The 72,089-nt window shown below is 43.0% G+C and overlaps 1 protein-coding gene across 4 annotated transcripts; it reads left to right on the plus strand.

The window, feature by feature from the left end:
• The first annotated feature begins 1,224 nt into the window (after positions 1–1,224).
• On the plus strand, positions 1,225–49,160 carry SMPDL3A (sphingomyelin phosphodiesterase acid like 3A). 4 transcript variants are annotated; one of them, XM_075597171.1, is made up of 9 exons: positions 1,227–1,492; positions 2,397–2,480; positions 6,825–7,038; positions 8,697–8,841; positions 14,292–14,388; positions 16,442–16,620; positions 33,450–33,630; positions 35,994–36,118; positions 47,472–49,155. In XM_075597171.1, the coding sequence occupies exons 2-9, from the start codon at positions 2,456–2,458 to the stop codon at positions 48,249–48,251; spliced, it is 1,746 nt and encodes a 581-aa protein (XP_075453286.1). In that variant the 5' UTR covers positions 1,227–1,492; positions 2,397–2,455; the 3' UTR covers positions 48,252–49,155. The 4 variants fall into 4 exon arrangements, with proteins under 4 accessions (XP_075453287.1, XP_075453286.1, XP_075453285.1 ...); XM_075597170.1 differs by lacking the exon at positions 2,397–2,480 and having other exon boundaries at positions 1,231–1,492; XM_075597173.1 differs by lacking the exons at positions 2,397–2,480; positions 47,472–49,155 and adding an exon at positions 40,591–41,227 and having other exon boundaries at positions 1,260–1,492.
• The last annotated feature ends 22,929 nt before the right edge of the window (positions 49,161–72,089 follow it).

A 72,089-nucleotide genomic window follows, 5' to 3' on the forward strand; every position in this document is an offset into this window, starting at 1 on the left:
AGTCAAGCACTGAGGCACTGATTGAGCCACCTGTGCTGAAACAGGGATATCCATAAAAGCTGGCCTGTGTGCGGCTCTTGAGGACAGGTTTGCAGACCCCTGCGCTATACACTTACGCCGTATTACACAGCTGTTCAGTGCAGCCTGGATAAAGTGCATAGCCAGTAAACCTACTCACACACAGCTGTTTCTACCTTTTGGGTCTCATCCGTGTGAGGCTGGTTACTGGTTATACAATGTCAAGATGGTACGACGCTATACCCAGCCACAATGTTATGGTGAGTAAAAAAGTGACAAAATCTCTTAGCATAAATAGGTAACACTGCAGGCAAAAGCTTATACTGTAGGGGTCCATGTTAAAACGGAAAAGAAGCTAAAAGTGGCACACTGTGCTCATTTGCATGTTATTACCCAGAATCCCTGGCTGCAGGGTAAGCATTGTATGCTAAGAGATAATGGGGAAAGGCAGGGTTGCAGACGTGTCTGAGACATGTGAATGTGCTCACAAGGGTTTTTTTGTCACTTTTTACTCACCATAACTTTGAATCAATTAACTAGATGAGACACTGTAAACATGTCAATGGAATTAGTTCACTTTGGTCCTAGGAAGGATTACCCCTTCAAATAAACTTTTTTAAGGAACCTTATCAAATAGAAAGCAGTAAACTCATTTTTTTTCATTCCAGGTAAGTATGAGGAAGTCCGTTTCATATGCAAGCAACTAGCAAGTTAATGACCATTAGTGCTGTTCCTATGCGAACGCGCGTGCACGTGCCGCATGCTTTTCATGTATATAGAGCCGGGAGCTGCAGGTTAGTGTATATGTGTGTGTATGTGTGTATATGTGTGTGTATGTGTGAGTATATGTGTGTGTATGTGTGAGTATATGTGTGTGCATGGGTTGTGTGAATGAAAGTAAGTCCTAAGATTTTTTAAAGAAAAAAAAAAGTTTCATAAATATATATTTTTTGTTTTACAATCCTTGACCCCCCCCCCCCACACACACACATCCACGCATACATACATACACACATATACATACATTTGAGCGCAGGTAGCGGCGCGAAAATATGAATTTCTTCATCTTCGCCGCTGTCTGTCGGCTCCCCTCTCCCTGCCCGGCGCGCCCCTTGTGTAGAAAGGCTGACTGACATCAGCCAACTGAAATTCTGCGCGCGCATGGCGTAGCGCGCGCACGGCACTATAGAACGCGCCTTACACTTCTGCTGCTACCTTCTGGTAATGAAAGCAGAGGTTAACTTGCTGTAACTTGAGAGCTGTATCAGACAGGACTCATGTAAACCAGGAAGCTTTGTCTGTTTTGTGAGTCACATGCAAAGCTGTCCCGGGATCACAGCACTCTCGCATTCTCAGAGCAAGGACATGGGGACTCTTCACCCTGCCACAGTTTGGTGGCTTCTTGTGACTGCATTAGTGACCTCTGCGCTCCCCCTGAATCCAGGAAGTGGGGGCAAACTGCAAGGAGCTGAAGGTGAGTGCACAGAGAACAGCCTTTGGCTAACTGCGCGGTGTTGTGTGAGCAGCAACTTAAAAAAAAATATGCCTGAATTGCCCTTTTATTACTATTTTTTTTAACATATTGTAGAGTTGAAGCACGGGGTCTCCAGAGCTGAATCCCAATAATTTAAGCTCCGGGGACCTGTTGCTTCTAGAGATAATTACCTCCAAAGGGGGTGTCGGTATCTAGGTAAAGTTTAAAGCTCCCTCATCACGCAGGCCAATAGGAAGCTGATAGAGATAGAACAACTGGAGAACAGAAACCTAGTATGGGCACTCAAAACACCTATCGGATGTATAGTGAGATAGTTAAAATAGTAAAACTTTATTATACAAATTAAAATAATGGGTATTAAAACGAGTATTAAACGCTGTGATCGTATAAGTATGAACACGCAATGAAGTGTTCTGGATCAAATTGTGTACACTGCAAATAGACACTAAATAGTGTAAGGCAGTAAGAACAGACAGATACAATCAATCACTGTTCAGTGTGAAAACAGGGTAACTAGTATTTATATTGCAGTGGTGTGTAATAGTATACAGCCCTAGGACTAAAATGTGGTAGTAAGCAGAACTCCACCGCAGACCCTTGCCAGGTCTGCCAATGTAGTATGTTGCGTAGTTAGCATGATGAATGGAGTCCTTACCAGACTAGTGTAAGGAAAGCAACATACAGGGCATAGTGGAAATGATAACACTGCTAATAGGTGTAACTGACTGTAGTCTAGGGTCTAGTATAAGGCTCAGTTCCTCTGGGTGTAAGAACCTCAAACACAGATAGGAACAAAAGCCAGGGATCTATAATAATGATCCCAGACCAACTCAAATAGTGGTATTATATGATACTAAATACAACCACCTTTGACACTCTGCAGGAAAAAGCTGACTCAGTGTGGAGTCAGCCCATGTACCTCCAAGAAATAAGCCTCCTGATATGACTATGCTAAAATGCACTCCAGGTAGGTACAGATAACAATAATGTGTAGTATGGTATAACACAAAGCACTGACCCGACACCAGCTCTGTTGTCAGAGCTAGTCAATAAAGGATCGGTGCTACAAGGGAGGTAGGTAGTTAATAAAACATAGTTAGGATGCACAAGTGTACAGCCTACTCCTGCTGTGTTGCAATTAACAAATATACTAGTGCCTGGTTAGCAGTGCTCCATTAGATCAACCGAGCGTGGCATATGCGAAACGCGCGCGTCGACATTACGGGTGCATGAGCATGACTCAGTAGCCTAACCGCGAGTCAGCTGGCGACAGCGTTCGCCAGCAAATGATGTGTGCTTGTATACCTACCTAGGGAGCACCTGCACCTAACCAAACTACCGGCAGCTGCGGGGGTCCATCTACTAGTTCAATAGGAAACTGACCCTGATAACGTCATGGCTTCCTAATGGCCCGTAGGGTGCTGGAGCTTTGAAACACCACCAGTACATGAACCTTGCTAGCCGAGTGGAATGGCTACCGGCATCCCTATGGCAGTATCTCCAGAAGCAGGGGTACCCAGAGCTGAAATTAATGAGGTTCAGCTCATAATCCTATGTTAACAAAAATGAAAAATGTACAACAAAAAAATCACCAGCTTTGATTGTTACTTTAATATACACGCAGAAGAAGTCAGAAACGCAATTGAAATAACAAACATTTTCAGTAATCACTAGGTGGGTCAAGCAGAGACAGTAACAGGAAATAAGGAGCATATTGACCTACAGTAAGAAAGATATTAACAAAAAGACATGATATTTGAGGATATCTGAATTTAAAGATTTTTGCACAACTTTTGCCAATATTTTTTCGTGACTTTCTCACATCCCTAGTGGTAGTAAAACACATGGTACTTACTAGACAGATACAATATATACAAATTAAAGGAAACATGTAGAAAGACACAAGTAAACTGAAAACAATATTCAAGTTTACATTAGAAAAGAGGTGTCTAAGAGGGGATATGATAATTATTGCATATACAAATGTATTCAAGGACAATACAAGGAGCTTTCAAAAGAACTATTCATCCCACGGGCAGTACAAATGAGACAGGGTCATCCCTTTAGGTTTTAGGAAAGGAGATTTCACCAGCAACAAAGGAAAGGGTTCTTTACAGTAAGGTCAGTTAAAATGTGGGATTCATTACCCATGGAGACTGTGATGGCAGATACAATAGATATCTTCAAAAAAAGGTTGGACATCTTTTTTTAAAGGAAAGTTATACAGGGATATAACAAATAAGTAAACATGGGAAGGATGTTGATCCAGCGAGAAATCTGATTGTCATTATTTGGAATCAGGAAGGAATTTATTTTCCCCATTATGAGACATCATTGTATGATGTTTCACTGGGCCTTGTGTTTGGCTTCCTCTATATCAATTTGCAGTAAATAAAAATATAGGATAAGTATCTGTCATCTAAATTTAGCGTAGGTTGAACTTGATGGGCATATGTATTTTTTTCAACCTCATCTAGTATGTAACTATGTAAGTAAAAAATGACAAAGCAAGTTATGGGAAAAAGTAGCACTGATATTTATATATATATAAATACTACCTTGAGAAAGGTCCCACTGGGGGACCGAAACGTCGTTTTTTGTGTCTTCTATCAAATATAGAACATTTTTGATTTACCTACCTGCGTGCTGTCCCTTGATGTCGTGTTGCAACCGGTATCGTATGGTCTCTCTATATATATATACACACACAGTCATGTGAAAAAGAAAGTACACCCTCTTTGAATTCCATGGTTTTACATATCAGGACATAATAACAATCAACTGTTCCTTAGCAGGTCTTAAAATTAGGTAAATACAACCTCAGATGAACAACAACACATGACATATTACACTGTGTCATGATTTATTTAACAAAAATAAAGCCAAAATGGAGAAGCTGTGTGAAAAACTAAGTACACCGTTACTGCTTCCATAGGAATTAAGATGCTAAGTAGCAGACAGGTGCTGCTAATCAAATGCCCTTGATTAATTGATCATCAGCAAGTGTGACCACCTCTATAAAAGCCGAAGTTTTGGCAGTTTGCTGGTCTGGAGCATTCAGGTGTGTGTTAACACAATGCCAAGGAGGAAAGACATCAGCAATGATCTTAGATATGCAATTGTTGCTGCCCACCAATCTGGGAAGGGTTATAAGGCCATTTCCAAACAATTTAAAGTCCATCATTCTATAATTGGAAAGATTATTCAAAAGGGGAAAACATTCAAGACAGTTGCCAATCTTCCCAGGAGTGGATGTCCCAGCAAATTCACCCCAAGGTCAGACCGTGCAATGCTCAGAGAAATTGCAAAAAAACCAAGAGTTACATCTCAGACTCTACAGGCCTCAGTTAGCATGTTAAATGTTAAAGTTCATGACAGTACAATTAGAAAAAGACTGAACAAGTATGGTTTGTATGGAAGGGTTGCCAGGAGAAAACCTCTTCTCTCTAAAAAGAACATGGCAGCACGGCTTAGGTTTGCAAAGTTGCATCTGAACAAACCACAAGACTTCTGGAACAATGTCCTTTGGACAGACAAGACCAAAGTGGAGATGTTTGGCCATAATGCACAGTGCCACGTTTGGCAAAAATCAAACACAGCATATCAGCATAAACACCTCATACCAACTGTCAAGCACGTGGTAGAGGGGTGATGATTTGGGTTTGTTTTCCAGCTACAGGACCTGGAAACCTTACAGTCATTGAGTCGACCATGCACTCCTCTGTATACTAAAGTATTCTAGAGTCAAATGTGAGTCCATCTGTCCTACAGCTAAAGCTTGGCCCAAAATTGGGTCATGTAACAGGACAATGTTCCCAAGCACACCAGCAAATCTATAACAGAATGGCTGAAAAAGAAAAGAATCAAGGTGTTGCAATGGCCCAGTCAAAGTCCAGACCTCAACCCGATTGAAATGCTGTAGTGGGACCTTAAGAGAGCTGTGCATAAACAAATGCCCGCAAACCTCAATGAACTGAAGCAAAGTTGTAAAGAAGAGTGGGCCAAAATTCCTCCCCAACGATGTGAGAGATTGATAAAGTCATACAGAAAACAATTACTTCAAGTTATTGCTGCTAAAGGTGGGTTTACAAGCTATTGAATCATAAGGTGTACTTAGTTTTTCACACATGGCTTCTCCATTTTGGCTTTATTTTTTGTTAAATAAATCATGACACGGTGTAATATGTCATGTGTTGTTGTTCATCTGAGGTTGTATTTACTGTACCTCATTTTTAGACCTGCTAAGGAACAGATGATTGTTATTATGTCCTGAGTGGTATGGAGTACAACCATGTTGTATTTAACCCTTTTACTTCACTCACAAGGGCCCTATTTCAGGCTCTGAATCTCTCAGTGTTGCTAAATTGTGTGATTCCTGCAGCAACTAACACTGCTTTTGCATGTCTTTAGACCTGTGAAGCTCGGTGAATAGTTGGTTCCATTTCGGACATCTCTATTCGGGAGCTTAGTTTGAAAGAGAGCCACCCTAGTTTGGGAGTCTTACCAACCCATTATTTCGTGAGAGTACTGAAATAGTAACATACCTTTTACACTAAGCAGAACTCAGCAACACTCAAGTTATCGCCTTTAGCGGCCTGTTCAAAGCCAAGTGAATCAGAACTTGAGGTTCCCACCATGCTGAAGGAGTTTTTGTTCTAAACAATACCTTTAACTAATATAAATAAAACCACAAAGATTTAGCATGGTTACCCCTTTAGCTGCCAGGAGCGCCTGCAACGCAAGGCCCATCTGTCATCTAAAGGGTTAAGGTTTTATTAAACCAATTAGATATTTACGGATGCACTGCTAAAAACACATTCTTTAACAGCATAGCCTACTCAACTGTGTACAGTCTGTTACTGTACTAACGCTTATCTGTATAAATAAACAAATGAGTCTTAAAGCAGCAGTCTTCTCTTTTTAGTGGGGAGGAGGGTGGGGGTGGGGAGGAGGTATAGTGTTCCCTGAAACTAATCCGTGGTCCCCTTACCGCCTGGTTAAAAGGAGATATCACACATTTAGTCCTAGGGGAGGGGGTATATTTCCTCCAGGACAGAAAATAGCTTCCTGGTTATGCTCAACCAGAAGTGGCCAATAGAAAGCTGCAACATCACCAGGAATAAACATTGGAATTTTCTATAGATGACCCAGTGGCCATATTTTCTGTTTCTATGCATGTCAAAAACTCCACTCACCCAACCCCTGGAGGGACTCATAGGGATCACGGATCAGGCAAGTACAAAAAAAAAACCAATACCCATTTTGGAGAGGATTGCAGATTGAAACAATATTTTTAATTATTTATTTGCAGGGCAATTTTGGCACATCTCTGATTTACATTTGGACTATACTTATCACATAACTGATGATCACACCAAAGTTTGCTCATCATCCAAGGGTTCCAATGCCTCAAATCCTGGGTTTTATGGCGATTTTATGTGTGACTCCCCTTATCAACTCATCTTATCGGCATTTCAGTACATAAAGGATTCTCATCAACAAGCTGACTTCATGATATGGACTGGGTAAGAGCTACATTTTCTCTTTGAGAAAGCTTCACAGGGAGAACCTTTCCTGCATGCGGTTATATTAGTAAAACAATATTGGAGGATTACCTCACAGGTACAAACTGATCCTAATTAATAGTGTGTGTGTGTGTATATATATATATATATATTAGAAAAAAGAAAAGAGAAAAAGCGCCCGATCCTTGTGTAAAATCAGATTGACATTTTAATAAACCATGGACAAGACAATTGCACACTTACAATTAGTCTGATTAAAATAAGCATTTTATGGGACCTGCCCATGCACCAAACGAAGACTTCACAGTCACCTCCGCTCTGTAATCTCACGATCAGTTTGGGGACCCAGCAATTGAGAACGCCGTTTTCTCCAAGGTGTGTATATAACAGACATCCGTCAGGAGCTTCTCAGCAGCGTGCGTCCGCCATTACTCCCACACATGTGGTGCTGGATACCGGAAGGACTTTCCTTGTATTTCCTTGGTCTCTCTCTGGTGCCGAAGGCAGGTCAGCCACCGTAGTTTCAATGCAAACCGTCCCTACGCGTTTCTTCCGCCTTTGCGGATTTCATGGTGCATGGGCAGGTCCCATAAAATGCTTATTTTAATCAGACTAATTGTAAGTGTGCAATTGTCTTGTCCATGGTTTATTAAAATGTCAATCTGATTTTACACAAGGATCGGGCGCTTTTTCTCTTTTCTTTTTTCTAATAGGTACTATGGGAACTTGGTGAACCCAAGAAGAAGCAGCCTGGACCTTTGTTGTATTTACTCATGGACTTTATTTGGACTTAAGTATCAATTTTTATAGTTCTAATTTTTGTATTTTTATGCTATTTTTTATGTTCAACAGATTATTTTTATCTGCATATATTTTTGCACATTTTTTCCATCATTTTTTGTTTGATTTATGTTGTTTTTATATATATTAATAATCAATTAGTAATAGACAAGCACTAGTTGGTTCATGCAAACATCATAATCACTATTGATATTTGGTGCAACATTTTGGCACACGTCACCGGAGTGGCAGCAATTTGGGTGTACTGAAAAAGGGGCGCTGTCTTTATAACTGTTCCTATATATATATATATATATATATATATATATATATATATATATATATCAGAATGTCAGGCTAACAAGGGAACAAATAGAAAGCTAATAAGCCAACAGATATCTTCCAGTAATTATTGAATAACTTTAGAAATAACCTAAGTATTTCAACATTTATGTCATAAGGGTAGAGCTAATAAAGGTCTATACTAGATTGAAATATTGACTGATGTATTACATTAAATGTTATGCTCATAAAATATACAGAGTCCTAGTAGCAGATATGGTGATATCCAGCAAAGTAATATGTAAGATAAGGATTCAATGTTTGGGTGCATCTGTTGGCTACTAAAAATAGAACAGAAAGCTTAAAAAGTATACAAGTGAATTTTAAGCATTTACCAGGATATAATGCACCACAGTAGAGTCTGGGTGAGATCTGGGGCAATTCCCAGCTAACGATGCATAAACTTCCTGTGCCTAACCACTATATTGAACAAAGTCAGAAGTGAAACATGTCTAAACTACAGTTTGCTTTGTTTTTTTTGCTGGAATTTGTGGTTTATTGAACTTTTCAACTCTGCTTTTTGATTTTCTTACCAGGGACAGTCCACCCCATGTTCCAGTGAATGAATTGTCTACAAAGATGGTGATAGATGTAATTGGGAATATGACATCCACTATTCGCAACCTCTTACCAGATCTCCTTGTTTTCCCAGCGCTGGGTAACCATGACTACTGGCCCCAGGTAATTCCTCTGTGTAAAAATATCCCTCAAGTTTATGGCCCTGTGATTTATCATTAATGCAAATCACTTATTGTTCACAGTTCTGTTAAAGCAGCATTCCGCCCAGATGGCTATATGAATTTCGCTCATATAATTTTTGTATTTAGCCCCTTGAGCATGTCCTGCTCTCTTTTTTTCGAAATGTTAAAAATCATGATTTTCTTCATCTCTGTTGTCAGAAGTTACTGTTCTGGGTCTGCGGTGAGATCCATTGTAATCTCCCAGACAATTTCAAATGTGTATATCTCCCATTTTTTTTGAACTATAAACAATGTTGGAAAGGGCAAGAAGAAATTTTAGCGGAAGTAAAAAAAATAAAATGCCAGAAAATGGCATTCAGTGCCGATTGCTGCTGTAACACTAACTGTGCATTTGCCACATTTCATTTTTCAAGTTTCATTTTGGGTCGCTCTGAGTGAAAACCAGACCAAGAAACACGCAGAGCAAAGGGAAACAGATACCATGTGCAATCCCAAACCAACTTTGCATAATTCAGACACATTTTACCTCAACATACAATAAACACATGTACTGTAGTGTTATAAGCAGGGTTGCCACCTTCTACTGAAGGCTAACCCGTAGATAAATGTAAAAAGTGTTATCTCTTACCGGCGGTGTCTACCAGCATTCTCCAGACATCGTCCGGCATCTCCCCCTGCAACTCCCGTCAACATGGCTTTGCGGCATCAAATGATGCCATGTTGCCATGAAAACAGGATGTTATGTGACGTTACAACGTTACGCGGTGTCAAGTTGCCATGACAGGACGCCTTATGGCGCTGAGGCATCATGTGATGCCATGTTGTCATGGCAACATGATGCCATGTAACTTTGTGACGTCACATGGCGTCCCATTGCCATGGCAACGCCGCACCATTTGACTCCGCGCAGGCATGTTGATGGGAGTTGCAGGGGGAGATGCCGGAGGTTGCCGGGAGACACCACCGCCACCACCGGAGATTAACAAGGTAAATCCGTAGCCTGGAGATACATGGCCAAAATCCTTTGTCTCTGGGTTAAAACCGGAGTGGTGGCAACCCTGGTTATAAGGGCCAGCAATGCATTATGGGTTTGCAATCCAAAACTAGCTAAAAATCCATAATTTCCAACTTTTCATACATTTTTTTGCTGTTTATACATGTTTGTATCACTTCCCTATTCTCTATCATGGACATTACCTTTCTCTGGTAAACATTACTGCTGTGTGCAGAATTTAGATTCTAATACATGTATTGCATGCATATTTTAACTGTTTGTCAGAGTAATCCATTTGTTAACGGAGTGCAATTTTCAATGATTAACTAATAGAGGTATGGGGCATGATGAGTAGCCACATTTTTAGGAAGGGAGTGTTCCCGGATTTAAATTTATGTCCTAATCAGTAAATATCAGTGAGTCAACAGTGATATCAGGTGACAGATCAACCAACAAAATGGGAAGTTACATAGATTAAACTGCAAAAGCATTGTATGAAAAAGGTTTTTGGTCGCAGTACCTGTTGATTACTATACTCTGGTTAAAAACCCAATAACCCAATTGAGTACCTGATTAAGCAATTTCAGAAAAGCAACCTGTCTGTTTAGAGTCGATTGGTGGTCTCCCAATATTCAGGCACACCCTGGTTCTAAATAAATGTATATATTTTTTGAGTGTGACTTTTTGACACAAAAAAACCCCTGGAAATATTGCTGCAGGGTCACAAATGCAGCTTTATTTTCCGATCACTTTGCAACTTTCTTTTGGCTGCTGGAGGGATCCTTAACCCACTGCCATTTTGTTTCCACCGGGGCAAGTGTTTACACAGTGAACAAACCTTCTCAACGATCGGGAATCAAGGGGGTGCTAGAGTTCAAGTGAGCACGGATCAGTCCTGAAGGAACCCTGGTTTAGATAAGTAAAAAAATAGCGAGCAGAAGGGACTGAATGAAATTGTCTTTTTTAAAGAGGCAATCCCTCCCAAGACTGAAGTGAACTAATGCTAGTGACATTGTTAAGGAGGCTACATGTGGGTGATTGATTCCTTATTTACACAAATCTGACACCTACATGTCATTTAAATATTTATTTTTTTAAGTTCATTTGTAAACATCGTGAGCTGAGACTTGGGAGGGGGTTTGATTTCATCTGGCTACCCCATTTGACACTTTATTCTGATAAACAACTGAATGTTCAGCAAGTGCTTGTACATACAAAATCCACCTCACCTTATTTGTATTCGCTCTCTGAATCAGACAGGGAGGGAAAAGGGTAAAGAAAACACTTGATTGAATGGGAAAGTGTTTTTCAAAGGGCATAAGAAATTCAGCTTCTAATTAATTTACCAAAAAAAGAAGCAGCCAGACCTTAGATACAGTATAAGCACGTTTACAGTTGTTTAGGGAAGCCAATTAGACTGTTGAATTGTTTACAAAATGTTGTTTTCTGGCCAGCAACATGGGATTGCAAGTACAACTTTTTTGCTAGGTTAGGTCCGGAAATAATTGGACACTGATACAAGTTTTGTTATTTAGGCTGTGAACCAAAATGAATTCAAGTTACAGTTAAATAATGAATTTGGGCTTAAAGTGCAGTCTATCAGCTTTAATTTGAGGGTATTCACATCCAAATTGGAGGAAAGGTTTAGGCATTACATCTCTTTAATACGTAGCCCCCTCTTTTTCAATGGACCAAAAGTAATTGGACAATTGACTCAAAAGCTGTTTCATGGACAGGTGTGGGCTATTCCTTCGTTATTTCATTATCAATTAAGCAGGTAAAAGGTCTGGAGTTGATTCCAGGTGTGGCATTCGCATTTGGAAGCTGTTGCTTTGAACGCACGACATGCGGTCAAAGGAGCTCTCAATGCAAGGGAAACAGGACATCCTTAGGCTGCAAAAAAAAGAAAATCCATCAGAGATATAGCAGGAATATTAGGAGTGGCAAAATCAACAGTTTGGTACATTCTGAGAAAAAAAGAGCACACTGGTGAGCTCTGCAACACAAAAGGCCTGGACATCCACGGAAGACAACAGTGATGGATGATCGTAGAATCCTTTCCATGGTAAAGAAAAACCCCTTCACAACATCCAGCCAAGTGAAGAACACTCTCCAGGAGGGAGGCATATCATTATCCAAGTCTACCATAAAGAGAAGACTTCACGAGAGCAAATACAGAGGGTTCCCCACAAGGTGCAAACCATCATAAGCCTCAAGAATATAAAGGCCAGATTAGACTTTGCCAAACAAAATCTAAAAAATCCAGCCCACTTCTGGAACAGCATTCTTTGGACAGATAAAACTAAGATCAACCTGTACCAGAATGATGAGAAGAAAAAAGTATGGAGAAGGCTTGGAACGGCTCATTATCCAAAGCATACCACTTCATCTGTAAAACACGGTGGAGGCAGTGTGATGGGATGGGCATGCATGGCTTACAATGGCACTGGGTCACTAGTGTTTATTGATGATGAGACAGAAGACAAAAGCAGCCGGATGAATTCTGAAGTGTATAGGGATATATTCTCTGCTCAGATTCAGCCAAATTCAGCGAAGTTGATTGGACGGCGCTTCACCTTACACATGGACAATGACCCAAAACATACTGTGAAAGCAACCCAGGAGTTTATTTAAGGCAAAGAAGTGGAATATTCTGCAATGGCTGAGTCAATCACCTGATCTCAACCCGATCGAGCATGCATTTCACTTGCTGAATACAAAACTTAGTGCAGAAAGACCCACGAACAAACAACAACTGAAGACAGCTGCAGTAAAGGCCTGGCAAAGCATCACAAAGGAGGAAACCCAGCGTTTGGTGACGTCCATGCATTCCAGACTGCAAGCTGTCATTGCCGGCAAAGGATTCTCGACAAAGTATTACAAATGAACATTTTATTTATGATTGTGTTAATTTGTCCAATTACATTTGAGCCCCTGAAATAAGGGGACTGTGTATGAAAATGGTTGCAATTCCTAAACGTTTCATACAATATTTTTGTTCAACCCATTGAATTAAAGCTGAAAGTCTGCACTTCTATTGCATCTCGGTTGTTTCATTTCAAATCCATTTTGGTGGCGTACAGAGCCAAAATTATGAAAATTGTGTCAGTGTCCAATTATTTCCGGACCTAAATGTATATCGGTCACTGTTCTTAGGAATTTCTGCTTTCCTTAAAGCAGCAAACCTGCCTACAGTATATTTGTTCTTAACTTACCTAAACCAGGACCTCATCTGTGGGCCCCTGATGATCTCCCAGTTCAGGAGCGGTGGAGCCATCCATCCACCAGCCAGGCTAGACAATTTCAAATGGCTGTGTGTTCAGGACTTGCTCCTGCAGCCAATAGAACAATCTCGAAGATTTTGCTTTACTGATCCCAAGTCATGTTTGTAGTCCAGTAGCTATATTTGTAGTTGTTTTTGTGTGGCAAAAGATTATCTACAGAACTGGGAAATCACCAATCACCAGGTTCAGTTCAGGAGCTGCCGCTGCTTTGCGATATATTATTCTGCTAGTCCCAATCGATTTTCCAGGAAACACTCACTTACTATTGCACAACTGCGATTGAACTAACAACAAGACTACCATTCTAATAATACCTTACTGTTAAATGTATAAATCCCAATTTGTACAGTACAATACAAGTTAAGATTGACTGTTGGCATGGGACAGGGGTGGCCAACTCCAGTCCCAAGGATCACCAACAGGTCAGGTTTTAAGGATATCCCTGCTTCAGCACAGTGCGGAAGCAGGGATATCATTAATACCTGACTTGTTGGTGGCTCTTGAAGACTGAAGTTGGCCACTCCTGGTATGGGACAATCTCCCAATTTTCATTGCCAACAGCACAAAAATGGTGCAATTCTTTAACCACCCCCCCCCCCAAATTCCATAGAAAGCAATTATACTTTATTCCGGTGTTGCATTTGGTGCAACTCAATTGACATATATACCCCTTCCCATATATGTGTTAAGTTTGTTAGAAAATCGTTGAAGTTTTTCTAACAATGTTCTCTAATTATTCAGTGTTCTCTTATACCCCACTAAAGAAGTGATGAATTTCTTCAGTGTACAGTATGTGCCCTATCACTTGAAGACTTCATTACAGGATATAATAAAATTCTGAATATGAAATAATGTATAACAGGCATTTCTAATAGTAAACGGGAAGGCTCTGTGGACTTAAAACTAGTATCTAATAAGCTCCTCAGAGAAGGAAATCCGAGGAGAAAATACAACTGCAAATAAATCATACATTAATGTTATAGCATAGTGCTGCTGTTTTCCCCATACAATTCTGATTTCATGTGATGCAGTACGTGGTGCAGTATTATTGCAGGAAAAGCAGAAGAAAATGGAAAATAAGTTGCTGCATAAACATTTAATTGAGTTGTTAGATTTTTATGGTCCTGTGAGTTTTATGACACTGTTTTTTAGGATCAATTTCCTGTGGCAGGGAGTGAGATTTATACTGCTGTAGCAGAGTTCTGGAAACCCTGGCTAACCGAAGAAGCTCTTATCACTTTGCGAGAAGGTAAGTAGAGGAAATGTCATTTAATATTTGATGTTGTGTGGGGTCACCTGTGGTCCAGTCCGTCTTGTGTTTTGCACTGGGGAACTAGAACACATTGCTTCACTGGGGAATTCACACAAAAAACCCCCATACATTTTGTCACACATTAAGCTTGCAAAAAAATGTAGCAACGATTACACAATATGCGAAACCTACAGTATTGCTGTTTTACCGGCTGATTAGGAAATCATCTTGAAATTAGAAAATACATAAGCCTTTCCCAATATGCTGTCAAAAGCTGAATTGCTGTATAAATACTTTTTTTTTTTTTTAGAAAATTATTAGGGAGGACAGTTTAAAAAAAAAAAAAAAAAATGTCGCTAAAACAATAACCCTACTAATAAATTCATAACAAAATTGGTGATCAGAATAAAGAGGAGTAAAGAAAATTGAGGCCAGTGTAGTGGAATTTAGTCCTTTAAAATTCAGATAGAGATTGTAAGTAAATAAAAACATTTTAAATGTGTGTTCAGTTGGAGGGACACAGACAGTGTCCCATCATCCACCATCACATGAGGCGCAAAAGTAAGGGGATAAATATAGGTCACTGATTATCACAGACAGATTTCATTATACCGTACTAAAATAACTTATTTATTTCGCTCAATAAAGCATTTTTTACATATCTAAAGTGTGCAATTGTATTCCAACATCCAAAATGCAAACATTTCATTTTATTAGCTTGTTTTTCTTATACCATGGGCCTTATAAGGTAGATCAACTTTGTTATGTTGACCCTTGAACCTTGAATGGGGATGGCCGCCCTGCTCAGCACACAGTGTGGGATATCCCACAAAAGGAAGGGACTCATTTAAAAATCAACAATAAACATTATTTTGAAGCAACTGTCAGTGCTGTTGGTAGCTTTTTTTTTATTTTTTTAAAGCTTACTTGAAACTGGATCAGCCAGAATTGACCATCTGGGGGCCCCTTTTTGTTCCTGGGCAACAAGATGTTTTGTCCACCAGGGAAGAATACTTGCCCAGTTAGCACAAAATGGTCACAGGGTCAGGGCTTACTGTAATGGCCAATAGAAGGTTGCAAACATGTCGCGACATGACGACGTGATTTCTATTCATAATCCCACGGCCATATTTGTAGTTTTGTGCGTGTAAAAAACAGCACACTACTACTGTACAAATATCTCAGGAAATGGTGAGTCACTGGAGATTAGGAGACTATGGGTAAACTCAGTGGGTGACCCCTGTCCATTTAAGCTCAACAAAAAAAATGTTGCTGGGGATTGCTGCTTTAACACACTTAGAGCTGTATGATTAAAAAAAGCCCTTCTGTTCCTTTTCATTGTAAGTCACGTTACCTGGGACGTGATCTACTGTACTCAAGAAAAACGAGTGGCCATTTTATGACGTACCATAGCTACTGTGTCATAGGGCCACTGGAATGCTAGAAGGGTTCATTGGTGGTTGAAGGATCTTAAAAAAGTAGTAGTCTGTGCTAGATTTGAAAAAGATTAAAGTCAGCTCCTTGCGACCTTAGGCATGTCACGTTATCTCTCTGCCTCACCCACCAAACAGATAGCAAGTTTGTCTGGTAGGGACTGTTTGTAAAAATTCTATGTGAATTACTGCATACCTCTCACTGTACTGTTATTGTGAAGCGCTCTGAGCCCAATTGGGAGACAAGCGCTACATGAGACAAAGCTCCTTGGAGTGTATTTTACACATATTTAGGCATGACCTACGCTCTAATATAGGATGTGGTGGGGCTTTCTAAACTCAATCCCTGGTTCTTTTAAAAGAAAATGGAGTGATAAGATTGTGAGTACAAAAGTATTGGTACTCTGGCTGTAAAAATAAACAAAAAGTAGAGTCACTCTGTACTCGCACTTTGGCCTCTAAGATTCCCTTGACAGTACAGCTTCAATTAGTTTTACATTGTAGTCATTATTTGCAGGCTCATTCTTACCTATAATTACTGTTCTTAACGGTATAAATGCTAATAATGATGGTGATATTTGTGTTCATTGCAATGCTTTGTATTGCTCTGTGTGCAGGGGGATACTATTCTCAGATTTATCCATCAAATGCGACTGCTCACCCTCTCAGGATCATCAGTTTAAACACCAACCTATACTACAGTCCTAACAAAGTGACTATAAACATGACCGACCCAGCCAATCAGTTTGAGTGGCTTGAGGACACCTTGAAAAACTCTCGCCAAAACCACGAAAAGGTATGTGGTGCTAGATTTAAATTGAAACATACACTTTTGCATTGCAGTCATGTGTTAACATAGATATACAGTACTGCCTACAATAATTTGATTCTATTTTTTTTTTATTCCACAGGGGCTTATAATTAAAAAAAAAATGACTTTGCTACTTAATGATAAATTACCATGTTTAGTGAGCATTACTAAGAATCATTAACTTGAAAGGTCTATTGATTTATGTAGTACTCCTTAGTAAATACCATATGGACCTAAGTGTTTAGGACTTTCAAGAAGAAAAAAAATAATAATAGCTCAATACTTTTAAGAATACTTTGCTTTCACATATTTATTGAGAAATATGAGTAAGTTTATCAAAACTTACTTCAGCAGCATTGCTGCTTCAAACTAAAAGGTAACTGTGATTTAATACAAGAATATGAACTGTTCTAGTGCCATGTTGATACTGGAGAAAACTGTTGTTTGGGCTCTGTTACTTTAGAAGACAATCAGTTATTTATGAATCTATGCAAAGACTTAATTTGAAAACAAGAGACAGGGGGTGCCCCCTGTCTCTTGTTGTATACCATTGCCACGCTCAGTAGCTCTCTGGTTGACATAAATATATATTCATCATGTGGTGGGTGTGGGAGTTTGAGCTTGCTGGGAATGTGTGTTAATTAATTTGAAAACAACATGAATGGGATACTACAACACAAGCCTACTGTAGTAGTTTGTTTGGAAACTGTTTGACTCAGTAGCGTACCCACCCTAGCATTCAGCTGCATTAAATAATGGCTCATTACGTCAACTAAAATAGTAACAGATGTTGCTTTCCCGGAAGTTAACGCATGTCCATTAAAGTTAATTATAGGCAATGCCCATTGTTCATCTCATTAGCATAAGCTTAACATTCCAATAATGTGGCGTTAAGTATGTCTCAACCTTACTCCCCATCCAGATACTGAAATAGATGTTTAGTTAAAAAAAAAAGAGAAGAAAGGAGAGGGAAATAAATAAAATAAAATCAAAACAAACTGTTGTGTTACACCCATACAGACCCTTCAAAATCGCTATTTCATGGTCTGGATGTGAATAAGGCCAAGTTTAGGTATGGCCTAACAGAATGTTAAGTCCTTAGCGTTAACCTTAGCAGACTTTGGTGGATATGCCCTGTTAGGGGGTACACCTATTTTAAAACATGACCTAACGTTATGTTATTAGACTTTGAAGATATGATGTAAATCTTAATGTGATGTCAACTTTGGTTAATGTCACATTTTAGTCACTTAACAGAGGTTTGTGTGTACTGTTTATTCCATTAATATATGGGTTGGGGAAAAAATACAGAAGTGGGTGATCAACCTAAATAAGAAAGTGCAATATATATATGACATATATCATCAATATGTCCATCTCCAATAATTATAACATATATACATTATTGTATTGTTTATTTCATTTCTATATAATGCATTTTCACATTTGAGAAAAGGATTTTTACAATTCTAGCAGTTTTCAAGAACCAATCTTAATATCTGTCAAAATGCAAAAACACACAGATACCAAACAAGCTCTGAGAAACCTCAAACTTTACCACATAATATATTATATATAGGTATATAAGTGTCAAAAGGAGTGCTAGTGGGCGTGGCTAAATGTATACAACAAAAAACAAACAAATATGCCCAAAGCTACTTCCAATGTGACAAAAATACACAGTGCAATACCCATATATTCTCTTGAATATCTGGCAAAATGCATGGAACCTGATATGTGGCATATTTGCACGAGTGGTAAAGCAAATATACATTTTAAAAAAAAATCAACAATGATTGTCTGCCCGAATAATTATGAGAAAGTTCGTGAAAGAAGAAACCAATTGTATAAAAAGATGAACTGTAAAATGGGAGGTGGGGGAAATAATAGAAATTTCCTTAACATAATTTCACTTGCTCTGAGTAAGTGCTATGAACACATGCACCTTAGGGTACTGTGGCTCCTCCCAGATTGAATTGAGCAATGATGACATTCTCCATCCGGTCAGCCGCTTCTTTAAACCGAGCTTTCAAAACATAAAAAGACAATCTACTTTTGCATTACCTCAGTGATGGTAGGAAAAAAATCTATCGGTGTATAGTTCTCCTCTTAACTCCAGTCTTTTTTTTTTTTCTTTTGGGATGGGTGGTGTGTGTGTGTGTGAGTGTTGTCATGGAAGGACTCAGAGAAAGTAAATAATGATAAGGGAATTTTTAACTTTTTCTTTCCACCCCTATGTCCACACACACACAACTATGCGGATGTCTCAAAGCAATCCTTTTCTGGGTAGAATGAAAGTGCTTCTTCTCACTCTACTGCCTAAACCAGGCCTGCACAACTCGTAAAGTGCGGAGGGCCGAACTGCTCCAAGGAAAAAAAAATTGGGCCGCACGGGTAAAATCATCATCATCATCATCATCGTCTCTCCTCCAGCACCTCATCATCATCCTGCACCTCCCATCACTCTCCCCCCCCTGCATCTCCCATCACTCTCCCCCCTGCACCTCCCATCACTCTCCCCCCTCTGCATCTCCCATCACTCTCCCCCCCTGCACCTCACATCACTCTCCCCCCCTGCACCTCCCACCACTCTCCCCCCCTGCACCTCCCATCACTCTCCCCCCCCTGCACCACCCATCACTCTCCCCCCTGCACATCCCATCACTCTCCCCCCCTGCACCTCCCATCACTCTCCCCTCCTGCACGTCTCAACACTCTCCCCCCCCTGCACCTCACATCCCTCTCCCCCCTTGCACCTCACATCACTCTCCCCCCCCTGCACCTCACATTCCTCTCTCCCCTTGCACCTCACATCACTCTCCCCCCCTGCACCTCACATCACTCTCCCCCCTGCATCTCCCATCTCACTCCCCCCCCTGCATCTCCCATCTCTCCCCCCCCCTGCATCTCCCATCTCTCCCCCCCCTGCATCTCCCATCTCTCCCCCCCCTGCATCTCACATCTCTCCCCCCCCTGCATCTCCCATCTCTCCCCCCCTGCATCTCCCATCTCTCCCCATCTCTCCCCCCCTGCATCTCCCATCTCTCCCCCCCTGCATCTCCCATCTCTCCCCCCTGCATCTCCCATCTCACTCCCCCCCCCTGCATCTCCCATCTCCCCCCCCCTCTTCATCTCCCATCTCCCCCCCCCCTCTTCATCTCCCATCTCTCCCCCCCTGCATCGCCCATCTCTCCACCCCTGCATCTCCCATCTCTCCCCATCTCTCCCCCCGGCATCTCCCATCTCACTCCCCCCCCCTGCATCTCCCATCTCTCCCCCCCTCTTCATCTCCCATCTCTCCCCCCCCTGCATCTCCCATCTCCCCCCCCTCTGAATCTCCCATCTCCCCCCCCTCTGCATCTCCCATCTCTCCCCCCCTGCATCTCCCATCTCACTCCCCCCCCTGCATCTCCCATCTCTCCCCCCTCTTCATCTCCCATCTCTCCCCCCCTGCATCTCCCATCTCTCCCCCCCTGCATCTCCCATCTCCCCCCCTCTGAATCTCCCATCTCTCCCCCCCCCCTGCATCTCCCATCTCACTCCCCCCCCTGCATCTCCCATCTCTCCCCCCCCCTCTGCATCTCCCATCTCTCCCCCCCCTCTGCATCTCCCATCTCTCCCCCCCCCTCTGAATCTCCCATCTCTCCCCCCCTCTGCATCTCCCATCTCTCCCCCCCTGCATCTCCCATCTCTCCCCCCCTGCATCTCCCATCTCCCCCCCTCTGCATCTCCCATCTCCCCCCCCCTGCATCTCCCATCTCACTCCCCCCCCTGCATCTCCCATCTCACTCCCCCCCCTGCATCTCCCATCTCTCCCCCCCTCTGCATCTCCCATCTCTCCCCCCCTGCATCTCCCATCTCTCCCCCCCCTCTGCATCTCCCATCTCTCCCCCCCTCTGCATCTCCCATCTCTCCCCCCCCTCTGAATCTCCCATCTCTCCCCCCCCTCTGAATCTCCCATCTCTCCCCCCCCTCTGAATCTCCCATCTCTCCCCCCCCCTCTGCATCTCCCATCTCTCCCCCTCCTGCATCTCCCATCTCTCCCCCCCCCTGCATCTCCCATCTCTCCCCCCCTGCATCTCCCATCTCTCCCCCCCTGCATCTCCCATCTCCCCCCCCTCTGCATCTCCCATCTCCCCCCCCTGCATCTCCCATCTCACTCCCCCCCTGCATCTCCCATCTCACTCCCCCCCCTGCATCTCCCATCTCTCCCCCCCTCTGCATCTCCCATCTCTCCCCCCCCTCTGCATCTCCCATCTCTCCCCCCCCTGCATCTCCCATCTCACTCCCCCCCTGCATCTCCCATCTCTCCCCCCCCCTCTGCATCTCCCATCTCTCCCCCCCTCTGCATCTCCCATCTCTCCCCCCCCTCTGAATCTCCCATCTCTCCCCCCCTCTGAATCTCCCATCTCTCCCCCCCCTCTGAATCTCCCATCTCTCCCCCCCCCTCTGCATCTCCCATCTCTCCCCCTCCTGCATCTCCCATCTCTCCCCCCCCCCTGCATCTCCCATCTCTCCCCCCCCCCTGCATCTCCCATCTCTCCCCCCCTGCATCTCCCATCTCTCCCCCCCTGCATCTCCCATCTCTCCCCCCCTCTCCATCTCCCATCTCTCCCCCCTCTGAATCTCCCATCTCTCCCCCCCTGCATCTCCCATCTCTCCCCCCTCTGAGTCTCCCATCTCTCCCCCCCCTCTGCATCTCCCATCTCTCCCCCCCCCTGCATCTCCCATCTCTCAATCTCCCTCGCCCCCCCAAGCTTCTTTGCCCCCCCAATCTCCCTCTCTCCCCCGCATCTCCATCTCTCCCTGGTCCCACGGGTCCCACTCCCTGCCTATGCGACCACACTGCCGGGGTGCAGGAGGGAGGGCCAGAGGGAGAGTCTGGGTGCCGGATGGGGAGTTACAGCGGGAGGGCACGTGGCGGCCCCCCCCAAGCTTCTTTGCCCCCTCTCTCCCCCGCATCTCCCTGGTCCCACGGGTCCCTACCTTATGCGGCCACAGGTGAGGTAATGAAACAGACAGAAGCTCCAGGTGCTGCGCTGGCTGGTGTGCAAAAGCGCGGGAGAGCGTGGCGGCAACCACCCCTGCGTGACTGCTGCTAGCCCCGCCTCCCATCCAATCCTGGGCCGCGGCTCAGCTGCCTCTGCATATTTCCAACGTGGGGCCATGCTTCCGCCCCACGTTGGGAGCAGGGAAGGGGGGGTGGGCTGGAGCGGGCCGCGCCGGGACCGCAGGGAATCGGCGCCATTTTTTTTTTCAAAGTTTTTTTTTTTTTTCAAAAAAAATTTTTTTTTCAAAGTTTTTTTTTTTTTTTAAATTTCATTGAGGGCCACACAGAGAGGCCAGGCGGGCCGCATGCGGCCCGCGGGCCGCGTGTTGTGCAGCCCTGGCCTAAACAATCTCTTTATCAAATCTGGCTTCTTCAGATTAAAAGACATACAGTGATGACCATGTAGATACCTTGCAATTTTGTCAGACGAGGCCTGAGCTCAGGATGCGGCAACATTTTGGGCTGCAATAGCCCTTTTTCAAGCTATCATGCTTGAGAGGGTACTGCAGCCTGAAGGTTTCTTGTTTCCTTTTGTCCTCTATATGACTTTAGAGCCACAATAAATGTAAGGTTTTTTTTCTTCCAAATTGAGCGCTGTGGCTTATTTTGCTCATGTTTTTGGAGGATGTGGTGATGACATTCCATCCTACATGCACCTCTTACCTTAACATAATGTATCGGAAACATTCTACTAGTACTATTCACTTGTTTTGATTATAGATATGTAGCATGGCTAGTCCAGACTACCTCTCTGCCTCCTGTCACGTAAGTCGTTAGTAGCTATAGGCTGTGGCAAGCTATCCTAGGGGCATTGACCCCCCCCCTCATACTGATTCTTTGAGTGGCAGGAGTGGTGGTGACACAGGGTCTGTGTATAGCCAATAATGGTGCAGACCTTGTGCCTTCTCCATCTGGTGTCTCAGAGAGGAAGTGCTAAATGATATAGAGTTCTCCTCCACCCCTCCTAGGGAGAAGAGTTGTGTGCTGTCTCCTCCTGGCTGCAGGTGAGATATGCCAGTTAGTTCCCACTGGGCTGACTAAGAGAAAGGGATCAGAGCTGAGAGCATAGCCTACATATTATCAGAGGGCCAAACATCATCCAGATGTCTGGGACCCATCTCAATCTATCTGTACCCGTTGTGTGACACCAGCAGTGGCTGCTAAATAAAGCACCCCTTTATGTATACCCCTGCCTGAGTCTACAGTCTATTGGGCAGGGGTGTGAAAGAAGTCTTCTCTGGTGGGGACTGTCTCTGGGAATCCTGGAGCCCACCGGAGCTGGAGGCGCTGACACCCTGAGTGGAACCTAAAGATCATCAAAAGCCTGTCATGTTACCCCACAACACCGCAGACACTCAGCTCTCCTGGACCCTCACAGATATGACTGCACCGCAGACATCAGAAGCCAGCAGTACATCTTCCAGAGAGGGGGGGAAGCAGGGCTACAATTGGAGGCACTGCTGAGATCAGGGCAGGCTTTTAGAGACTTGGCAACAGATAGTAAAAAAGGCAGTGGGCCAGGCTCTTGATGCTACCACAAGGACCCTGGGCACCCATCCGTGTTAAGGAAGGGGGGACCTCTCTCTCATGGGAAATCCTGGGAGGGGGTTACCTAGACCCTTCCAGAGGAAAGAACTTTGTTGGGACGCACCTCGAGGGCATGTTACCAGGGAGCGTGGATACCCTTCATCGTATCCAAGACAGGGACAGGACAGCCTCAAGTGTAGCTGGGGACCCTGTACATGATGTACTATGCAAGTTGGGGTGCACCCTGAGGGTATGTAACCAGGGAGTGTGTACCCTTCATTCAATTACCGACCAGATGTTGTTTCCCCAATGGGAAATCCGGGGCGCGTGTACCCTACAAGCTGCTAATCCGAAAAGGAAAAATCTGTGGCCAGAACTCTTTCAGTGTAATGAAGGACTCTGGGTACCTGGACTTGTGCTAATGGGGACGAACCCTGTGTGAAAATTATCCAGGGAGCGTGAACCCCACATTTTGTTAAAATTAGGGATGGGCCCTTTTCAGTTGTAGGCTGAGGGACCTTGTGCACCTTTATTGTTCTGAACTTTTCTACCAGTCAAATGTGAGGAACGGGTCCCAGAGGCATCACCAGGGACCCTGTGTACCTTGATCTGCATGGACTGTGCTGTGTGCTCTATAATGGAGTCCTCTGCATGGACTGTACTTCCAAAATGGCGCTCCCACCAAACTATGGGACCACATGGGCTTATTGCAGAAATGCAAGCTCTTTGCAGAAAGTAGTTGCAAGCTTTCGGCGCCAAGTCCTGGCACCGCCCCTCACAGTGACTGGCTCAGTCGGAGCTATGTACTGAGAAACAAGGAAAGGATCCCACAAGATGCACTCACTGGGGGTAGAGCTCAAAATAAATAAATTTTATTAATGATAACAAGAAAAAAACAATCTAATTAAAACCTGATATCCTGGCGCATGTTTAGGCACAGCGGAGTGTGGAATGCTTGATATAAGTCTATGCCTGGGTATTAACACTGTATGAGTGATCCAGGATAGGGACTAGTGGCTATGTTCATATATAATTATCCCTGATTATGCTGCAGTCATGATGTTGCTAAGCAGGTAATAACAAATGTTTGCTCAAAAAACGACTTTTGTTCTGCTGCATGTGGGTATGAGGGGGTTAACCAATTGTCCCACTTTGTCATGGATGTTAAGCAAGCTGTAGTGATCGCTTAGGCAGCTTTCTGGAGTCAGAGGCAATGATTCATTTGCTCCCCATAGCTCAGAGTGTGTATCAAAAAGTGCCAGGAGGTAAACAGTTAACCTACTTGGCCAAAGATACCAGACAGGCAGTAATGATCGTGTGTGTGTAGCAGCTTGCTGGAGTCAGACGCTGCGAGTGATTCTGCCACACACTGCAGAGTGTATGGCAGGGGAGTGCCTGAATCGCCGAGTGCAGGGATTTATAGTGAGATGAACAGGAAAGCAATCCTAGCTAGTGGGATCCACAACTGGCCCACATCTTTTTAGCTAATTGTACTCCACTCTGTGAACCGTACTGACCACACTACTAGCTAGTGGGTCGCGCTGATGACGTCACACAGGACGTCTCACCCGACACGTGTTTCGTTCCTGACTGGAACTTCTTCGGGGGTGGGCGGGTCTATGCTCCCTGCAGCCTTTTATGTATTCTGGTTGTCATGGTAACCCAGTAGCATCATCACGACAGAGTATGTAATGACAAGCAAAGGGGAAAAGGTGATCTAGGCAGGGAAACAAGGTTAAAAAACGGGTCCTATTAACCCATGAAAACAGGTTAAAAAAATCGGAGCTATGTCACACTCTACTTAGCACCGCCCTGCACCAAATGCCACCCAGGGGAGGGGCATAAAAGAATCAGCCAATCGGAGCTTGCCCTTTATCTGGGAGGAGCCAACAACTTGCTGCAGCCACCTCAGTTCCATGGAGCTGAGCAGGAGAGAGGAGCAACTATACAATTCTCTGTATACTTCTTGTAGAAATGGTGAGCGCATAGAAGAAAGAAAAAATAAACACTATGTAAATATTAGCCCACTAAATGAAGCATACATAACACAGGGAATGAAAGATGAAATATAACAAAAAAGGCTGATGCAAGATCTTACTCACACGGACAAGTGTGAGCCAATCTTGTCAAGGTTTCTTTAGAGAAATCCACTTCAAGGGGTAGTTCCCAGGGGTGGAATGAGGGTTCTGGTAAGAGCAATTCACTGCCTCCGGTATGGCTCCAAACAAGGTCGAAAACGCTCAATAAGTAATGGTAAATTTATTTAAACAGCAAGTAAGTATACAGAACTTACATGAAAGTAAAACACTTCCGGCGTCCGTCTCCTTCGTATCAGCTCATGCGGGGGTCTCCCTTGCTGCCTCGTCTGGTCGCAAGTCTGCAATTGAGCTTTTCCTTCAGGAAGTACGGTGGCCTTCAGTGGTAAAAAACAGAGCAGCTATGCCGACACAGGGCTACGCGTTTCGCGAGTATCTCTCGCGTCATCAGGTCCTCTGAAGGTCACCGTACTTCCGTACTTCCTGTAGATCTGTTCATACCTATCAACCAGGCCTCCACACCAACCGGTGCTGCCCCTACCAGCTTTCATGTCGTGGATGATATCGTGGGCCCGTGGCCCTAACCATCGTGTCCGGATGCCCTCATGGTCCAGTGCCAATCATATCTGCTTCCGCTGACCGCCAGGCCCTCCTGCTCTATGGTCAGGCCTACCCTGAATTGTACTCCGCGAGGCCACTCATCGGCCCTTATGCTCTTAACAACGCTTCCGCGATGAGAGGCCTGATGGTTTCAGAACTGTAACCAGTACCAACTGTGCTCGACGACCGGGAGGGTGAGTCGAATATCCTGGGGGTGTTGGGTGCGCCTCCCCTGGCGGCATGGGGGTGGCCAAGCCCCGTGCCGATAGCTACCAGGGAAGATGTAGTTTCCAGACATCGTGGCCCGGTTGAGGTGTCCTCCCCATCTCCTGAAGCAGATGTGCCCAATGTGCAAGACCTGCGGAGAAAAGACCATCTCCTACTTGCGTTCTGCGACAACATTCCAGCTCCAAGTTGTCTGTCCAGTAGGCCGTGGTACTGCCGGAGCTCCGGAGGAGTCCCACGCCTAAGGAAGACGCCGGCACTGTCCAGGACCTGCCTTTCAGAGGAATCGAAAGGACGTCTCCTACCTTCTGATTGGTGAGGTTCATGCTCCTTCCGTTCCAGAGGATGCAGCCATACCTACCCTGATGAGGAGCCGGGTGGGGCCTTGGTTAGCATGCCGCGGGGTGATGTACTTCCGGTGCAGCTGGTTGTGACGTCATCGCCGCCGCTGAACTCGAGCCTACCCGGCGGCCTCGCGAGACTGTCCCTGGTCAATGACGTCGACAAGATGGCGTCGCTGGCACCAGTGGAACCACCGCTAGCCTCATCAGCGGTGAGTGTTGGACTGCTCCCTGAAGAAGCCCCCTGCTATGTGGCCCAATGCAAGGGAAGGGGTTACCAGACCCCTGAAGTCACTCTCCAACGATCCCCATGGGGCCGGGGTAAGCCCATACCCTATGGACTGGCCATGGACACTGTTAGGCCCAGATCACCGGCCGTAACTACCCATGTCCCATCCTATGCTACCCCTGTGCAGGACTGTGCCCAATCCCTTCCCTTCCACCTGGCCCCAGAAGGAGTAATCAAATTGATCCTGCCACTTCCACATTTGTCCTATCCCAGTTCCCATGGGATGATGTGGGTTATCCCCTGATGTGAGGGATTGGTCTTTTGGGAGGGGGGATAGTAGATCTGATGATTCAGAGGGAGAACCACCAGCACCCATTCGCAAATCTGTGTCTAAATCGCCAGGGTCTTTCAGATCTTTCAGGGAGTCTTCATGATCACAATCTCAACAATCTATTACACCGGGAGTATAATCCCAGGTGTGCACCAGGCCAAGTTGTCCAAGACCTGAACCTTTGTATGGGGAACCCCTTAAGTGGTGGGACCCTATGTTTCAAGGCTATGTCACCAGCATGGATAGGACTAGGTTCATACTAGTCGATGGGTCCAAGTGTATTCTTGGTGGAAGGAAGGCTCATTCTCCCCAGAGGACACCACTGAAGCCATCCATAAGTGGTTGGGAGAAATAAATTTAGACGTTAGGACACCCAAGGGACCCTCCATTCTATACCAGGAGGTGGACCCTAATGAGCCTAAGTTTTGGGTCTTACCTGGCAAAGGAGCTGGCCAAAAGATATTAAGGCTTAGCCGAGCTGACAGGGCAATAAGAAACAGGTACCATCAGTCTCACGGGTAAGACTTCCTTATGTACCCAAGCCGATCATGCAAGAAATAGATGACAATCGGCATGATTGGCTCATGTGGGTCGTCACAGATTATCTTCAAGCTAAAACTAGTTTTAAGGAATTAATTAAAGATTCCCTTATACCTGTATGCTCCATTATGAGAGAGCTTACAGAGACTTGCTTATTCATGGATAGAGTAGAACTCCGACAGCAAGATGGTGCCCATAAGGTGTATTCTGTATGGGTAAAGGATTTTGAGGGACGGGTGATTCGAAAGCCTGATCCTAAGTATTATAACTAGTGACCCCATACTCTTCATGTTGGAAGAGTTAGAAATATCATCGCTGTAACCAGTGGATGATTTGGGTTCTTGCTGTCTGTATATTAATTGTGGGTTCATGTCATACCATCTCTTATGTGTAACCTGTTATTGCATTGCAGGCCCAGGGTAATGAATGATGCTCCAAATTCGTCCCAGTGAGGACATGGGATTTTCCACCCAGGGGAGAGTGTAGCATGGCTAGTCCAGACTGCCTCTCTGCCTCCTGTCACGTAAGTCCTTAGTAGCTATAGGCTGTGGCAGGCTATCCTTGGGGCATTGACCCCCCCCCATGCTGACAGAGTGGCTGGAGTGGTGTGACACAGGGTCTGTGTATAGCCAATAATGGTGCAGACCTTGTGTGCTCCCCTTCTGGTGTCTCAGAGAGGAAGTGTTAAATTATAGAGAGTTCTCCACCACTCCTAGGGAGAGGAGGTGTTTTCCCCCTTGGCTGACTGAGAGAAAGGGATCAGAGCTGAGAGCATGGCCTACATATTATCAGAGGGCCAAGCATCATCCAGATGTCTGGGACCCATCTCAATCTATCTGCATCTGTTGTATGACACCAGCAGTGGCTGCTAAATAAAGCACCCCTTTTTGTATGCCCCTGCCTGAGTCTACAGTCTATTGCGCAGGGGTGTGAAAGAAGTCTGCTCTGGTGGGGACTGTCTCTGGGAACCCTGGAGCCCACTGGAGCTGGAGGAGCTGACACCCTGAGTGGAACTTAAAGATCATCAAATGCCTGTCCTGTTACCCCACAATACCGCGGACACTCAGCTCTCCTGGACCCTCACAGGTACTGTATGACCGCACCACAGACATCAGAAGCCAGCAGTACATCTTCCAGAGAGGGGGGAAGCAGGGCTACAAATATATCAAGAGACAGGGGGTGCCCAATGCTGCATCCAATTGACAAAACATATAAAGTAAAATACTTCAATAATAATAATTGGTTATTTAGTTAACCCTTTGGCCAAAGGCGTCATAAGCCTGCATACCAACGTCAAGGTATAACCAAAATAATGCAGGTCCTACACTACACTGTGAAACCTTTCCTTTTACCTCTGTGAGAGGGGAAAAAACCATAATGGGTCTTGTTCCTGCAGCAAGTGAAATGACCTTCCAAGTTAAAAGGGTGAAGGAGGAGGAGTGAGCTCTGGGGGGAGGTGCCACAGCCTCCAAAGAGACATAGGTTAACACAGATACCCAGCAAGCTCAAACTCCCCCACCCACCACAAAGTGAATATATATTTATGTCAACCAGAGAGCTACTGAGCGTGGCAATTGTATATAACAAGAGACAGGGGGTGCCCAATGCTGCATCCAATTGACAAAACATATAAAGTAAAATACTTCAATAATAATAATTGGTTATTTAGTTAACCCTTTGGCCAAAGGCGTCATAAGCCTGCATACCAACGTCAAGGTATAACCAAAATAATGCAGGTCCTACACTACACTGTGAAACCTTTCCTTTTACCTCTGTGAGAGGGGAAAAAACCATAATGGGTCTTGTTCCTGCAGCAAGTGAAATGACCTTCCAAGTTAAAAGGGTGAAGGAGGAGGAGTGAGCTCTGGGGGGAGGTGCCACAGCCTCCAAAGAGACATAGGTTAACACAGATACCCAGCAATCTCAAACTCCCCCACCCACCACAAAGTGAATATATATTTATGTCAACCAGAGAGCTACTGAGCGTGGCAATTGTATATAACAAGAGACAGGGGGTGCCCAATGCTGCATCCAATTGACAAAACATATAAAGTAAAATACTTCAATAATAATAATTGGTTATTTAGTTAACCCTTTGGCCAAAGGCGTCATAAGCCTGCATACCAACGTCAAGGTATAACCAAAATAATGCAGGTCCTACACTACACTGTGAAACCTTTCCTTTTACCTCTGTGAGAGGGGAAAAAACCATAATGGGTCTTGTTCCTGCAGCAAGTGAAATGACCTTCCAAGTTAAAAGGGTCATTTCACTTGCTGCAGGAACAAGACCCATTATGGTTTTTTCCCCTCTCACAGAGGTAAAAGGAAAGGTTTCACAGTGTAGTGTAGGACCTGCATTATTTTGGTTATACCTTGACGTTGGTATGCAGGCTTATGACGCCTTTGGCCAAAGGGTTAACTAAATAACCAATTATTATTATTGAAGTATTTTACTTTATATGTTTTGTCAATTGGATGCAGCATTGGGCACCCCCTGTCTCTTGTTATATACAATTGCCACGCTCAGTAGCTCTCTGGTTGACATAAATATATATTCACTTTGTGGTGGGTGGGGGAGTTTGAGCTTGCTGGGTATCTGTGTTAACCTACAAATATATCAAGGCTTAGAGCTTTGACATGTAGTTCACATTTTAATGGTTACTGCATGGGTGGTTGTTGTCCAGGAATTTTAGGTATCCCATACTTTAGAATTAAGATTTAAATGATGATAAAGTGAATCTGTACGTGTCAGTAGTTTTACTGAGGTGGGAATTATGTACATTTTTGTAAAAGATTAGCTAATTTTGCTAAAAACTATGTAGCCTCAGTTAAATCCTTTTACAGAAAGGATATTCAATTGTAAATCAATCGACAAATATAAAATGTGGATATAAAAAAACCCTGAACAAACCTTAATAACAAAGTGGTTGATTTCTAGCAACAGGGTTGACTATTTAGTTTGGAAAGTTCTTCTTTAAAAAGTGGAACAGTTGAAACTGTCATAGATGAGGATGTTCTTCAAACTTTGGAGCAGAATTCTCAGACAACTTCTTACCAACTCTGGGCTCGCTTGGATAAACAGATCTTCCTTCTTTTAAAGCATCATATAGATTATTTTGAAAGAGTACAAGCTTGTGGTCCAGGTAAAAAGTAGAATGTTCCTTCTGCAGGTTATTTAAGTGTTGTTTTGATCAAGAGAACTTGTAAGTGCCTCCAACTCTAGTCTTACTGTCTGGAGGAACTATAATGATGGCAGCGGTTCTTCAAGGTCAAACGTATTGTCTGTCTTTACTGGAAATTCAAAAAAGTTTGTAAGGAAGATGTCAGCAGATGGTGAATGAGCTCGAGATTTAAGTGGCCATCTGGGTAAACACACCAATCAGAAGTCTGCAGTATGAATCTTTAATGAATTATGACTGAGGCCTTGATCAAAACCTACTCGCAGGAACTCCAAACATCTCAAAAAGTTCCTACACCCTTGTAGAAGTCGGCGCAACAGCTGATGAAACGCGTAGGTTACGTCACTGTGTCTACCAGCTGATTGTGGAGGAGAGCCGAGTAACGTGAGAGGAGTGAAAATTGGCGAGCAGCAGTTTGACTCATACCGGCATTTGAGAGGAAGGTGCCAGCTTATGTGCAGCTGTATTCAACATATTAGTACAGCAGTGAAGATTTACCTGCTGCATCAACCTTTGTTTGGAGAAATCTGGCTGTCGTGAGGGGGGTTATACAGGAGACAGGACAGTGTCTAGTGTTACCCGGATCAGAATTACGTGATACTTGCGTCGCGGATTTGCAGGCGCAGCTGACGGAGGGATGCAGATACCCCTTGGAGTTCATCGCGTTTACATTCATCTGGTGAGACCATTCCCTTACCCCCCTCTGCCTTTTCCTTTGGATCCTATTTACAGGAAACATCCAACAGCCTGCCACGGCTATTTTTACCTTCACATTTGATATATATCAGAGTCACTCCACTCCCCATTTGTTGCTTAAACCACAATTCATGTCGGGCAAATAAGTGCTTCATTCATTTAAAGTGCTACTCCCTCACAGTAGATCTGCTGGACATTTTTTGGACACAGTTTTGGACATTTATTTTTCCTCTATTTTTTATACATATATATTGTTTTATTGTTATTTATGCTTTTTCTGTATTTGTTTTATTTGTACATCCAGTAACCAACCTTTATTGCCTTTATTAAAATTTCCCTTATATTTACAGCCACATAAGATTGCGCTTTATTCTCATTCGCAATATATAAAACAAATCTTCTTAGAGTGCCATAATCAGAGTTTCCCTCACATATTACACAGGCAGAATTTATCAAATGGTTGGTTTTAGCTACCGCCTTCCTGGGCTTACCAGCAACATGTTTTGTATTTTCAGCCTCCATTTCCCTTTCAATAGAGTTCGCTGGAGCAGAGAACATGTTTGCAATCTGACAGATACTACTGTAAATAAAGTAGGAATGTTCAGGATTTAAATCCCCTGCAGGTGGAGGAGTACCACAGGATTCCCTGTGATTGGATCCCAGTCAACCAATAACCGGCCCAGGGGATGGGGTAAAGGGCTTTAAGTACACTGGTTGTGTCTCTGGCATCAAACCTGGTGACAAGTATCCCTCTTCCAGACATTGGTACTTCGTGACCGACCTGTGGAACGTTCCCCAGCTTACAGCTGTGTGAGCTGAAACTCTGGGGGTCTTTGGGAGGTCTACCAGTAGAACGGCTCTCCAAATAGCAACTGGGAGGAGCCAAATTATCCACAGGGGTGTGTGGTCATGAGGCAGGAAGGAGAAAATACGGATGAGAAGAGCTATTTAATAATGTTGCTGTTTGCTTACTTTGCATGTCTATGCTGTAGTCCATAGACATATGTATGACCCCCACTGATACTATTTAGAACAGTTTGGCCTTAAGTGATTAGATAAAGAGTAGTGTAGATCAAGGGTGCGCAAGATTTTTTTTACACGGTTACAGAGGTGCATGACCCCGGCACAATGATAAGGGGCGGGTGGATGTGTGCAAGCAATGGGGGAGAGCAGGCAGAGGGGCGCAGTACCAAAAGTTTGGTCTAGATCAGGGGTGCACAAACTGGGGCGCGCATAATTTTTATGGGGGGGGGGGGGTGGCACAGCGGTTGCAGAGACCCCGCACTTTTCCTCAAGGCATTTCAATTAAATGCTGGGGGAACGCGTGAGGCCTCTGTAACTTCACCTACCGGGATTCAGAAGCTCAGTGTGACGCATCGCCACGGCAACACAACATCAAATGATGCTGTGGGGGTCATGTAACCCTGCTAAAAGAGGTAAGGGGGGCACGAGCATGGGGGGGGGGGGGAGCAGGCAAGGGGGGTGCAGCTCAAATAGTTTGTGCATCCCTGGTCTAGATCATGGTATTTAGAATGTTCAATTCTAATGTGTTTATTCAGTCACTGGAAGTAAAGCATAGAAACAGCTACAGCTACAATGAAACTGATATGGATACAATTGATTTATAGATGGAACATGTGACATTGTTTCCCCGATATCACACCACGATTTATCCCAATATACAGTATAATACCTGAGGGAACACTGAAACCTGCAACATCTGTGCATAGTACAGCTCAACCCCGTTATAACACGATCCGTTACAAGCGAATCCGCTTATAACGCGATGCATGCGTGGCTCCCAATTTTTGTATCTATGAATACTTTACAACACGATTATTGTTATCTTAAATACTTTATTGTACAATGCATACAATTGTACATTATTTCTAACGCGATCTGCTTATCACGCGATGTGATTCTTTGGACCCCAAGCACAGCGTTACAAGGGGGTTGAGCTGTAGTATGATTGCCTGCCAGTGGTCACCCTCCTAAAGTACATTCCATTGTGTGGCTGCAATCGGGACAGCAAATGTTGACATTTATCTTCCCTTGTGTAGGTATACATTATCGCTCATGTTCCCATCGGTTACCTGCCTTTTGCAAGACTCACCCCTGCAATGCGGGAGTATTTTAACGAGAGGCTGGTGAAGATCTTTCGCAAGTACTGCGATGTTATTGCGGGACAGTTTTATGGTCACACACACCGCGACAGCATCATGGTTCTTTTAGATGAAAAAGGTAGGATTATTTTCTCTGTATGGGTATATGTGTGTCCGTGTCCATATATAACATTTGTTTATGTGGTCTAAAGCAATGTTTTATTTTGAAGACATCATTAATTTTATCTTGCGGTTAGAGTTATTGAATAAACTGAGAGATCTATAACAAACCTACATCTGCAAATACATCTACAGTATATACTGTACAACTGAACAGAGGCGATAACTCACCTGTTCATCTAACTGACCTGACTTTAAGCATTTATACTTTATTGGAGGTCTTCGCCTCTACAATTCAGTTCTGCAACATAGAAAATGTGCGGGTTTGTCAAACCAATATTTATACGGTAAATATTTTCTACGCCATAGAACGTCGATTGCTAAATTTTCTATGTTCTGTGTTTCACCTTTACTCCATTTAAAGGGGCTGTCCTATGTAGAAGGTCAAAAGCCTCACTTCATTAAACAACTTATTAAGTTAATAACGCATATTTCCCTTTCCTGCGATCTGTTGTATACTGCTGCGGCACAGTTTATTCGAGCATTTGCCCGTTCTGTGCCGCAGCAGTAGCCTGGCGCGCGCCCGAGTGTGACGGGCGCGCGCCGAAGCAGCGGAAGAGCGCCCTCCGATCGGGGCGCTCTCCCTCCCGCTGCCGGGTCCGCCGGGTCCCCCGGAACCCCCTGCCGCCGTCCCGCAGATCGCGGGACACCAGGGCTCCCTCGGGGAGCCCTGGACGCGCGTGCAGGGGGCGCAGGCTCCCGAAGACGCGTGACCGCGCGTCTATGACGCGCGGCACGCCGAGGGGCGGCCACTAGCAAGCCGGGAAATCTCCCGGCTTGCGGATCTGGCCGCACTGCGATAAAGTGTGTCGCCAGTGTACACAAATATCAACTACTTACGTTGATGTATTTGAATAATCAGGACTTTATAACTTTTAAACAAAGGGCAAAACAAAAACAACAATTCTCCTTTAATTTCGAGGGTTGATAAACAGTTGTATCTCCAAAAGACATTAGATCAATGTTGTAAAAACCCTCCAAAGCTTTTGTTTACCATGAAAAAGAAAATCTTTAAAAATACTTATTTGTCTGATAAATTTTAACCTACAGATGTAGAAGGTTTTTCTGCATCTGTTAACTACGGCAAGTTTTGTAGTGAATGCCAATCGTCTCCTTAACACACGTAAGAACTTTTAGACCTGTCACTGTCCTTAGTTCACTTTTTTGTCCTAGGAGGGATTTTCCCTTTAAGTGGGTAGTCACAAGGAACTAGACAGAAAAAAGTGCATTCTTGGAAAAAATGCTCCAGTCCACATGGTTCCACAAGTTTTAGAAAGTGATAAAGCATTGCATGCTAAGAGATAGTGGTGAAAAGCAGGGTTGCAGACCTGTCTGAGAAGTGAATGTGATCACAAGCGATATTTTTATTTGCAGAAAGTGATAAGGAAGCCTCCTTGTGGTCAGACAGAAGTAGAGCATCTTTTGTGTGCATCTGTATTGAGTTGGAGCTGAACACCAGCAGCATTCAGTCCCACTATACAGTACAGGCAGTCCTCGGTTATCCGACACAATGCGTTACTCAAAATGGCGTTGGATAGCGAAACGTTGTAAAGCGAAACACATTTTCCCATAGGAACACTATTTAAATGAATTCCTGAAGGCATTTTTAATGCAAAATATTTTACGCAGACAATAAGATATGCAGCACACACATAAATTATATAGTGCATATACTGTATTATATATATTATAGTATAATATATATATTATATACACAAACAACTTTGCAAAGCGTCGTAAGAGCGTTGGATAAGCCGTTTTGGCGTTGTAAAAATGAATATAGGTATGCATTGCATAGTGTTGGATAAGCCATTCGTTGTAAAACGAAGCGTTGTAAAACAGGGACTGCCTGTATCCCCATTCTCCAGTACATGACAGGAGACGTCTGTTATATGTCCTGGTATAGTGCCATCTACTGGTACTACCAGTTATCAAAAAGTTACTTAGTGCTATACCATATGTGACATTGCTGTTTTAAAGCAGCAAAACATGTAGCACACATTTGAAGCAGGGGATCTCCGGAGTTCAACTTAAATCCTGTAATTATCATTGTTATTTATTTATTTTCAATCGTGCAGTGCTACATGTTTTTCTGCTTTTAACATCTGTACTAATAACTCAAAGTAATTTATGGAAAAAGTTTACAAGTCTTTTCATAGTTGTCAGAGTTGGTACAATTTCAAAACTGGCAGATACATTATTAAAGTCTGAAATTACTTATCATAATATGGTAATCTGTGGCAGAGCAGCATGGATTCCGACATGAAAAACGTATGTTTATGTTGTTCACACTTAACAACTGGTTTGTGTATTGTTTTTCAGACAATCCAGTTGGCTCTGTGTTTGTGGCACCAGCCGTAACACCAATTAAGTCTTTATCTGAAATGGATTCCAATAACCCTGGCTTCAGGTTGTATCAGTATGACACCAATGACTACAAATTGTTGGTAAGTGGACATTATCAGGAGTACAGTTTTAAGGCATGTTGCTCAAAGCTATAGTCCCACTTTTTGTATTTTGTTTTTATGTACTCTTGATTCACCAATAGAAAGTGACAATGTCACCTCCTGGTGACATCGTCGCTAAAACCGCTTACATACTGTATCAGGAACTAGGTGGTCACTAGACGTCATTGGACTGTGGATCATCCCAATGGAACCCCCCAGTTCAGGTAATGTAAAGTCCCCCCTCCCCACCAAAAAAGGAGCAGTGCAGACCGAGGCTTTAAAGAGATTATGGATGTGGACAAGACGAACAATGGCAACATGAGCAATTGTCAAAACATCCTGCTGCTGCACTAATTCTTTACCTGTAAGGCTGCGTCCCCGCTGGCGCTGAGCGTGACGCGTTCTCTTCTGTGAGTGTGAATGAGCCCGTTCACACTTTAGCCGGTGACGGCGACAGCGACGCAATGTCGCGGCAAAACAAATGCATTGCCACCGTCGCGTGCGCTTATTGTAAGCGCGACGTGACGGAGCAACGGCTTGGTCATCTCTATTTGATTTTCCAGCGACCGTCGCCGGCACTACAAGCGTAGCCTTAGGTATAATTTAACCATCGTATTGTTATTTACGAGATTATGTTCCTCTCCTGTCTTCTCTCTTTTTTTACTATTCAGGGTCTGCATGGAAGTAACACCACCTTTGGGTAAAATAGGATTAACCCCATGTTATTTGAAGCGAACACAAGGCAGTGCTAACTTCACATATTAATAAGATCACTAATGGCCATAGTTTTTGCATCTCATTTGCTTTGTGGATATCCCCATAAAACTGGGGAAAACTATCGGACCTATTTAGCAGCCCAGATTTAATGAACATTTGTGTATTTACCCCTAAGCGGCAAGAAGACATTGTCTATGTTTTGTCATGCATTAAGAAAGGGAAGGTAAGTAAATGCAAAATGTTGCTTTGTTATATTTAGAAAATACTTAATAAAGCATGTTTAATGTACAACTCTAGAAAAAAAAAGAAGACCTGACTTTGGAATGTCCAAGTCAGACTAAATTAATTGAAGCAAGATAGAAAAAATAGGCTAAAGCGCTCCAATGCCAGGAAATAAAGAATATTGTAAGCCAAAACCACTTTATCCAAGGTATTAGGAATGAGTAATAGTATTAATGGTAGTACATAATAACCACTTGTATGGGTACTATCCTCCTGAAGACAGGTGGTAGATGGTGCAAGCCCACCCACAATCAGTCTCATTGGCAGGTTCCCCTGAATAATAAGCAATACTCACAAATCCTAGGAGTGGCAGACAGGCTGTGCAGCTTCCAATGGTGTAGTGAGCAGGGATAAAATGGTGAAACAGAGCGCACAAGCAAAAACGGAGCTAAATTAATTGAAGAGTTGAACTTCTGTAGCGCTGCAGGTCCCTTCTTAAAATTGAAAAGCTGAGAAAATGCAAAAAATACACCTGCATGAAAAGAGGGAAAATGTACTTAACAATTTAAACTTAGGCTGTAAAAACCCAGAATAATCAATTTAATATTGATGGTAGAGTTGAAGTGCATTAGCTAGTACCAGTAGCGTACTGCTGCCCTGACGTACAATAACATAACCTATTTGACTGTTTATTACAAAAATTGCCAAGCAAGGGTCACTGTTTCTGTAGAGTACAGTACATTGCTGCAGTGTCATCAAATGTACAGAAGGTTGCGGGTGTGCACTACTACCGTAGGATAATAATGAGCAAACAAACATGCCAATGGTATATAGGTGGTGCACCCCAGGAGAATGATCAACATGTAGAGTTGATTTGTATCCTGGGATTGATGCTTGCCTTGGTGATCTCAGATATTATCAGGAACATTGGAGAGTGCTGCTGTTATTATTCAGACCTCTTATTTATAGTCTCTTCTAGTTCTAGAAGCATTTTATAGCGGCATTGGCGATTATTCTCATCCCATATTGCCACAGTGTTGCGGGGAACATACTCTCTGAGTGATATCATAACTTTCTTACTGTTCGCTGCTTACTGTAGGTATATTTGTTATGCAGTCAGTACCCATGTCCAGCTAATCATACTTCCTGAGGTGACATTATACTTATCCCTCACTATTTATGGTTCTGTGTCATACAGATTTATTTCTGGTTCATTATTCGTTTATTGTGTGGGTGATTTGTTAATGATGTATATGTTTTAGAGTTATATGTATGCGTCACTGCCGGTTATCATTGTTCTAATAAATATATTTTTATATTTTTGTAATTACCGTGCGTGCCCCCATTTCTGGAGACTCTGGGACCCTGTCTTTTGGGGTCCCTCCTCCCCTTTCTACATGTGTCATCAAAGACTCAACTGCTTGAATGAGTTAACGGTTGTGACCATCAGCCATTAGTACAAATAAAAGGAATGGGCCAGTGGTCCAATCACCTGCTATAAATTAGGAGAGCCCAGTTTGTCAGCTGATTTTGAACACAGGCTTCACTTCACCTTCAATGTTCCTCAAGCAACAAAAGCTCAACGGGGCAGGGACTAGGGCCTGAAATCTGTGCTACATGCCCCATAAGTGCTGTATAAGAAAGATAATTGGAAAATATTAATATTGCCTTCGTGCTCCAAGAGTTTTTAAGCTTGTCATTATTATTGAACCACTGCTGTCCCCTGCTGACTGAACATATGGTGGCACTGAATAACCTCTCTGGGTTTTTTTGTAAGCAACAGCAGTCACAGAAAGCCATTTATATTGTATTGTGAGCACTAAACAGCCATGTAATACTTTTCTTACCCATTTGTACAGTAGCGTTCGTTTTACCATTTTATGTAAATGTAATAGCTTTGGTACTTCAGACAAACAAAGCACAATAAGAAATGACACAATATGTAATAGACAGGAGTTTCTTTTTTTTTAACAAACTGAGGGAAGATTGTTACAGCATTTTTGAAGTTGCAGTATTCATTGTTGACTTGTAAAGAATATATATTTTTTAATGACGTGACAGCTATGTGTATCACGGTGTGACCTACAAATCTGCTAGATCATTTCACCATAAAGTATGCATTTGGAATGAAAAAGGATTAGTAAAGGGAATTTGTACCATGAATTCCGTTTTTGGCTGAATTAGTGGCATTTTATATTGCAATAGCTCCCCTTTTCTTTAAAAGCATGTATAGTATTTATCTGTGTGTGTTAAATGCACCACATTGGGTGACAATTTGAGCTAATGGCAAGTTGCAAGGTTTGAAAAAAACAAACAAAAAACTTCTCAATCCGTTGCACATCTTACTTATTGTTATTAAAATTAGAAAATTGTATTAATTGTAATGTTGTATTGTACATAGAGTTTTGCTGATCAGACACAAGAAAATGAGTAGAATAAACATTTGTGTGTCTCAATCACCTGCACAGTTCGAACATTCATCAAATAATACGATCTGATTAGCTCTATTTGCTGGGCCACTCTCATTAAAGTAATTTACTGATTTCCGTGGCCATTCAATGTTACAGAAGTTTTCTTAATTGTGATATTCAAGTGTTTAAGTGGGGAGTGCTACTACAGTTTATATGCCATGTCATGTGAAGCTATGTGTATGATAGAATATGTATGATAAAATAGGATATGTATGATACAGTAGAATACCTCTTTTCACACTTGCCTCTGTCCATGTGGCTTCTCGGAACGGTTTGTTGAATCTGTCCTGATCCACCAGGATCAGAAAGGCTGTTCACAACAGTACTTGACATTATTTTTTTTAAATAAACTCGCCCACTTTATATTGCTAGATGGTGTCTTTTCGTCTCTTCATGTGCTCCACGTCAGTGTTCTGTACAGTACACTGCCACATCTGATCAAACACTACAACCTGCCGAGTTTAATCTGCATGACTCTTACTGACAGGTACCACTGTGTGTATTCAGTCTCAAGTATCTAATGAGCGACAGTAGTAGGTATAAAAATATTAAAACATAATAAAAATGGGGGGGGGGGGAGGGAAGGCTCGACAGATTTCGGCGGCTCTCACACGCCTTTCTTAAGGATTCAACTGGGAATGAAACGCCAAAACTGGTCAGACTTTTTTTCCCCTCTGTTTTTAAGTGTGCTTTGTTTTAAATCAATTTGATTTTTATTTTTTAGATCTACTACGGTCGCTCCTTGTATACTTGAGACTTAAAACGCAGTGATAGCTGTCAATAAGAGTCATGTAGATTAAGCTTGATCACTGCTGATATGGTACCCAGAATGCACTGGGCACTTCATAATTATACTACTGTACCATTCAAAAGTTTTATAACTCTAGTAATGGGGTTCAGGAGACCATGTGGTTCTGATTAGCTAAAAAAAAGATAAATGATCATAATGAATTGCTGTTTTAAAGGTTTACAGTTACTCAGGCACCCATAATCTATCTTCTGTTCAGCCACAGGCTATAATCACTTGAGGAAGTAAAATAGTATTTTGCTTGTGTATTACAGGATCTTTTGCATTATTACCTAAACCTTACAGAGGCAAACCTAAAAAGAGAATCCCTTTGGAAGTTGGAATATGTCATGACTAAAGCGTACGGGATAAAGGATCTGCAGCCAGAAAGTCTAGAAGGTCTTGTAAAGAGGTTTCCAGCGCCAGGCAGCGTTGATTTCCAAAACTATTATAAAAACTACATAGTGCGCTTTGACGCCATTGTTGGCTGTGAAGGAATGTGCAAGACAAATCAGGTGTGTGCAATTCAGTATGTGGATGAAGCCTCCTACACAAAATGCATCACAGCACGTAAGAAGTACAGAAATATGAAGCCCATTGGAAATGGTGCACTTTTTGGGAACCTATTGTAATGACATCTTCATCTTATATCAAAGGACATAATGACAGGAGCACAAAATCACTATGTTTCTATTGAACTCGGATGCTCACAAAATGTGATGAGCGGTGTATCAACTTGATTGTTGTCAACATGTCTCTTCTACAGTAATTCTACAATATTCCAACTTTTGTCATCAACTACAGAAAACTGTTTTTCAGTTATGGACATTTGACGCAGATTGCTTTATAACAGATTGTACCATATGGATAAGGTTAATATATATATGTTAGATAAATAAATGGTAACAAAGACATATGAGTTGAAACATGTTTTTCATAAAACTCATCCAATTGCTCCACACTGCTCACAAAGTTTATCATTCACGTCTGCACATTTTATGCAAATATTTCAGTAGTAACAGAGGCCAAAAGTGCCGTGCAAGTAATGGGTATATATTTTTTTTCTAGGTATTTAACTCCATATTTTACTTTTAATTAGCTAAATTAACCGTACTGGTCATGGTGTTATTGGCTCTCAGAGATGGAAATATTGATAACATAAAGTACTGTACTCCAAGCAATCATGGAACCTTGCTATATAACACACACACACACACACACACACACACACACACACACACACACACACACACACACACACACACACACACACACACACACACACACACACACACACACACACACACACACACACTTGTGATTATTGCTAACATTCCTCTTGGCTGGTGCTTTTACAGGGATGCTAGTGCACTTGAAGTAAGTGCTGTTCAACATATTTATAGAGCTGACAAGGCAGCATGCTTCCTGTGACGATAGCCTGTCACAGGTATTAAGGTTACACAAATCACTGGGTTGAACTGAACGAGTCTTAGATATAATAAAGTATATTTATTCCTTTGGATAGGTGAGCACACGAATAATACAGTAACAAACAAGAAGTACACTTACTTTGGGGTTGGGGAATGAGAAGTATGAAGCATAGCAATTCTCTCGCAATCAGGTAACAATCAGATGATATCAGAAGACAAAGGATACAGGGTGGACATCAGTTTATAAACCTTTTGTGCCTTATCCTTAACATTGAGTACAGTGGATTGGTTTTCAATTAACTCTAGCCACTCATTAACGTGGGAACACATTTTGACACATGCCCCCCTGCTAGTTGGTACATGCGCAGTAGAGCTCTGGGGTCTCATTTCTGTAACCCCTCCTCTGCATCAGGAATGCCAGCTAGTCTACCAGTTTGGGGTCCTGGCAGGATATTCTTTGTTGTGAGGTGTGAACTGGAACACTTGAAGACTGCTCTGGTTTGAGTAATCTCCGCCCTCATGCAAACAGTGGAGGTGACAAAATCCTTTGAACCATACTTATATCTTAGACATTGGGTCGCCTTTCTGGCCATATGCTACCCTGGTATGCAAAGGAATTTCCTCTGGGTTTTACCCATACCTTGGAACACAGTATGAAAGATAAAACATAAACATATTAAAATATCCGGTTCCGTTGGGTCCAGCAGGTCCAAACTTCCCAGTTCTCAATGCCGGAACTGGGACACCCTATGGTCCAATTTGAGACTTGCTACAACCTTCGGAACCGGAGATACACAAATACACTTAAAACCGTTTCACATTTTAATACAAAAATCTCCGCTGTAAATTAAATCACGGTTTTTCACTAAATCCCCATTGAAAACAACGGGCTCCGCCGCCATAGACTTTCAATGGCAAACCGCCGCCGTTGGCGGCTATGGGAATCCGCCGCCATAAACTTTCAACGGGGCGATGCCGCCGTTGAAGTCAATGGGGGTTTTCCGCCATAGCCGGTCAATGGGGTTTGGCCGCCATTGGAGTCTATGGGAAAAGTCCCAAACCTTCAAGGGGGTCCATACTCCGTTAGGCTGGTCCAAGAGGGTCATGGATGGTTCTGCAGCGATGCCGGAGCAGTGGCTACAGATACCCCAAACCCTGATCCTCTGGGCCCTCCGGAACCGGAGCTATTGATTACCAAATTTCAGCTTTTGACACTTTGCCGTTTTCCTGAGCCGTTTCTGCCGCCGCCATTGGAACCTATGGCGCGACCCGCTCTTCTCGGTTCGACCCTTATCGGGGGTCCAGGATACGGGGACACTGTTGTGGTCGAGTGGGGGGAGGTCTAGGAACTAGAGGCAGAAAGAATTTTATTTCTAGGTGCTCTAGAACTCTTTATTCCCACGCCACTTGTCGTTGAACTTGACTTTTTAAGTGATCAAAGCTCTCCTATTGAAAATGTATCCGCTTTGCGGTTAAGCGGTTTGGACGGCAGCCAACTCGTTCCTGGAAAGCTCTTTCGAGGATTCTCCATTGAAGTCAATGTGCCCATTGACTTACAATGGGAAACCGCCGCTCTTCCTCTCGGACGCCATCTGCTGGTCTTCTCAGGAAACAGGACTCAACAGCAAGATTCGCCATTAAAATACATGGAGCCCCAATGGCGGCCTATAGGAGCCTGCAAAATGGTGCCTGAAAAGGCGGGAAAATTACACAAAGGGCTATAATCACTAAACAACTATTAACCCTTGTGCTCCCGGATGGATCCTAGTGTGTGTGTGATGCAGACACTAATTAAACCAGATGTTACAATAAAACGGGAACAGGGGAATACACATTTACATCAAATAACAGGGGTTAAATCACAGTTCTGGGCCTCAGCCCAGTTAACCCCTTGTCTCCCTGGTGAGGTCAGGGGATGGCCAAATGGGTGTAACCCCTTTAATACCGGGCCACCCCCTCTCTCCCTCTACACTTCCCCTTTTCCGTTTCACTATCCTCAATCTTGGCATATTACTATAAGGAAATCTAATTAGGCTAAATGCCTCCATATCCAGGTCACTCTGCAGTCCCAATTAGGGTTGGGCGATAACAGAAACATTCCCACGATAACGATATCAATACATTTATCCCAATTACGATATATATCGCGATAAGTATTTGATTTTTTTTAAAGCTTGAAAATCTTGTATTAAATCTATATACTGTTTAAATGAAATACATTCTCTTTAGATTTACTAGAGCTAAAGGACCATTCAATCCCAAACCCTTTCTATGTCTGCACGCAACCTTTTCTCACCTACTCTGCTCCCCTCACCCATCACTCCTCATCCCATCACTCCTCATCCCATCACTCCTCATCCCATCACTCCTCATCCCATCACTCTCACCCTTAGATATTCCCTCCATTTAAAAACAAATTTCATTTATAAAATGTTAAAAAAAAACATTCAAATAAGTTTTATGTATTTGTAACATATTATAAATGAATTGTGTTTTTAAATGGAGGGAATATATAAGGGCGAGTGATGTGATGAGGGATGGATGGAAGCAGTGAAGGTGAGAAAAATTGAGGTGCAGATATGGAATTGGTTTGGGAATGAAGGGATTAACCCTTTTGTTACAGGAGGGATTTGCATCCAATTTCCCTGTCATGCCCGGCTGCCTCTTTGATAGTGAAATGGTTTTTGTGCCCTTTATTGCGCTCCTACGGCGACAGTAAAGCCTAGGGGCAAACAGAAGCTCCCTCTTTCAAAGAAGTAAAAAAACAAAGTCGGGCCCATTACGCTAATGGGAAATGAACAAGCATGCTCAAAGAATTTGAGATTCCATAGAATATTCCACTCATCTTCACAAAGGAAAAAGGCACACGACTACAGTTTTGCCAGCTACAAAAAAGAGAGGCCATGGGGAATGAAACACTTAGGTGTGAGGAGAACTACAACCAAATGAATGTACTGGAATTTAAGTATCCTGAACCAATCGCAGGTGACCTCACTACTGGTAGTGGGGTCATGCATGTTGCTGATGGGCCTGTGATGGATGAGAAAGCTATGGACCAGGGTCACCTGGTACTGAAGGAGCTTCAAAGCAGTGCTACTATAGCAGAGATACCCCACCAGACATTACTTGGAATTTCCCCACACATTGAGGTGTCGGTCAGCGTAAATGAGGTAATACGGCGACGTTAAGTCTACCGACTACCAAGTTGATATGCCACAGGGGTTAAATCAGAGTGGGTGAAGGCTCCATCTGGGTTGAACCGCCCCATATCATGGATACTGAACCTGATGCAGGTAATCACCCTAGTCTCAGGGGAGAAAAAAAAGGGATTGTCTGATGCACGGAGAAACTTGTGGCCAAGCAGTTTAAAGAAGACTTGGTAAAATGGAAAGAGGAGCTTGAGCAAAGAGTCCTCCGTGGAGGTGAGGAAGATAAACACATAATGGAAAGACTGTGCCTGGGAAAAATCCTCCTTGAGCAACTAAGAGTGCTGCATTCAAGCACCTTCTTGAAGAGACACTGGTTACCTGGAGAAAGGGATCAAATCCCATTGTGAATAAGGATTCTCTCCCTCCATCCATTCTCATTCAAGCCGCAGGTACATCTTGAGTGAGAGTTGAGGGATGGGCTTCAGCCGTGGCTAGCCTGAGCTACCCACAAACGGGAGATTCAGTATGTACCAGGGCCTTCCCCCATGTCTAAAAAGGGCTTCAATAGAAAGCCTGTATTGGTCTGAGGAAACCAGCAGGGAGCTGGTTAATTGCAGTTTGAGACAAAACCAGTCTCTACCTGGCTAATCAGACAGGTAGAAAAGCCTCCTGTTTGAACTGCAGGAATTCTCACTGCCAGAAAGACATTGTCTTGAGCTCCGCAAAATACACCACAAAATTGTGCTGCCTGCAAGACACCAGGAACCAGACCTCTATTCCAGGATACAGCGGACCCTGGAACCCACTAGAGGGTATCCCCTCAACGGACACCAATCCAAACCCAGAGACCGACATAAGGGGCACCCTGCTTACAGGTACCTCTTTGGACTTTGAGTCATAGGTTGGAAAGAGGCTTTTCCTCCCTGCCCTGCAGATAGGGACTAAGAAAATGAGTTAGCTCTTACAAAGGGATAGGATGTTAATTTCCCTAAACTGTATTGTTTGAAGTGACAGGCTGATTAAAGCCATGGTTTAATTTCCCCAAATCTGCCTCCCTGGTTGTACCTCTGCACATGTCTCTTACAGATGCATACAAATGTAATATTTATATCATTTACAGACATACATTAGATTTTCATATGGTGTATGTAGCCAATTGTTGGCATGTGAATGCTCATTAATAATGTAGACTACATTTATCATGCAGTTTGCACCCAATTACTATCCACCGTGAATTATACCAAGTGATTTGCAACCACAACTTAGTGCAAAAGTTAATTAAATTAACTATAAGCAAAGCACATTCCAGGTACACCCGAGTAAGATTTTATCTAAACAAAGTGATTCATTTTGATTCTTTTCTTTAAACTGGCAAGGGAAGAATCAAAGTTAGGATTTTAGATATGGGGCCTTGAAGGTTCTCAAGTACATTTTGTATTTCTAAATATTTTCTCTGTAGGGATTTTGTGCACCAGTTCATCACAAACTAAACTAATTTAAAGGATGAAAAAACTCATTATCTCAAACAAATGGATATATTTGTTTCATGTTCTGCATTTCCATTTTGCTTTGTGAAACTCTCCCTTCATAAGCAACAGAAGTGTACCAGTGTGGTTTTGTTAAATGTTTCATAGTGCAAGTTATTGCTATTTTTCTCAACCAGGGTGCTAGGGAACCCTGGAGTGCTGCAACCTTCTGTCAAGGGTGCCACAGAGCTAGGGGAAAAACTCAGTTGCCTGCTAAGCAGGCACCTTCTGTGCTGTCTGGAGACCTAGAGGCTGTGATCCACCTCTCCTACCTCAGCCAGGCACAGAGGATGGAGAGAGGTGTCTTCATCTTCACATAGTGTATGACATGCCCACTGACCTGCTAACATTTTTGAGGCGTGTGGGAATGTGGGTGGAAAGAGTAAGTGCTTTCTGTGGTAGCAGAGTGTGATGGCTATGTGTGTGTGAGGTATGTGTGGTTGTTTTGTGTGGGGAGGGTGTGAGATTCTAGTGGTTTTTCTGGGGTGGGGGAAGGTATGGGGTGTAAGAAAGAGAAGGGGGCGGGATACGGGGATAAGTGGGTGAGGGTGGTGCGGGTGGTGCGTGAGACGGGGATAAATGTGGAGTGTATATTAGGGGAAAAGGTGAGTATTAGTTGTGAGGGTGAATGTGGAGTGTGTAAGAAGAGGGTGGCTAAGTGTGTTTGGTGTCTGCTTGTAAAAAGGAGGGCGAGTTTGTATGCGTGTCAGTGAGGAGAGGATTACGAGTTGAGAACCACTGCTATACTGTGTACATATATACCCACTGCATTGACTACTAAAGCACCACTCCTGAATATAACCACTAGATGGCATTTTCTGTTCATGTGTTCTGTTATATAGATTATATTGAAAGTAGCATGGTCTGTTTATTTCTTTGTAAATTCTTTCTTTATTACGTCACATCATTGATATTGAATACAACAAGTGAAAAAGTGATGTAATACGTTTAACATTCCAATTTAGGTGATTAATATTCCATCACAATCAACTTTTGATTTCTGATTTTTTCCATCACAATCAACTTCTGTTTCTTTATCTTCTAATTCCAGGTCTCCTGCTCCTGTTCTTCCAGCATTGGAAGCTCCGGAACCCATGCAACTGGGCAGTCATTTACTTCCTTCCATGGAGAGAGTACGTCGGAGAAACGAAGGCCTGTGCTTCTATTGTGGATCTCCTGGGCACATCCTGCTGCGTTGTCCCTTGAGGCCGTGAAACGTCAGCGCCCAGTGAGGTACGAGGGAATCTCTCTGGGTACCATCTCTTCTGTTCCCTATTCCGCACAGGTCCTTCCCAAACGCCTCCTACTGCCTGTTCTTCTCAAGTATGCCAGCACCCAAACTCCCGCTCTGGCCTTCCTCGACTCTGGTTCTGGAGGGAATTTCATTAACCAGGCTTTTGCTGTCCAGCACAAAATTCCACTCCGGAAGAAGGCTTTTCCAGTCGGATTGGAGGCTATCGATGGACGACCCCTGCAGCCAGCCTTTATTTCTTTGGAGACACTTCCTATTGAGCTTTCTATGAAGGATGGACATTTAGAGCTCATTTTTTTTATGTCATCCATTCCCCTTCGGTTCAAATCATCCTGGGTTTACCATGGCTGCAACTACACAATCCCATCATTGATTGGACTGCCGAGTTTCCCGTACAATGGAGATCCTCCGAGGTGGAATCCTCTTCTCCGCCCGCTGCGGTATTGGCCGTGTTGGAGACCTGTTCCACGCAGGGCACCACCTTACCAGATGTTTATTCGGACTTCCTGGATGTCTTCAGTAAGGCCAAATCCGAAAAGCTTCCCCCTCATCGCTCTTTCGACTGCCCGATTGACTTAATTCCGGGTGCCCCTTTTCCTAAAGCCAGGTCATATCCATTGTCCCTGTCTGAGACAGAGGCCATGTCCGAGTATATCACAGAAAACCTTCAAAAAGGCTTCATCCGGAAGTCCACCTCTCCCGCCGTAGCAGGATTCTTCTTTGTAAAAAAGAAAGATGGGACGCTTCGCCCGTGCATCGATTTCCGTGGTCTAAACAAAATTACCATCAAGAATCGCTACCCTTTGCCTCTTATCCCGGAGCTCTTCGATAGGCTACAAGGAGCAACGATTTTCACCAAACTTGATGTAAGGAATCCGCTCCTGGGTTTTGCTGAAACCTTGTCCTTACAGAACCTTGCAGCTTCTAGGAAACTCTCCCTTGAACCTGCAATCAAGAATCACCTGCTTTTGCAATTAGACTGCAGCCTGCTTCTTGCTGCCTCCTATGCAGCTCTGTCTCATTGGCTATCTGTTCTATTTAACTCCTGCCCCGCCCACCAAGAAGGGGCTGAACATAGGCTTTCTATAGTTACTGTGTTTGCCACAGCCTGGCCTTCTTGTCTTAGTTCTCAGTTACTGGCAGGCCCCACTGCGCGGCCGCGGTTACACTGAAGCCTCAGTGTTTCTTGTCCTGTCTGCAGTACCTGTTCCCTGCTTCCAGTCCTGCAGAGGCCTGCATCGGTGCTTCCTGTTACCTGCTACATATTCTCCTTGCAGAGGCCTGCATCGTTGTTCTTGTTACCTGCTGCAATCTCCTGCTCTCAGTGGTCTCCACTAATCACAGCTGTACCCGGCTAGGGGGTGCTGTTTTGTGCTGAAGCACTGGATCCCCGTTCCTGTTCCTGTCTACGTTGGACCACTTCGCTCAAGCGTCCTGTTGCCGAACCCCAGCATGGATGTCGTTTACCCAGCCTTCTCCTATCCTGACCCCGGCTTGTCCACGGATTATCCTGCCTTCTCCAGTCCCAACCCTGCTACGTACGATGATGAACTGCGTAATCCAGATCAGCCTGCGCAGTCTAAGGTCGGTGTATATCCCCACCTCAGCCCCGCGGTCCGGTCCAGGTTTGTGGTGAGCACGTACGTTACACTTGATCTACGGGGGGCGTATAACCTGATTCGCATCCGCAGTGGAGACGAGTGGAAGACCGCGTTTAACACGCGCAGCGGTCACTATGAGTACCTGGTGATGCCATTTGGGTTGTGCAATGCCCCTGCAGTCTTCCAAGACTTTATGAACGAGGTTTTTCGGGATCTCTTGAATTCTTTTGTAATTATCTACTTGGATGATATCCTTATCTTTTCCAAAACCCTTGAGGAACACATTCTCCATACCAAGATGGTGCTCTCCCGTTTACGGGCCAACAAGCTCTACGCCAAGATGGAGAAGTGTGTCTTCCATCAATCCTCAACTACCTTCTTGGGATATATCGTCTCGGATCAAGGGTTCTCCATTGATCCAGAGAAACTCAATTCTGTACTCGAATGGCCACAACCTAACTCTTTAAAGGCGATCCAGCGTTTCCTCGGCTTCGCAAATTATTATAGGAAATTTATTGCTGGGTTTTGTACCTTGGTGGCACCTATTATGGCCCTTACCAAGAAAGGGGCCGATCCTTCCTCTTGGCCATTGGAGGCCAGCCGGGCCTTTGATTCTCTAAAAAGGGCCTTTGTCTCGGCCCCCATTCTGCGACATCCCGTTCCCACCCTCCCCTTTACATTGGAAGTTGACGCCTCCGACGTGGGAGCCGACGCGGTTCTCTCTCAAAGAACCACCCCCGAAAATAAACTACACCCCTGTGGGTTTTTTTCTAAAAAAATTTCTTCAGCAGAAAGAAATTACGACGTGGGGAACAGGGAGTTGTTGGCCATCAAAATGGCATTACAAGAGTGGAGACACCTTCTGGAAGGAACGAAGGAACCCATTCTGATCCTGACAGACCACCAGAATCTTTCTTACATTGAAGGTGCTCGCCGTCTTGGGCCTCGTCAAGCTCGTTGGGCGTTGTTCTTCTCAAGGTTCAACTTTACCATCTCATATATTCATGGGACAAAGAATATCAAGGCGGATGCGTTGTCCCGTCTGTTTATCACTGAGGAGAAGTCACAGGAGGTTCCGGAAAGTATTCTGTCCCCCCAATTGTTTATCTCTGCTGCCTCTTTTGACATACTGGATAAGATTTTGGAGTCTCAAAAACAGGTCCCCGAAGGGCTAGAAGTACCTGATGGTCGCCTTTACGCAGCTCCACGGTTTCATCCCAAAATTCTTGAATGGGATCATTCCTCCAGATCTGCTGGCCATCCCAGGTTTAAGAGGACTATGGATCTCATTTGGTGAACTTTCTGGTGGCCCAATATGATAAAGGACATTCGAGCTTTCACCTCCTCTTGCCCAGTCTGCGCACAAAACAAATCTGTCCGTCAAAAGCCTTCTGGTCTTCTACAACCTCTCCCGGTCCCGGACCGTCCTTGGAGTCACATTGCCATGGACTTCATCGTGGATCTTCCCCCGTCTAATGGTATGACTACTATTCTTGTAATTCTTGACAGATTCTCCAAGCAAGCTCATTTTGTTCCCCTCAAGGGTCTACCCAATTCCAGTACTTTGGCGGATATCTTTGTATAGGAGATTTTCCGTATTCATGGCGTCCTGTGGTCCATTGTCTCGGATTGGGGTACTCAATTTGTTTCTAAATTCTGGCGTGCATTTTCCCAGAGGTTGAGCATTACCCTTCTGTTTTCCTCAGGCTACCACCCCCAAACGAATGGGCAAACTGAACGCATGAACCAGTCCCTTGAACAGTATTTGCGTTGTTTTTCTTCTGATTCTCAGGATAATTGGGCTGAGTTGCTCCCTTGGGCAGAATTCACGATTAACTCTCTTAAAAATGAGTCCACTCAAGAATCACCGTTTTTTGTAAACTACGGATTTCATCCTACACATTCCCATGCATTCTCCTAGGTCCGGAGTTCCTGCAGCTGATGATAGGGTATCCACCCTACAGGGGTCTTGGAGGAGGATTCAAACAGTTTTACAAGAATCTGTGCTAAGACAAAAGAGACAAGCAGATAGGCTTCATCGGGAGGCCCATAAGTTCGTACCTGGAGATAAGGTCTGGCTTTCTTCTAAAAATATCAAACTGAATGCCCCAACCCCTAAATTGTCTCCCAGATTCCTGGGTCCTGTCTCTATTCTGAGACAAATTAATCCTGTGGCCTATCAGCTTCGCCTGCCGCCCTCTATGAAGATTTCCCCCGTGTTCCATGTCTCACTGTTGAAACCCATTATCCAAGGCAAACGATTCGCTCATCCTTCGCTTCGGCCTCCTCCCCCCCCATTGTACCAGGACAACAGGAGTTCGATATCCAGTCCATCATTGACTCTCGCATCTCCAGGGGCAAACTCCAATTTCTGGTTCACTGGAAGGGATACCGACCTCAGGACCGTTCTTGGGTCTCGCATGCGGATCTTCACGCTCCATCTCTGCTCAAACGATTCCACCAAAAATTTCCCCTCAAACCTTGGATGGTTCGTCCGGAGTCCGACTCTTGAGGGGGGGGGTACTGTAAGGATCCGCGCTGCGGGTATACCCGCTGCCAGCACCTCCTTACCTCTCTTACATGCCGCCCAGGCTCCCCGGCGGTGTACCTCGCTCCTTTCGGCTCCCTCTCCTGCTGCCCCCGCACTTCTGGGTCGCCCGCGTCACCCCTCCGGGCGCGCACGGACCCAGGCTGCCATTTACTGGCACCGCGTGCCTGACTCCGCCCCCGATGACGCAGCGCACACTCCACGCGCTTCCCTGCCTCTTCCCTGTCAGGTCCGCCCCCCAGGCCCTTCTCTCCCATCAGGCTCTTCCCCGGGCCGCTCCTCCGCTCTCCTGTCCCTGGATATTCTGCTGACCTCCCTGGATATTGACCTTTGGCTTTGGACTTCATTTATGCCGCTCTCTGGTACCCTTAGACTTGGCGTTGGACTCTTTATCTTGCAGACTTCTATAATCCTTGGACACGGCTTACGGACAATCTACTGCGCTGCTCTCTCCACTCCACGACCCAGGCTTACGGACACTCAACTACGCTGCTCTCTCCATTCCATGACCATTGGCTTATGGACTATACCTACCACCGCTGCAGTTGGCAAGTAAGATACTCTCTCTATTGTTGTTACCCGGACCATCTACACTACTTCCACACTCCGGCCGTGCCCCCGTTTACTGTTAGGTGTGTGGTATTATCCCTTTCCACCTCAGTCCTGGGGTCTTGTGGGCAGGCCGAGCGTTACATGGAGTCAAGCATCTACTCGTGAGAGACTACGCTGGATCGGCGGATCCTTTGCGAAGTACTATTACCGGCTGCTGGAGCGGTCGGAAGGTAGTATATAAGTGCACCAACACCGGTACCTGCAGGCACTGATCCCGCCTTGGGGAGGGCTCTTTGGGGACACTGAGGGTTAAGTGACCAAGGGACTGGTCCAGTACATTGGACACGGTGTGGGCACACACGGTGGTGGGTAAATGACATTATTCCAAGGTGGAGTGTGGCAAGGCCACTGATATCTAATTATTGCATTGCTATATATATATGTATGCACTGTGGTTATACAGGGGATATGTGTATGTTCATGCTCTGCATTCAATTAATCGTAAAAGGTTACAACGTTGTGGATTATTATCATTATTCTTGTCCGGGGGAATTACTTACTTGGGATCCTGGGCAAGTGGAGGCGGTGCCAAGTACATATTGTTACCCCAGGCTCCCAGTTAGCAGAGGCCCAGATCTCGCTGAGCCAGCAGGTATATACAGCATTAGTAGTCTCTCTATATCAGCAGGAAAGAGGGCTACACATGTTAACCAATTAACCATTAAAAAAATATGAAATACATAAACAAAGACAATCACAAAACAAAACTACAAATAAGATGCATACTATCATAAACAAATAATATGATGTACAAAAAGAACAATGAAATAAAATAAGGATAAAAAACACAAACCTATAAGGAATACTAGGTAATAAGATAGACAACACTTTAAAGGAAATGAGACCGCTCATCCTATTAATACATAATTAATATACAAATAAGCAGGTGCTCGGAAGGGACAAAGGTATATATATATAACAGTGTTATCCAAGAAGGATCAAAAAAGTATCCCCATAGCACCCGGCACTCAATGCTGGAAAGAATTGCACTGGACGACAATAATCCAACAGGAAAAATTACCTGTATCAACAGCTGTATAGGGAATTGGTAACCCTTATACCAAAAAGTCCAAAGAAAATAATAAAGTTTTATTAGTCTAAATACTCATTAAAAACACACATATACATCATTCAAAACTATTAAAATACCACATTCAGAGGTGGCTAGTATAATCAGTATTAGTTCAGTAAACTATCTCCATTGATAGGAACTCTAGTGATTCTCAGACATTCATATCAGTGATTTATGCCGTGTTATAATTCGATAGAGAGTTCCAAGTATCACACTATATTTATTCAGGCTTGTTGGTGTAGCATATCCTTGCATGGATAAATATATTCCCTATTTGTATATATTTATTTATTTGTTAGGATAGCCCTAGATAGATGTGCTGGATCATATGTCAATACATATAGTTAACTTGCAACATATCCTGGTGTTTGCTGTTCAGCAATCCCTATATAGGTCATCACATAGGGATTAAAATAACTGCAAACAATCTACGTGGCATATCATGCCTAGAGTATGTATAAGGGCGCCAAGTTGGTGTAATACAGCCCCAAAATGTTGCGTGATCACAGCGGATCATATGCCAAGTCTGTGTCAGGACTCAGCAAAGAATACAAGCCTGTCTTCTCTCAATGCGGCTGATCACTGAATGTCGCCACCTCTGATGACGTCAGCGAGTGACGTCTATTCCTGACGACCGTTTCACGTAAGGCTAAATAGGGAATATATTTATCTTGGATAACACTGTTATATATAATAAGATAGACAAAAAAGAAACGGAATAAAAAATATGATAAAATACATCATCAGAAGCAGTATGAAATAAACACTGATGACATAACACAATAAATCACAATAATGCATCATATCATTATTTAAGAAAGGGACCTAGTTTGACCAATTCATTTAAGCCAAAAGGGGCCTACTTTGAAAGATACAAAAATAAAATTGGTCCCTTTGATGCAGCCTAAGGGCTCATTGCCACCTCTTCCAGAGTTACCTGCATGTTGGTCAGCAAAGTGTTGCGCTAGCCCATGTACCCGTTTTTCCTCACTAATGAGGCAACACACATTTTAAATGCAATTAACATGTTCATCTATGCGGATTTTAAGAGTCTTGATGGTTTTGCCAATGTACTGTAACCCACATGTGTATGTAATGACATACTGTACAAAAAAATGCTAGATCAACAATTGAAAAAGCTGGAAACTTTGAATTCCTGACCTGTAATTTCTGCACTAACCATTTTATCCCATGCCATATATTTTCACATGACACAATGTCTGCACCAAAAATAGCCCCAAGGTCTCTGGAGAAAACCATCAAGCTGTTGATTGTTTTAATACCCTTTAACGGCAATGGGGGCCAAGATATTTGTAAGATTACGCGGTTTCTAAAAATAATTTTAGATTTATCCAACAAATTGCCCCCCAAAATTGGATCCATTTGCAACAAACACCAATGCTTGTTTACCATCCTCCTAATTTGGGAGTCCTGTTTACAAAAAAATGTTAATAAACATTGGCGCTACCGACCAATTACATTCCATTGGCTTAGTTTTAGGTGACACTTTTTTACTTCTATCAAAAGCTGATTGGACAACAATAGAATTGTAACCTTTATCCCAAAATCTGTGTGTTAGAATATTGGACTGATATTCAAAATCGTTCACCTTGGAGCAATTTCTCCTCATTCTTAAAAATTGTCCATAGGGTATACTATCATGCCATTTACTGGAATTATTACTATTCGGATTGAGATAAGTGTTCACATCCACTGCTTTGAAGAATGATTTACTCATAATTTGGTTATCGTCAATCATCAATACTAAGGCACAAGTCCAAAAAATGAATGTCTCTGACATGATTTTCCCCATTTAAAACAATATTTATATTATTAAAATTAGGGAAAAGGAGAAAAGCCTCCAAATCACTATATGACCCTACCCGAAATGATGATAATGTCATCAATGAATCTCATAGTATTTAATAGACTTTTTAAAGGGGTTATTCTCCCAAAGGCACCCCTTTTTCCAAAGGCCCATACAAAGCCCTGCATAATTTGGAGCAAAATGAGTCCCCATGGACCATCCCATCTGTATATAGAATTGGTGCTCAAAAAGAAAATAATCGTGATTCAACATAAAGGAAATACTATTCAAAATAAATTGTTGTTGTGTGTTGTGTATCTGCTTCAATCTCATGTGAGTGTTTAATACAGGTGAACAGTGATGCAACATCCAAAGTGACAAACCTATAGCTATAATCCCAAGTGAAAGACTGTAGGGTTTTTAAAACATCCATAATAATCACATAAATTAGAAGGGAGTGCAATAGTGACTGGAGACAGAAAACTATCAACATACTCTGATAAATTGGATGTGATTGAATCTATACCAGACACAATGGGATGGCCAGGAGGACTTTCCTCACAGTTATGTATTTTTGGTAAAGGATAGATAATTGGTATACACAGATGTTCATTATATAAATATTAGTATTCCTTAAGTGCACAATCCCAGCAAACTCAAAACCACCAAACCAACCACATCATACATATAACCCCTTGTGTAAGCTATCAGCCCAGGACATGGTCCCATTAAGAATTACATTCCACTGGACCATGTAACTGTGCTTAGCCAGTGGAATGACAGTTGGAAAGGGAAAGGAGGGTGTGCAGGCCCATCCTGCACAGAGAGTCCGTGCAGGACCCCTAAGAGAGAGGGAACTGCAGAGAGAGAGAGAGTTGCCCCACTGGACCAGTGCATGAAGCAGGGCCCAGCAGAGACCAGGACCTGAGAGTGCAGAGGGAAGCAAGCAGACAGAGACTATTACAGAAAGAGATTAGGGAGCCCAGCTGTGCACAAATTACACCAGGTTGGAGTGGGTGAGCTAACCCACAAAGGATATAAACTGCAGTTACAGTATATTGCCATCACCGATTGATCTTTGTGCAGCACCAGGTCTGTAACACACACACACACAGTTTATGAGCTCCAACGATTGTGCTAGCACACCAGGATCTACAGGCCAGTACCCCATGATTGGGAGGCTGGACAGAGATAAAAGTTATTATTTGTTTGCGCAGCGTTCACACTGTTGGTATAGTTTGTTCAAGTATATATTTGTATGGAGTGATTCTGATATTAGGAGTCACCATACTGATTCATACTGTATGATATATTTAACACCACAAATTATAGCTATATGAGTATAAAAAGCTTGTTATAATTCATTACCACTGTGTTGTGTCTAGTCACTACAGTATCACACAACATTTACCACACACAATAAGAATTAAACAGTAACCCATAGGACACAGGCTCCCACCTCAGTGATAGGCCATATAATCTGAGGTAAAATAAAGAGTGGTTACATACATATATATTAGTCAAAAGGAGTGCTACTGAGCGTGGCCAAATGTATACAACAAAAGACAAAAATGCCCAATGCTACATCTAATGTGACAAAATATATAGTAAAATACTTACTTATTTTACAATATTCTCACGAGTAAGGGTCATTTAGTTAAACCCTTTGGCCAAAGCGTTATAAGCCTGCAACCCACGTCAAGCATGACCAGTAAGCGGGTCTTAAAACCATCTGTGAAAAGTCTAATTAAACTCTGCTGAAGGAAGAATGACCGCAGTGGGTCTGTGCACACAGGAACATGAAAAAACCTGCAAAGGTAAATGAGAATTTTCCACAGTTATTGTTTAGGACCTGCTTGCTGGTCATGCCTCACGAGAATATTTAAGTATTTTACTATATATTTTGTCACATTGGATGTAGCATTGGGCATTTCTGTCTTTTGTTGTATTCCTTAAATGACAGAATACCATCCTCCTTAGTTTTAAGCAGAAAAGTTTAAAAAAGTGACAAAAAGGATGTAGTGGGATTTTTCTCTAAACGACGATAGGATATAGTATCATTTAGGAGGTGGAAGGCCTCCTCGACATTATTCTGCCTGCTCTGTAGGACTTCCCCACTCCCTTATCATGTCATATCATTAGATCAGGGTCAGCATTGAATTCAATTAAAGCTTTTCTTGATCTATCGATATTGTCATTGACAATATATTATCTCGAATAAAGTGCCTTTCAATGAATTTACCAAACATTTCAATATATGGTCCTCTGGACTCAAAAAGGGAAAGCACAGATTTAGGTTTTAAAAGAGGAATTGTACTGTACATTCATTGTCATTCAAAAGGCTAACAATATCATATGAAATGAATAGAATATCATATGAAATTAATAGAAAATCATATGCAATTAGTAGTATATCATATATGAAATTAAAAGAATATAATGTCATATGAAATCAATAGAATATCATATCATATGAATTCAAAGAATATCATATTCTATTAAATAAATAAAATATTCTATTCATTTAATTTCATATGATATGATATCATTAAATGCATAGAATATCATATGAAATAAATAGAATATATGATCATGGCATATGAAATTAATAGAATATATCATGTCATATTAAATGAATATCAAATCATATAATATGCAGAGTAGAATATCATATAATATGAAATGAATATCATATATGAAATGAATAGAATATCATATGGCATGATAATATATTATATTCATTTCGTGATATGATCATATATTATATTCATTTCATATCAAATTAATAGAATATCATATGATATGTGCTATTCTATTCATTTCATGATATTATATTAATTTTATATATGATATTCAGTTCATTTAATATGATATGCTATTATATTCCTTTCATTTGCTATGATATTCTATTAATTTCATGTAATATGATATATGCTATTCTATTAATTTCATATGATATTCTATTCATTTCATATATGTTATGATATTAATTTCATATGATAATACTGTACTGTATTGTACCTTTTGAAAACAGGGATGCAGAGCTGTAAATTGACTGTTTTCACTGACAAATGGCATCTGACAAGGAGTTTGCGCATGCACTAAAACTGTTGTTTAGTGAACCGGATACTTTGCTTCTGTGCACGTCATGCTGAAAAAAGCTGGAAAAACGGAACAAATGCTGAACTTAATGAATATGGGTATACATTGGGAAACTCTGTATGAGTGTAAAGCGGGGCCCTACTGTATTAATTTCATATAATATGATATTAATTTCACATGATATATTCATTTAATACAATATGATATTCTATTAATTTCATTTGATATGATATTCATTTCTTATGATATAATAGGATATTCATTGCACATATGATATTCTATTAATTTCATATGATATGATATTCTATTAATTTCATGTGATATGATATTTCATATGTCAGGACATCCTCTCTATATCTTCCTCCCATACTACGCCTCTTCCCAACTCTCCTCCTGCCTTCCTTAACTCTTTCTTCGGTGTCACAGAGAAGGATGTGTCATTGCTGATCTCCTCTTCTCCCTCCACCACCTGCCCTCTTGACCCCATTCCCTCCCATCTCCTAAAACCTCTTGCTTCTACTATAATCCCTATGCTCACACACATTTTTAACTCCTCCCTCTACTCTGATACCTTTCCCTCCTCTTTCAAACATGCAACAGTCATACCATTACTAAAAACAGCAAGCTTGATGCTACCTGTCTTTCTAACTATCGTCCTGTCTTCCTCTTGCCTTTTGCCTCCAAACTCCTTGAACATCTTGTATTCTCTCGCTTGCTCCATTTTCTCAACACCTATCTCTCTTAGACCCTCTACAATCTGGCTTCCATACTGCTCACTCGACTGAAACAGCCCACACTAAAATAACGAATGACCTTTATGCTGCCAAAGACAGAGGTCATTACACTCTGCTCATATTACTCAACCTATCTGCAGCATTTGATACTGTGGACCACCCTCTTCTCCTTCACATTCTCCATAACAAAGCTCTATCCTGTATCTCCTCTTACCTCTCCCATCGTACTTTCAGTGTCTCTTTTGCCAACACATCCTCACATCGATCTCTCTGTGGGGGTAGCCCAGGGCTCTGACCTGTGAAATTTTCTCCTTTTACACTCTCTCTAAGTGACTTAATCCCATATCTTGGGTTCAAATATCATCTCTATACCGATGACACACAGAATTTACTTTTCAACCCCTGGCCTTACACCTTGCTGTACAGACCAAAGTTTCTGAATGTCTCTCTGTTACAGTATATCATCCTTGATGGCCCTCCACCGACTTAAACATGTCAAAAACAGAGCTCCTTATATTTCATCCTAAACCTGGCCCTACTACCTCCTTCCAGATTACTGTTGGAAGTACTAACATACACCCAGTAGCAAAAGCATGCTGCCTAGGGGTCACACTCGACTCCTCTCTCACATTCTCCTCTCACATTCAAAAAGTAGCTAAAACCTGGAGTTTGTTTCTTCTGCAATATTACAAAGATACACCCTTTCCTCTGTTGCTCGACTGCTAAAACTGACTCAGGACCTCATTCTCTCCCGTCTCAATTGCTGTAATCTCCTGCTGTCCAGCCATCCAGCCTCTCACCTGTCTCCCCTACAATCTATCCTAAACGCTGCTGTCAGAATCACTCTACTCTTCCTAAATCTGTCTCAGCGTCTACCCTGCTGAAATCCCTCTCCTGGCTTCCTATCAAATCCCGTATCACACACTCAATTCTCCCCCTCACTTTTAAAGCTTTACATTCTTCTGCTCCTCCTTACATCTCAGCCCTAATTTCTCACTATGCACCAACCTGACTCTTGCGTTCCGCTCATGGATGTCTTTTCTCTACCCTCTTTGTATCTAAAGCCCTCTCCCACCTTAAACGTGTTTCACTGACTTCCCCACAGCTCTGGAATGCCCTTCCCCTCAATATCCGAGTAGCACCCTCTCTATTCACCTTTAAGATGCACCTTAAAATACCTGCTTAACGAAGCTCCGTGGCTGATACTATACACCTAGTACATAAACCATGGCCCCTTGCAGACGCACTTACCAGAACACCCTCCTACTGTCTCTGTACGCTCTTCCTACCTACCAATTAGATTGTAAGCTCTTCAGAGCAGGGACTCATTTTCCTAAATATTACTTTTACTGTATGTCTGAAGTACTTCTTACAATTATGTGTTTTTTGTATTATTTGTTATTTATATGATTATCACATGTATTACTGCTATGAAGTGCTATGTACATTAATAGCGTTATATAAATAAAGACATACATACATACTGCTCAAAACAGTTAAAATACATCATCTGGCAGCGTTCTGACCCAGTTGATTCCGCATTCCTGGATAAAGGCAGCAGAGGCACTGTGCTTTGGGTCGTTATCATGGAAGAACCGGTGACCAGATGATAGATAGAGTAACATTCAGATACATTTACTTTACTATCTAACACTCTTATACGGTGACAGGGCCACATTAAGATACTGTACATTTATTGTTCTTTTTAATTATACATCATTGTCTAACAATGTTATACAGAACATAGAAAGTGCAACATTTACATACTGTACAGTATGTATAGAAATTCAGACCACAGAGCAGTCCAAACAATCCAGTGCTCCAAAAAAATGATTGTAGAGGTGTTTGACTGGGGATACGCTGTTTATAAGTGTCTCTAAATATTGTAATAGACACACCATGTGTGTCAACCTGTGAGCAATTGCCAGTAAGGATAATGTATAAGAAGGTAACGTGTAAACAAAGATAGTAAATGAAAGGCTTGTTACCGACTGGCAGCCACATGCAGCATGATCGCGTCGTAGTAAAATTACTCACAGGTAGGTGAAATGGGAAAGATGATTATAAATCTTGTGCAATCACTGGGAGCCGGCGTCTCCTCCAACAGCAGCCTCCGATGACGGGCAGCACGGCGTCAGGAAATAGGGGAATCCCCGCGATGGAGCTCAGCAGCCACAGCCAGAGCAAATCCCTCCGTATGGTAGAGGGGGGTGAACGGGCCCCCAAACCGAAGACTCCATCACTGGACGGACGCAGCCCCAGTTCCGCTCGTCGATGATAAGTAACCGCCTGCCTCTTTCACCGGAATGGGTTGCTGTGTATGGCAGGGAGGAGGTCACAGCTGATATCCAAATGAAAGCTTGCAGCAGCGTATCACCAGCGGCATGCAGCCAGGTAGGGAGTAGTAATCTAGAGTAATGGAAAAAACTGGAGCACAGCCCACCAGCACACTACAGGACACGAGGGTCTTCTTTAAAATGGTTTATTGATAAAAGAACATAGGGCAGAGTTCCTAAAGACGCTTTGACATGTTTCGCACACAGGGCGCTTTATCAAAGAGTGGTCTGTTAGGACACATAACAGCTCATATATAAAGGATATTACTTGATTGCCTCAGGTGTATAGCATAATGATTTAGCTCCATCTACCAATCATGAACAGAATAAGTAGATTGATGGGTAATCAGAAAGGGACTAACACACATATCCTAATACATGGGCAAAAACACATTTAAAAACACGTGTTTGTACTGCAAGTACAACAATGAAAAATGATAAAAACACTATTTAATCAAAAATAATAAAAACACTTTAAGGTACCACCCTAGGTCCAAAAATCAAATGAATATATAACATTATCATAAACACCAAGATTCACAGACATATGAATAGATGTAACACATATAAAAGTATGTATATGTAGATTGCATGGGATGACTGGATCTAGTCTATCACTAAAGATAATGAACAGATATTGAAAAAGTGACCATTTGTCAATAGATTAATGTTGAATAACCGCTGAACCAATAATCAGTGGTACATTCCAAACCGATTAGATATTAAATGTATTAATCCATGAGAAAATGTTTAAGCTCCCATTCTACGTTTAACCCCTTAGGGTGTAACGTTTCCATGGTAAATATCCAATGCATCTCTCTCTTGTTTTGGGTGTTAAGTCTATCACCCCCTCTAACCCATACTGTACAGTACCTTACATTTAGTGTTCTGTATAATGAAACAAATAATTAATTAAACTGATACACAAGGACTTACCGTCAAATATAATTATGGGTATTGGTCCACATCTCGAGATTGCACCCCACACATGAACCTTGAGTGAATGCTTGAGCCGAGGTTTCAGTGATAAAAGTTTTTTTCCCTGAATGCCATAGTTGGAAATCTTTCCAGGGCGACTGATGTCTCATCCAAAATATAACATCATCAAACCTTTCTCCACTCTCAATCCATGCACGTGCTTGATCAACTCTTTTTGAAGTGAAACTTCTTTAGCGGCACCTACCACATGGGCAAAATTCAGTGGCAGTGAATGGAGTTGATGGGAACGGAAGTCAGTGGTGATGAAAGTGACATCACTGCTGGCAGAAGAGGCCATCAGCAACATTCACTGCCACTGAATTTTGCCAGCTTCCAGCAGCAGGAGGAACACACACACACGCTTCCAACCCCACCCCCTGTGAGCCGCCACACCCCCCACCAAGTGACCCGCTGAGCATACCCTCTTCCCCACCCCCCTCCCAGTGAGCCGTGAAAGCACATGCAACCCCCTCCCAGTGAGCATGCGAGCAGGCGCAACCCCCCCATGAGCGGAGTACACCCCCCACCCCCCAGTGAGCCACTGAGTACACCCCTCCCCCCCATGTGAGCCACCGACTACACACTCTCCCCCCACGTGAGCCGCCGAGTACACCTCGCCCCCCCAGTGAGCCGCAGAGTATACCCTCTCCCCCCTCATGAGTCGCCGAGTACACCCCCTCCCCCCCATGAGTTGCGTCCGTGTCCCGTACCTCCGCCGGAGGGCTGGCACCAGCAGCAGGACACAGTTCCGCCAGGGAGAGAGTGAGGGGTGGGGCTGCTCGGGGGGGGGGGCAGAACCCTGAGTATAACACACACACACTGACAACATTACAATTTCTGTGACAAAACAGTGACAAAAGACAAAGATGTTTCACTTAAAATGCGCGTGATCATCACACACACAACTTTTAACTTGTTGACCTACCTTATAATGGGAAACACTCTGCAATTACAAGAAAGAATGGGTTAAATTAATACTATAGTACTGTCTCTTTGTGATTTGTGATTATACTATACTGTTCATACTGTAATAAACATGCTAGAAGCTACTGTAGGTACTGTAACCAAAAACATTGAAACTTAAGATCCACACAATTTTTGTACAGCACACAACTTTACCCGACACGTCTATAGGTCCAGCCCAAATCACGTTTCATTCACTTGATGCTGCTCTCATGCACTGTAAGATCATGAGTCTTCTGCAAAATCTCCTGGACTTCTGCAGTGGACTGCTCATCATTTGTGTGGCTGAAATATTAAAAGCGTGCAGGCGCATATGAATATTGTAGCTGTGTGAAGAAAATTATTAGACGCATAATTGTAAACAGTACAATAATTACTCAGTTCTCACCCAATGGGCACTGTTACAAATCTTATTATTCCCATGGACATGATACCAAACACAGTGCTCCGACACCTTGATGCCCGCTTCCGCTAGCCATGGTCAGAAGTGCATTATTCTGTATCCACTCTTGTCCATGCTCATGATCGCCATGCTACAGTATATTCTTTTGAAATTAGACTTGGCATTACTGCTTTCTAGAAGGACTAAGCTACTAATGAATGTGTTTTCAATGTGTATTGCATCTACATACATTATGCTGTATTTTAAAAGGTAACGCAACAAGTACAGTATACACCTACTTTTGACGAGACCCCTAGCTGGAGGGAGAAACCTGCAGGAAAGCATCCTCCCACAGCAGATGGCAATACCTGCTTTCCAAAGCACATCTACAGCACCACAGGTGGAAACTCTAGCCAGATATATCAATAACTGCACAGGACAGCCGAGTTGATGTGCCCGGCAAATTTTCAAGAACCATGTCAGTTTTGACCTGTATTCCAGTGGTGCCAACTTGTAAACTATGATGGCTCGGGGGGGGTTAGGGGGGGAGGGAGAAGGCTATTTCCAGCAATTTGAGGACGGCCATTATGGACAAACTGAAGAACCAGTTTAAAATTACCACTGGACATTTCAAAGCCATCAAAGACACCATAAATGCCCCCTTTTCAGCATCAGAGTGCTCATGGCTGGAGTACTCAGGGCGAAGACGAGGACTACCTTTACTAAATAAATAAAGTTCATCCAAAAATATTTTTTAATCTAATAAATAAAGTTATACCAAACATGTTTTTAATTTGAGTACAATACTGTAGTTATTGTTTAATTCTTATTTTCATTCTGGTTACAGAAGGTTTGCTAAGTGCAGAAAATACATCCAGCAATACTGGCAGCTAATGTACAGTACTTTAATTCATACATCGAGAGTATTTTCTTCTCTAACAAAAAATCTCACAATTATTTTCTTATTATTTTCTTATTTCGACTGCAAATTCACTGTGTTCGGGCAGGAAACACATTCAAGATTTTATTATTGTCTTATTCTAGTACTATATTACAAAGACACAAAAAATCATATTACAGATGCAGCAGCCATTATTCGAACATATCACAGAGCATTTTCCGTGTGCGCTGCTTTACACCACGCGGCCAATCACGCGGTTGCAGATAGCTTACATCTCCAGGAGATGCCTTAAGGAAGTATAGGGGCATGAACCTCTCAGTCCACTAGCATCCAGGCAGGAATTATGGGCTGATTGTGGGTGTCCAGTATGTCACCCAGAGTGTTACAGCATTGCTGCTCTAAACCCAGTGGACCATGCTGTGCATAGGCCACCTTAAGAGGGTATGGTAGTACCAGTAATGGATACTCCATCAGGGATTAATCCTGGTTGTTACACCATCTAAGTTAGGATGTATCTGTTATTATGTTTATGATGAAAAGATATGTACTGTAATGTGTGTTGTTGTGTTTTGCAGTGCTACCTGAAGGAAGGTTCCGCATATTTAGATCCCAGCCGGGACGTTGGGTTCCACCAGGGGGAGAATGTAGCCTGTGTAAAATTGGTGTACATATCTCTTTCATGCTGGCAGTAATCCTGGTAAGTATGCAGGGTTGCCAGTAACAATCATGGAGGTTTGCCCTCAAACCCTGGTGAGGTGTCATATGTCCCAAAGGAAGTGACAACATGCTGTGTGTCCACGATTAGTGACACAGAGGGTATCTGTTTTCTGGAGGTGATATAAGACACAGAACTGCCTAAAGTTAGGAGTTCAGTTGGTGTTCTGACTCTGTTCAGGAGAGTCATGTGAGGTCTGCAACAGTGTTGCAGTGTCTGATGCAATAGCTGTGAGTCTGTGCAGCTCAAGAGAGACAAGCTGGTGAATCTCCCTGAGGGGAGAGGTGGAAAGCAACTCCATTAGGAGAAGGAGGAACCTTTCAGATGGAGTGCAGCAGAGAGATGAGCGGCTAAGATGACCGCTGCGAGGGGCAGTCTGTCCAACCATGTAAATAAAGATGCCCAAGTTCACTAAAACCCTCATGTGTGAATGTGGAGTTACTCAGCAGAGGAAGGCACCTGGAAGGAGTTCCTCATCAGATCCATCTCCCTGCGGACGCAGAGATCCTCATGAGGTGGAGGCGCTGCACTGTATGTAGGTAGGACTCACGCACACTACCTCAGCTGCCTGTCTGGGTTGACATTCCCCATAACATCATGCGGGAGACTCAGGAGTCCTGTTGCCAACAGGTGCACCACCAGACACGACCATGTAATGGGGACCGGTTAGACCACAGGGGCCAATGTGAGATTGGGTGGGTCAGGAAGGTCCAGAAAAAGCATTACACTTGCAAGCACAGAAATTCAATGACACACGTATGCGTTTCAACCAGGTTCCATATTGAAATACATGCGCAGAAATGTAAGGACACGTATATGCGTTTCAAACAGGTTCCATAGAGACACGCGTACTGTACCAAACATGTAATTTGTGCAGTAAACTACTGTATTTATGCTCGATTATTAATATAGAATATTCTCTCTTTACAAGCGAAGATGTCCAAGCCTGAAGAAGATGCAGAAAGAAGAACATTATACCTTTGGAAGAAGAGTGAAGACATTTATATTATTGTACTCTGCATAAAGTCACTTACTGTTATCTAATAAAAATATTTGTTATTTAAAACTACTTTTTAGTCATCTCAAGTTTTTACATTTCATTTCCTACATTTCAATACCAGTACATATACAGCTGAACCCCGTTATAAAGCGGTGCTCGGGGGCCACAGAATGAGACTGGTATCACGGGAAAATTTTGGCTGCCATGATTATTTAACCATTTAAAGAATCCTAGTGGAGATATCTCCCTTTTAATCTTCTACATAATTTTGGTGCCTAAAGTTTGAATATATATATATATATATATATATATATATATATATATATATATATGTATATATATAATATTATATTGTATACTGAAGCATGTAACATACCCCCAAGTCCATTAGGTGATTATTGAACAGAATAAGTTTGAGTATATACACCAGCACTTAGAGGGTTAATGAGACTGTATGTTATAAAATTTGCATAAAAACGAGAGCCACGCTCGCACCGCGTTATAAGCGGATCGGGCTATTACGGGGTTGATCTGCAGTATGATATATCGCAGCGGGGCGCAAGATTATTTAGGGGGGCGCAGGCTGGATGTGGGGAAACCTGGGGGCGGGCAGAGCTTTGCACGGGCGGCCAAGAAGCTCCGTGCTGCTGCTTCTCTGCTCTGGGTCTTGCAGAGGGGACGGGCTTCTCTCTGCACACAGAAAAGCTCTCCTTCTCTTGCTGTCTGTTTCCGCCCCAGTTTTCAGCAGCATGGGGGATCGGAGCATGCCCCCCCCAGGTGAAATGTGTGACATGATTATGATTGTGTGTGTGTTGTGTCTGTGTGTATCATGATTGAGTGTGTGTGTTGTGTTGGTTGTGATTGAGTGTTTGGATGTTGTGATTGAGTATGTCTGTGTGTGTGTTGTGTCTGTGTTGGTTGTGATTGAGTATGTGAAGGCTATTTCCAGCAATTTGTGGACAGCCATTATGGACAAACTGAAGGAGCAGTTTAAAATTACCACTGCACATTTCAAAGCCATCAAAGACACCATAAACGCCCCTTTTCAGCATCAGAGGGCTTATGGCTGGAGTACTCAGGGCGAAGAAGAGGACTACCTTTACTAATTAAATAAAGTTCATCCAAAAATATTTTTTAATCTAATAAATAAAGTTTTACCAAACATGTTTTTAATTTGAGTACAATACTGTAGTTATTGTTTAATTCTTATTTTCATTCTGGTTGCAGAAGGTTTGCCAAGTGCAGAAAAAACATCCAGCAATACTGGCAGCTAATGAACAGTACTTTAATTCATACATAGAGAGTATTTTCTTCCCTAACAAAACATCTCACAATTATTTTCTTATTATTTTCTTATTATTTTCTTATTCGACTGCAAATTCACTGTGTTTGGGCAGGAAACACATTCAAGATTTTATTATTGTCTTATTCTAGTACTATATTACAAAGACACAAAAAATCATATTACAGATGCAGCAGCTGTTATTCGAACATATCACAGAGCATTTTTCGTGTGCGCTGCTGTACACCATGCGGCCAATCACGCGGTTGCTTTGTTTGAATTTCATGGATCCCGATTTCTTTGTGGTGCAATTGTTTGCGTTTCCGTGGCAGAAATGAATGAATTGTAATGTGTACAGTACAGTACTGTGTCAATTTGCAGGTGTTTAAAAACCAGAACATTAAAATGCCATTTCGTGCTCTCGTATAAAAATGAGTCAACGCACGGAAATGACGCACCAACACATGGGCAATCCGAGGTATACAACGCGTAATATGTTCGAGTAACGGCCGCTGCATCTGTATTTGCATTTTTTAATTATTTTGTTCATTCATGTTTTGCAGGTTTAGCTGGCCGATGACAACACCGTGTTCAGCAGGAAACACAACCATCAGTAATGTCAGAAAATGTACAGTACTGTAATTTATGCATATACAACAGTTTTATTTTCACCCAGGTTCCATAGAAACATAGAAATTCAATGACACACATACAGTTAGGTCTGGAAATAATTGGACACAGACACCATTTTCATAATTTTGGCTCTGTACGCCACCACAATGGATTTGAAATGAAACAACCGAGATGCAATAGAAGTGCAGACTTTCAGCTGTAATTCAAGGGGTTGAACAAAAATATCATATGAAACGTTTAGGAATTGCAACCATTTTCATACACAGTCCCCTTATTTCAGGGCTCAAATGTAATTGGACAAATTAACACAATCATAAATAACATGTTCATTTTTAATACTTTGCCGAGAATCCTTTGCTGGCAATGACTGCTTGAAGTCTGGATGCATAGACCTCACCAAACGCTGTGTTTCCTCCTTTGTGATGCTTTGCCAGACCTTTACTGCAGCTGTCTTCAGTTGTTGTTTGTTCGTGGGTCTTCCTGCCTTAAGTTTAGTCTTCAGCAAGTGAATGCATGCTCGATCGGGTTCAGATCAGGTGATTGACTCGGCCATTGCAGAATATTCCACTTCTTTGCCTTTAAAAAACTCCTGGGTTGCTTTCGCAGTATTGCTGTGGCAGCTTTTATTCTAACAAATCACCGTTTTTTACCTGGCTTGTTCCTGGAATGCGACGCTCTTCACCTGGCGCATGCCGCGTTCATTTTGCGTTCCCAGCCACGGGTCATGCCCGGCTGAAGCGCGTTTGATGGGTTTATTGATAATGGTTCGGATTTAATAGGCTGCAATGCTTCGCGTGTCCGCCAGATGGCAGATATTCATGAATTGTAATGCGCATGTGCTTCAGTAATGTGTCGGCTTGCAGGTGTTTCATTTAAAAAAGATACTGTACCACAGTGTGCCATTGTAACTTGGCCTTGAGACTGAAGGAAGAGGTTGCAAAAATGTATCAATTTAGGCTTTTCTATTTAAAGAAAGACAAAGACCAGTTTCGGTTACAGTATTCTCCAGAGACCCGCCCGCCATGAGTGTTCAAGTGCAGCCCGCTTTCCAAAAACCCGACAGAAGTTACGCGTATTTGATATGTGCCGCGATTAATGCAACAGAGGATAAGATGGCAACAGTTGTTCAAATTTATCAGTATTTTATCGAAAACTATGACTTTTACAAATTTTTGCCAACTCCTCATACGTGGAAGCGTGCAATAAGGAAAAGGTTATGTAGTGATCCCTGTTTTCATCGTATTGAGCCACAATTTGTTGGAGGGTATTGGTGTGTATCACCGGATTTTTCCGGTATCTATGATCATGAAGGCGGCAAAAGGCGAAGGGTCGTGTTAAAACCAACTAAGAAACGACAGTCGCTGCCAAGAAATGCACCAGCACCAGCACCGGCTTCCAATGACGGTCCCGCCGTCAGTCACAACCCTGAGCCTGAGGCTGAGCCGGATTTCGTGTGCAGTTTTGATGAAGCTTGCATGTACCTAAGCGATTTCCAGCCTCACCTGCTGACTACAGGTGGACTAGTCCCGCTGCAAACTACCGACGTGATGATCAAGAAAGCTGGACCGGCAGTGGACCGGCGCCGGCGCTAGCTGGCTGGGAATACTATGGTGAGTATTGTTGCCATATTATTTTCTGTGTTTTTTTTATTTTGACAATACAGTATAAATATCGGTGCGATTCCAAAGTCAGGCGATTCTCCTGTAAGCAATATCATTGGCTGAGCGGCTTCTACAGTACTGTACTGCAGATACTGAACAATTGGTGGAATGCTAGGCGCATGCGCATGTGAACAGGGGAAAATTATTGGTGGGACTGGCTGGGAACTTCTTTAGGGGGCTGAGCATTACTGTACATTAAAACTTTTCTTTTTGTTTTTCCTCAGAAAAGAAAACGGCTAATGGGGGGATTTCGATGGATAATATCGCGTTGTGTGACAATGCCTACACATTGCTGAATCGGATTTAAAACCCCACGTCTACAGTTTTTTTGCCCTTGTTCTGGCCGTACAGTATACTGTGTAATAAACCCGAAAAAATAAAACTATGCATTTATTCTACATGTACAGTATCATTTACATTATGTGTGTTCTACAGTATACAGTGCCAGGTTCCTTACATCTATGAGCAAAATGAATTTTATTTCTAGGTGCCCTGGAACAGAAGTTCCCACGCCAATTAGCCGTGAACTTGACCGAGGCCCTAGTTCCCACGCCAATTGCGCGATTACCCTAACTCCGTTCTGTTGCCACGAGAGGGTCGCTATTTGCCATGCAATCCTGCCTGAACTAGGACTACATGGTGACCGAATCTGAGCCCTCTAGGTTGAACAGAACCGGAGTTATGGGTTCCAGGTTTCTGCTCATTCTGACATAGCCGTTTCAAAGCAGTGCGGCTTTCTCCGCCATTACAGTCAATGATAGGACCCTCCTCACCGGCGTGACCCTTTTTTGTCGCCATTACTGGTCGGATCCTGTTGGGGTCAAGTGAGGGGGCTCCTAACATCTATAGGCAAAATGAATTTTATTTCTAGGTGCCCTAGAACAGAAGTTCCCACGCCAATTGCCCTAGTTCCCACGCCAATTGCGCGATCATTGCTCTTTTTTGACAATGTTGCTGATCTTGCGGCTTTGCGGTCTCGCAGTAAAAAACAGTGCAGTAAGCCTCGACATTTGTTACACTGTCAAAGGAGCAAATGGAAACAATGTAAGACAAATCAACATGTTCTTTTATTGGTGGAGTCAGTACAAAAATATTTATTTACAAATACTGTACAATGTTGAAACATTTTAAGTGCACACCAATTCAAAACATCGACAGGTGTATGGTTTACTGCTACAGTACATGTGTGAAAACATATGCCAGTCAGTATGGTTTACAGTCACATGTTTTAAATACAATACAGTACATTCTTTAATATCTTTAAAATATAAATATATAAATATATAAATGTAATTTAAAATAATCCGTTCTGTGGGTCTGAGCGGGTTGAAATTTGCCTGATCCTCATGCGGAAGGACCCTTGCCATAGTGACCAAATATCAGCCTTCCACGTCCCCCGGAACCGGAGATACAAAAATACAGTTTAAAGCACATTACAAAAGTGGCTTTTTTCTGCCATGTAAGTCAATGGCAGAAACCTAAAGTTTACCATTACCCTTACTCCGTTCTGTTGCCACTAGAGGGTCGCCATTTGCCATGCAATCCTGCCTGAACTAGGACTACATGGTGACCGAATCTGAGCCCTCTACGTTGAACAGAACCAGAGCCCTAGTCAATTCAGAACCACGCCAATTGCCCTAGTTCCCACGCCAATTGCGCGATCATTGCTCTTTTTTGACAATGTTGCCGATCTTGCGGCTTTGCGGTCTGGCAGTAAAAAAACAGTGCAGTAAGCCTCGAAATTTGTTACACTGTCAAAGGAGCAAATGGAAACAATGTAAGACAAATCAACATATTCTTTTATTGGTGGAGTCAGTACAAAAACATTTATTTACAAATACTGTACAATGTTGAAACATTTTAAGTGCACAGCAATTCAGTACAGTTCTAGATGGCAGCAAACAGGGCAGGTTTTCAGGGCAACCTTGAAAACTGTGCCTGTTTACGGCCCCCAGGGACTGGAGTCGTGCATGTCCTGTGTAAAAAAACACACAACAACATCTCCTTTGTTTAAGTACAGCAGGTACTGTAGGGCAAAATATGTACAGTACAATACAGTTCAGCACAACATTATGGTCTCACAGAAAGTC

Source organism: Ascaphus truei, chromosome 4 (genome assembly GCF_040206685.1).
Source record: "Ascaphus truei isolate aAscTru1 chromosome 4, aAscTru1.hap1, whole genome shotgun sequence".
Lineage (NCBI taxonomy): Eukaryota > Metazoa > Chordata > Amphibia > Anura > Ascaphidae > Ascaphus > Ascaphus truei.

Excerpts from the sequence above, each read along its gene's own strand:
- SMPDL3A (XM_075597170.1), top strand. The coding sequence starts at position 1,333 with ATGCAAAGCTGTCCCGGGATCACAGCACTCTCGCATTCTCAGAGCAAG. Across the intron at positions 7,039-8,696 it reads GACTTCATGATATGGACTGG|GGACAGTCCACCCCATGTTC; the intron begins GTAAGAGCTACA and ends TTTTCTTACCAG. Across the intron at positions 33,631-35,993 it reads GGTTCTTTTAGATGAAAAAG|ACAATCCAGTTGGCTCTGTG; the intron begins GTAGGATTATTT and ends ATTGTTTTTCAG.